Here is a 72,089-nt window from a genome sequence, read left to right as displayed (position 1 = left end):
CCCAGAAGCACATCCCACTCATTGTGGCGTGTGTGCACATATCCATGAGCATGTTGCTCACAGTGGCCTCTGCTTACGTTGCATATGAGGATTATATCCATCAATAATGTTGTGGACATGGGCCCTGTCTGATCAGCAGAGGTCACCCCTGAGTATGTAGTATGCAAATGTGTACAGATGTGGTGTCCGTAGTGCAGCCGCATATTTAAACTGTCGGAGCTCAGTAAACGTCATGGCGTGTTAATGTTGTGGCATGTAAAGCTGTAGCTGTTGTGTAAGTTACACCCTAAATAGGGTGGTGTACCCTTGAATGTGTGTAGATGTCTTGAGTGCAGAGGTACAATGGGTGCCTATGTACCAGTTACACACCCAGTACAGATAGGTGTGGCCACATAGGAAGATATCCATGCCACAGTGGCAATACGGTAACCACAGGAGTGGGTGCGACATATGTGTGTCCTGCAAACATGTACAATGTGATATGTATGTAGGGGACTTCCATCCATGTGATAGTCAGTGGGTGAATGGTGTAATGCAAAGGTGATGTGCATGCACCTTGTGTCATGCAGCTTGATGCCATGATAGTCATATTATGTATCTGTCACAGCGACACCCGTATGGTCGGAGTCAGTATCAGCTGGTGGAGCAATCATGGTACTTGGTATGTAGGGGTTCGAAAGCTAGGCAGGGAAAGTCCCCTGTGCCAGCCTGTTCCACAGAGGAAGCATATACTGAATATGAGGGGCCCTATGACTGAGGACCGTGGTATGCCAAATGTACCTGACATGAAGTAGGTACTATGGTATGCTGGCCTCACTGTATGTCCTGCCCATGAGCCACATAGCATAACATCCTGAGACATAGGGTACGATGTGCAGGTGGATGTGTATGTTGTCTATACCAGAATGGGGAATGGTGCTGAAAGGCAATGAGAGGACAATGTAGGATGTGTGGACTCCCGTACCATCAGCAACTGCCCTGGTAACTGTATGAAAGGAGTCCACCATGTGTAGGGGCCATGCTCTGGACTTAACAAGCCCAACCCGGGCAGCAGAGGACGGGAGCCCAACAATGTCTCTGAGAATGACGTCCTTGATGATGTGCCCCATAGCCATGCAGAATAGTCCAGTCAGGTGTGTAGGACTATAGTCCCACTCGTGCAATAAGGTGCCACCTGTGTGTAGTGTGATAAATGCTGCTGTGTGCCATTCAGGGGCTACAATGTCTGAAACAAGGCTATTACTGAATATGGTGGCCTAGTGGGGAGACATGTAATTCAGAGGTTGGTGGACATCACAGCCTGGGACATTGGAAGGTGACATGGGGCCAGTGTCCCAGGAAATATAGAGTGTAGGTCAGTACTGTGTAGGTGTGCCCACAGGGACACCACAATGTTCATGTATGGATTGCGGCCCTGTAGTGAGTGAGAGGGTGCACTGTCAGCATTGAATCCATCCTCCAGCATGTTGCCAACAATACCTGGGTCTGCAATGTTCCTGAGTGACTGTTGTATGTGACAGCAGATGTGGGTGTTGCCATTGAATACTGACATACCACCATAATGCCTGTTGGTACACCCCGGAATGTGTGGCAGTCATGTTTACATAGCTAGTCTTGGAGTATGTGATGAGGGACCCTGTGGCCCCACCACAGCTGACCAGTGAGCCACACCACACATGGGAATGTACACCAGCCTACACCTGTTGTTGTACATCATATGTCCGTGGAACATGACAAACAGAGTGGCGTCTGTTATCTGGTGTGTACCATCATGGCTCTGTGTAGAATAGCATGATTCATGCAGTTGTGTACATGCTAATTAAGTGCACTGGGGTATGTGTCAGCATTTGTATGTGCATTGTCCATCTGCACGGGTGTCATGATGTTAACAACCGCTGTCAGCAGACATGTGTAGTAGGTGTTGTAGTACACATGTACTGTGTATGCTGTGATGGATGTGTTGCCAGGATGTGGCTAACGAGGTAGATTAGCATATGTTCAGAATCCACCAATGAGGGGATAACCACAGGTGTGTAACACCAGTCACATGGTGGTAGTGTTCATGCCAAGGGTAATGTAGGTCTTGGAGGTGGTGTGTATGGGTTGATCCAGAAGAGCGGAGGGTATGACTCATGGATGTTTCGGTACATGAGTGGCTATCCCAGTGAAGTGTGGGGTAGTGTCAGTCACACATCAGTAGTAGCTGAGGCCCACTGTCCACTATACCACCATAGAAGGTATGTTACCCGTGGGGTATGATGTTGACTCTGGCGCTTGTTACAATGTGTATAGCGGTCCCAGACACAGTTAGTTGCACGTGGAGCACCTCTGATGCATTGTGCTAAGCAACATGCCATGATGCATGCAAAACATAGTGGGATATGGGAACCCCTCAGCTGTGGGTGTGCCGGTCCAGGTATGTGCCTGAAAGGTATGGTCTGTCTATAACCTGTCATTGCAGGTGTGCTCTAAAGAGCCTAGAGGCAGGTCCCAGTCACTGCAGAGATGTTTGAGTGGTGCATTATAAGGTGTGCCTTGCCTGCGTGCGTCACAGAGGAAGATGCTAGCAATGTGTCACATGACCCCATGTCGCGCATGCCAGTTACCGCCCTGCCGGTGACAGTTATTGGAAACTGTGCAAGACAGGCAGTATAGAAGCAGCAAGAGCCTTACATGTGAGCTGTACTCCCAGGGCCGACAGATGCAAGTCATCTGTGCCACAGCATTGTGTTTGACCAGGACAGTCATAGCGGACAGATACCACATGCCTGTGGAATGACAATAGGAGCATAGTCAACTGTTGAAGTGACACAGTCGGTCATTGTACAGTGGTATCGTGTCCAGACGAATGCAAAATGCTCCCCAGGGCTATGCCCACACCCTCAGGGCTATAAGACTGGTGAGCTATTGCATGTCCCTGCACACGTAGTCTGTGAAGTGGCATCACAGGGCAGTGACACTAACATGGCAAATGACTGACATATCGTACCTGGTGAGGTGTGGCATGGGTGCATAGGTTATGCTGCAGAAGCAGTTACCCGACAGCAAGATGTAAGCGACTAACGCCTTGTGTAGCCTGCTGTGTGGAACTGCAGTGTGACACCCTATAGAATCAGCTATGACTGGTGTGTTGTGAACGTTATAACTCACTATTGGCTGTATGTGGTGGGCACACATGAGTCTGTGGGCTATAAGCTGGTGATGTTGTCTTCCATGATGGGGGCTACCTCTGGTGCCTACAGTGAGTATGGAGACGTACTGCACAGGTTGTTCTCGTAGGTGTGGCCAGTGGTGTAGATCATGTGAGACTATGTGATGGGTGGGGTGTGTTGCGAATGTTACACATCCCCAAATGACTGTCAGGTGCAGTCAGGGTTGGCGACAGCATTACTCCCAGCCATAGCTGTCAGCCTCCTGTCCCCAAAATGAGGAACATTAGCCCTCATACCGTGTGACAAATGGGCGAAACATGGAACACTTACAACTGGCTTACTAACAGCGTCAACTAGGAAGGGCATATGATGGCTAAAATAGGCTGGTCTTACGTATAAAACAGATATTCCAATGAATTAATATGATTCTCATCTATTTAGCCATGGCTAGCAGGTAAACTATGTACAACAATGAATGTGTGACAGACCCTTCCAATGTGGAACCTTGAGGAACATGCACCTTTTAGAACCCCAAATGAGGTACGTTCCCCGTAATGAGGTACACCTGAGAGCTATGGGCCCAGCACAGCTGCAGACGTGCATCCCCCACAGGCTGTAGTGCCGTATGTTGGTAGGTGAGCATTGAATGTGTACATGAGACAATTGCTCTATTACCACATGTACGACAGATCCCTCATATAGACAGGCAGTAGCACTGGTACGTGACAGTTGGACATGCCTGTATATACAACCATGTCCCACATGATATGTGCGTTACGTGTGTACAACAGCTGTCGTACCTTAAGCAAGCTGGGAAGTGTAGGACAGCCAGTGTACCTGTGGGAAATGGTGTGGAATGGGCACTATAGTAATCAGTAGCTCATGACATGCTCACATGTTCTGAACAAGTGCCTAGCATGACCATACAATACAGATAGAGTGTTGGATAATATCAACCCACAAGTGGTGATGACAGTCATTTAGGGTGGTACCGCACTATAACCCTACTGAGTATGGTGTGCATGCCCATGAACCATTAGCACTGTAGATGTTAGCAGTACAGATGTACAAGATAGCACGGATATTTGATTACAAATACCTTTGCATGTCACAGGAGTGTTCCACCAGTGGCCTGTTGACAGACTCACAACTACAAAAGGTGCAAGAGTGACATGTGCACAGCACATCAGTGCCAGATACAGTAGAACAGGGTTAATGTGTTGTACCCCACCCTCATTGTAGCCCATACCACACAGACAAATGTTAGGCATCTGTGTATGTAAGGCTCTGAATGGCTGTGAATGGCCATGACCTATCAGTTTAGCTGTGTCAGTGTTGTGAACAACATACAGAATGGGCTGTGTGGGTGAGGTGTGTGACATATGTGCACAGTCTGATGGATGGTACCAGCAGTATCACCGCTAGGTGAACATCCCTGTACCCATAAACTACTACCTAGGCTGTGGTCAACATTATGGACACTGTGTAAGGGATGGTGCTGTGCAGTGCACCCCCGACATGGTGATGTCTCCAGGCCCCTTAGGTAGTCATATGAGGTACCCATGTCATGTCAGGGTGCCATCCATGAGCACGGAGATCACTGGCCAGGCATATACAGCACTGTGGTGACCAATATTGGATCACATACCACCTGTAAGGGGTAATGGCTATGCATGGATGTGCAATACCAGCCTTCACAATCCACACCTCCACTATGCAGCATGCTGTCTACCTTGCAGAAGGACATTTGCTACACCATGATGATGGACATGCTACACGTCCATATCCTGATCTATATGACATATGTCATGAACAGCCACTGTCCTAATACTAGGATCGCCACAGGCTGGACAGATCCCTGTGCCATATATGTGACATACTCCCACCATACCATGCAACCCTGTCCATCAAAGCTGCAGATGTCATCCCAGTCATACATGGTGTGATAGCCGCATGGTAGATGTAATATCAACTGACTGGATCAGTAATGTGGCACTGATGCAGCTTGCGGTGGCACAATGGCCATCTGTAACAGTGTGGAAACCATGCCCGCACATGCTATGGTTGATGACTATCCCTACGAATGTCGTCTGACTATCCATTGTCCCATGTCTATCACATGTGTAATACAGGCGATCTGTGTCAGGATGTTGAACAGTTGTACAGTGCTGTGTAGATGTATATGGCAAAACACATGCATGTACAGGTGTCCATGCGTATGTGTGCATTGTCACTGCTCAAGTCCATTACGGCTGTGTCTGTGTTGATATGTGACATATACACAGCATCCAGGTCAACAGTAGTACCGTGGACACATCGAGGCATGTGCAGATAGGTAAGAACACAAGTGCAGGCAAATAGACATGCCCACAGCAAGACAGCATTTACATGGAGTATGAAGACTGTAATGAGGTGACACACATATATGGTGATGATATCCAATGCATAATGGGTGTGACATGTGACAAACACATCAGTCGTATCTGTGTCATGATGCTTTGCAAAGATAACTGTGCAGATGCAGTAGATGTCATAGAAATGTATGTGCAGCAGTATCTCTGTACATCTCTGAAACTGTGACCTGTCACCATCATTATGTTTTACAGATAATGCCCCGTACACGCCTCACAGCATGCACCCGCCAGGAGGGTGATGTCCTCATCCCACAGCTCCATGACAACTATGACTTGTTGTTCAGCCATGAGCCACAGCATGCCCAGCAGCGGGATGACCTGTGGCAGGATCTACGCAGGAGGGTGAACAATGTGGGTAGCCATAACTGCACCTACCAGCAGGTGCGCAGACACTGCACGGACCTGATACAACATGCAAAACAGCGTGCCACTGCAATCGCCAGGAAACAAGGTGGAACAGGTGGTGGGCCACCAACCCAGCCCCCACTCACACACACCAAGGAGCTACTGGCCAGTCTGGGGACACCCAGGGAACAGCATCCAGAAACACTAGCTGCCATCGTGGAGGTGGGTGTCTCCCAACCAATGAGCCTGGAGTTGCCTGGTAAGTCAGTAATGCACATATGGCTATTATTTCCCATGTAGTTGCATGTGTCACTGTACATTATGTAAAGTAACAACATATGCCAGGCATGTGGACACACATGCTGCATACTACAGTATGCTATGTTGTGTATGCACACATGTGCATACTATATGCTATTACACAGATGAATGTGTTCACATGCACAGTGCAACCTGTGGCTGTCATACAGTCATGGATAATGTTCATAATGGTGTGTCACCCCTATACAGGTACCTCTGGCGTGCTGCACAAACATGGGTCCATTGCAGGTGAGACTGTCATCAGTATCAGGCATGTTACAGTGTAGATCTATTTGCCATGTGGCCAGTTAACACTTGCACACCTGATGTTTGTTCCAGTCACAATATGCAGGTCGAACCACCCTGCATTCACACACGCCACCCATGTGCAATATATACAAACGTAATGATACACAGACTTGAAACCACAGTACTTGTCAGTGCAACATGTGTGGTCAGCTGTGCATACAACGGTGGAAGTGTTCTACAATGGAGGCATATATAGTATGCATTGGAACAACATGTGTGGTACGCACACAGTACCACACAGTGAGCTGTGATATGGGCAGCCCACAAGTGTCACCATTGTGTCATATGCCCCTGCATTGGGTGCACACATTGTGATGTGCCACCTGACATGTCCTAGACATGTAGTGTTCTGTCTACAATATTGTCACACTATCGCATGACCTATACCCCACATACCAAACATACAACCCGTTGTCTGCATAGCCCCGTGGATTGTGACATATCTGACATGTATGGGTGTATATCATATGGGACCACGCAGACATGTGGAGAAGATGCCCATCACACACAATTGGCCAACACATGTGCACACATGGCCATGGGGGATGGCCAGAGACATGTAGCCACACAGTACTTGGGATGTGTATACACCCTGTTGCACATTGTCCACACACGGTCCAATTATAGTCTTAGTTGACCAATTATACAGTTGATGTCGTACACTGGACAACCCAAAAGCCTGTGCACAGCTACTGGAGGTGTCACTGAAGTCTACCATGTACGATCTGTCGAACATCATGACTGTGTTGCAGTTATGGCTATGCAATGTGCACATATTATGTATTCTACAGCAACATACATGCCTCATGTTGCCATGCAATGGCACAGTGTCTGTACTTCACACTGTATAGCAATGTAGATGGCTCACACTACCCTCCCATGCTCATGCACATTTGCTAAACATGCAGTCTATCTGTAGGGCATACACACAACACTGCAATGTGAAGCCCATTATGATGCTGTACATGTGTCAGGACACCATTGTGTCATACATGTATGCATGTTAATGCACATGTCAGCAGATTACATGTCAAGGTCACGTCAGCCATGTGTACTGTTATCCTGTTCTGGGCCACATGGTGTATCATGGGGATGCATGCATACTACCATGAATGTGTGAAATGCATGGCTACTGATATGACACCTGCTTGCTGTAGTGTTCACCCCAGGGAGGTATGCTTACTAACACTATTAATGTCTGAGCTGCATGCCCTCTGCTGTATCACAGGCATGCTGCATGCCATCTGACAAATCACATGCATGGTGTGTCTGTGTGTGTCTGTGTGTGTCTGTGTGTGTGTGTCTGTGTGTGTGTGTGTGTGTGTGTGTGTGTGTGTGTGTGTGTGTGTGTGTATGTGTGTCTGTGTCTGTGTGTGTGTGTGTGTGTCTGTGTCTGTGTCTATTGTACTTTACAGTATTTCTTTGCATTCACAGGTGATGTAGGTGCGTTACCCTCCTGCGGTCCATCTGATGTTAGTGTCCCCACAGATACTAGCGGTGATGAACATATGCATGAGGTACAGTCAGGGTTGTCAGGGGCTGAATCTGTGCCAATGGTTACCATCCCAGCTATGTCCCCCTCTTCCCTGCACACAGTTTTGCTGCCAACACATACCACATCACCGGTGGCCATAGAGGAAGGACAGTCAGCGTCTGTTGGCATGGAACAGGAATGTGTGGTGGCTACAGAAGGTGTGTTTACACACTATGGTGTCAGTGTAATGACTGCAGATGCGCCACACAGGCATGTGGCCGGTGCTGCTCGTAGGAAGACCTCTGGCAGACATGCACCTGCAGGACAGAGTGCAGCAGCTGGTATCACCAGACGCATGTTCCAGACTGTAATGGCGACACAGGTACATGCTGAACGGCAGAACAGATAAGGGCAGAGGCTGCAGAGGGCTGCAATCCGTACCCTAAATGACAACATCCAGGCATTGGCAAATGCTCAACAGCAGATTGCTAATGTTCTGGATAGGCGACTAGGTGAAATGGTTGGAATCCTTGACCGAGGCATAGCAATCCGAAAGCAGGAGCTGTCTGTGCTGGAACACCTGGTAGGAGCGAGGTGTAGGCCACGTGGACGTAGGCCAGCAACACCACCTAGTGTAGCTCGATGTGAGCGTGCCACCTCACATGCCCGCTCCCATAGTGCCGGTAGCAGTAGCAGTGCAGCTGGTGCTGCACTGTCAACACCAGGACACAGCAGGCCACATGGACATGGCCCTGGATGGTCTCAGCAGGGGCACGGTTCCAGCGGACATGTGTCGTCGGACAGTAGCCACTCTGCACCTCCACCTGGTAGTGCCCGTGCAACCCCAGGCAGGCACAGGTTACGTGGGCGTGGAAGGACACAGTGAGCTGTACAACCTGCACTGTACAATCTGGGGCTGTCAATTATACCCTGTGTAAGCATCACAAATGGCAGAACTGTGTACACACATACACGCACACAGCAAACACAACTGTAGGGCTCCACAACATCCACATGCATTCTGCACAGACATGTCCAGTCAACTCACCGGCCCTTACACACACACATGATGTTATCCATTGGTGCAGCCTATGCCCCTGGCAAACATGTCACCCTGTGCATATGATGAAGCCTGTGCTGCATCCCTGTCATCCACACCATCGGTGCAGGGTTATGCACAAATATTCTGATGCACAGGGTGAACAGCATAGTGAGAGGTGTATGTAATACCTGTGTATGCATAGTGAGAGATGTGTATGTTGCAGTGGTTGTGTGTGAATACTGAGTTGTGTATGTGACATAGGTTGTGTACTGTCGACATGCACCAGTCATACCATGTAGTGCAGGTGCAGCACCATTGTGATGTGTTCACGGTATGTGTCTCGGTTACATCTGTAGCACCATGTTGGTTGTGGTACCCTGGTTCCCTCCTATGGTGTACTTGCATGTGCCTACAGGTAGCAGTGTTTGCAGTCCCCCACGTGTAACTGTGGATTACACACAGGCACGTCTGGCAATATCAGCATGCTACATGTACCCTCAACCTGACTGTTGGACACACCAACATGACACAGATGTCTGCACATATACTGCACCTGATGCATGTGGTTGGTGCCACAGGTTACACTGGACAGAGACGTGACATACATAGCAGGACACATTACAGGTATGGTGACATGGTGCAGGGGTTGTACACAGCGGCCTGGCCAATGATAATGTGAGGTGTCACTTGGTAGCTGGAGGCCACACTGTGCAGCAGTAGAACCCTGTACCAGTACGGGAACATGGCCGCATTCACAGGGCGTACACCACTATAACTCACACCCCATAGTGCACAGCTGGGAACACTTGCCTGTGTGGTCATCAGCCTCACAGTACTATGCACCCACACGATGTGTCACAGAGAAGGGACATGCACAGGTAGCCAGTATGGCTGGGACCTATGGCATCAACAGGGTTGTGCAATGCATCACCATTACGGGTTAGTCACCACATGGGGCTAGTGATCATTTCCCACCGTATATTAGCATACACACTCACACCAAGCACCAGACATACATACAGACACACACACACTGTGGTGACCACACATGTGTATACAGACAGCCGACATGTGTGATGCACCTCACCGGCGAATGTCATGCTTCCCACACTGACATATGCACAGATCTCTACAATGGTGTACAGGGATGTGTAGCAACTGGGACATATTCCCCACGATATGTGGCATCCCTGGTCACACATTCGGGCACACATGGCAGTGCTGGGAATGATACACCTGCCATATGATGACACGTTTGATGGACATGCAGTGGTATTGATTGTATTATGCGTACCAACGCTATATCTGGTGAATGTGCTGCTATATGCACACGGGAGGATGTAGGTGTTACAGGTGCCATGTGACATACAGTTGTTGACACCTGACCGCTGTGTATGCATTATGTCATCACCATCACGTAACAGCGACATAGCGCACTGTTTGCAAATGGCATGATAGGATGGTGTGAGACACAACTGTGAGCCACCCCCTGCACACATACATCTAGACAGGTGGTTCACCATGTTATGTACACACATCCCTCCATACGTGCTGTTTGTATGTCACCGTATACAGATGTCAATGATGGGTCTGCATTGCATTTGCATGTCATAGGTAGGTGCAACTATGTTACGAACATCGGCCACTGCACATGCATGCTTGCTGCATGCACAGTACAGATGTCACATGTGTCTCCTGTTGCCATGTTTGTATGCATTGCTATTGTTGGACATGTGTGTTGACATACATAACACATGGACTGCGGTATGATATCACGGGTGTCACAGGCGACCAGTACAAGGGTATGTGTCCCGGTCAACACTGCTACCCCCTGTAGTGTGAGCATTCAACAGACATGGGCCCACCTTCAATCCGTGTGTGTAGCATTGATTAGGCCAGTGCTATGCATGAGGTACATCAAAGGCTATGTATGTATGTGTTGTGTGTGCAGTCCATGCATACATCCACACAATCACATGTATGACATACCCAGATGTGTGTTCATTGGTGTACAGCAACAGTCAGGTGTCACAGCTGTGTAACGGCCATGGTATGTCTTGAGCCGACCTGTTCATGTATACTGGTGTCATTTCAATGCATAACACCTGTTGGATCCCTGTTGGTACGTGTGTACTCTGCACAGCTGGTGTACACTGCTGTACAGCCCAGTGGTCATGTGTCACATAGTGTTGTGGGACCGTAAGGCTGTGTAGTGCTGCACCAATGACATGGTGCTGACTTGACAGCTACAGTGTACACTGCAGTGTGTACATGTGTGACCTGCTCCTGTGACAGCTGTGATGGCAACTGTGTGTGTACAGGTCACTGCATGTGTGACCGCCCTGTGCGTGAGGGAAGTTATACCTTACTGTGCCCTTCTGTGTGTACACTCCATCTGCATGCAAGATGGCCCTTTGCAACTGCTAAGTGTGTGAGCATGATCAGTACACACAGTACATTCCACACTGTGCCATTCCGTGAGTAGAGTCTGTGTGCATGCAAGATGGCCCTTTGCAAATGCTAAGTGTGTGAGCATGCCCAGTATGCCATTGTGTAGATGGACACACAGTACATTCCACACTACGCCCTTCCGTGATTAGACTCCGTGTGCATGCAAGATGGCCTTTTGCAACTGCTAAGTGTGTGAGCATGCCCAGTATGCCATTGTGTGGATGGACACACAGTACATTCCAAACAGACGTGTGATACTAAGCGTGTGGGCATGGCCATTGACATCCTGTATAGCCATGGTGGTCATCCAGGCACCAGATGTCCAATTTCAATGTCACGATGGATGCCTGCATTGAACACACTGGATGCTCTCCCGAAGGGTGTACTGTCTGTGGCACATCTCGTATCTATTTAGTGTTGTTGTGCTCCATAGATATTTAGTTGGCCCGATGACAGCACTGCTGTGTTTGTGTACGTCTACCTTGGGATGGTAATATGCTTTCAGACCGCTCACTCTCTAAACATTCCCTATCGGCATCTTTGCCTTTGCGGATGATGTCACCCACCTAGAAGTATGCCTCTGGGAGTGCTGTGTTCAGTAATCTCGGTAGTGCATTCTGTAAATGCGTAATGCTGTAGTGTGTTAGAGTAGGTAGGTGTATGTTCAACTCCCGGCCCTTCCAAGTGTGTGTGTGTGTGTGTGTGTGTGTGTGTGTGTGTGTGTGTGTGTGTTTCCAACTGCCTGGGGACACAGTAATGCTTTTAGATGCCTCAAAATACATACATTCCCTATCGGCGTCTTTGCCTTTGCGGATGATGTCACCCATCTAGAAGTATGCCTCTGGGAGTGCTGTGTTCAGTAATCTCGGTAGCGCGTTCTGTAAATGCGTAATGCTGTAGTGTGTTAGAGTAGCTAGGTGTATGTTCAACTCCCGGCCCTTCCAAGTGTGTGTGTGTGTGTGTGTGTGTGTGTGTGTGTGTGTTTCCAGCTGCCTGGCCTCACAGTATTGCTTTTAGATGCCTCAAAACACATACATTCCCTATCAGCATCTTTGCCTTTGCGGATGATGTCACCCACCCAGAAGTATGTTTCTGGGAGTGCTGTGTTCAGTAATCTCGGTAGCGCGTTCTGTAAATGTGTAATGCTGTAGTGTGTTAGAGTAGGTAGGTGTATGTTCAACTCCCGGCCCTTCCAATTGTGTGTGTGTGTGTGTTTCCAGCTGCCTGGGGACATAGTAATGCTTTTAGATGCCTCAAAACACATACATTCCCTATCGGCGTCTTTGCCTTTGCGGATGATGTCACCCACCTAGAAGTATGCCTCTGGGAGTGCTGTGTTCAGTTATCTCAGTAGCGCGTTCTGCAAATGCGTAATGCTGTAGTGTGTTAGAGTAGGTAGGTGTATGTTCAACTCCTGGCCCTTCCAAGTGTGTGTGTGTGTGTGTGTGTGTGTGTGTGTGTGTGTTTCCAGCTGCCTGGGGACACAGTAATGATTTTAGATGCCTCAAAACACATACATTCCCTATTGGCGTCTTTGCCTTTGCGGATGATGTCACCCACCTAGAGGTATGCCTCTGGGAGTGCTGTGTTCAGTAATCTCGGTAGCGGGTTCTGTAAATGCGTAATGCTGTAGTGTGTTAGAGTAGGTAGGTGTATGTTCAACTCCCGGCCCTTCCAAGTGTGTGTGTGTGTGTGTGTGTGTGTGTGTGTGTGTGTGTGTGTGTGTGTTTCCAGCTGCCTGGGGACACAGTATTGCTTTTAGATGCCTCAAAACACATACATTCCCTATCGGCGTCTTTGCCTTTGCGGATGATGTCACCCACCTAGAAGTATGCCTCTGGGAGTGCTGTGTTCAGTAATCTCGGTAGCGCATTCTGTAAATGCATAATGCTGTAGTGTGTTAGAGTAGGTAGGTGTATGTTCAACTCCCGGACCTTCCAAGTGTGTGTGTGTGTGTGTGTGTGTGTGTGTTTCCAGCTGCCTGGGGACACAGTAATGCTTTTAGATGCCTCAAAACACATACATTCCCTATCAGTGTCTTTGCCTTTGCGCATGATGTCACCCACCTAGAAGTATGCCTCTGGGAGTGCTGTGTTCAGTAATCTCGGTAGCGCGTTCTGTAAATGTGTAAAGCTGTAGTGTGTTAGAGTAAGTAGGTGTATGTTCAACTCCCAGCCCTTCCAAGTGTGTGTGTGTGTGTGTGTGTGTATATACATATATATATATATATATATATATATATATATATATATATATATATATATATATCTTTGTAATATGTATGTGGATATTAGCACTATTGAATGTGCTGCATTGTCTGTACATGTTCACCTTGGATGCATCTGACTGTGCTATGGCTCTGTGATAGTGCACATACTGTGTGCTGTAGTTATCCTGGGTTATAGTTGTGTAGTGACCAGTTATTTTGTTGCTGGGTATTACCAGGGACATTGAAAACAATGATAGTACAGCACCTTTAAACGGTTATGTGCACATCTCAGCAGCAGTCAGCAGTGGTTATTACGTTGGAGGATGACTATGGCTCATATACCTATGTATTACATGGCAATACTATGCAAATCAGGTTAACATTACTGACACCCATTTATCCACAGGTTGTGATACAGATCCCATGTATGTATGTGTATACATTACCAGGTGCAGGACTGGACTATGGTTGAATGCATGGAGGGGTGTCCATGGCCAGGAATGGTGACCTGTACAGCCTGGCAGGTACAGTCTGTGACTGTCCCACAACCTCCAGTATATGGCTGACACATGCTGAAACAGTGTACATGCAGAGACACTCATAAGACAAACAGCTAGGGATAACACATAGCATACACACACATTGCATCAACATTGGGCCATGCAAATCCTGTTGTCCCTCACACACACACAAATGCATACATGTTGATTGGCTGGTTCACTGACAGGCTCTGAAAAAGAAACTACATACCCTGTGCATATGATGACACCTGTGCCACCTCTTGTAATGTGTAATATTGATGCAGGTACGGCCTAACATGGTGCTGATGCACAGGGTGGCTTCATAGCACTGTAATAATGTTACAATGTTGTTAACACAAAGTGTGATTTCCTTCTAGGTGTATGTAAGCAGGCATGATACATTCCAGCTATGATCATCAATGTGGTATAGTGTACAGTACTGTTAATTCTGAATATGTATTATCCATCCATGTGCCATTTGACTGAAGTGTGTAGTATTGGCAGCATGTGTTACAGAGTGTGCAGTACGTGTGAGATGTGTGTAGTACAGATTCACATGTATCTATATGTGAACATGGTGAGGGTGCACTGTCTGCATCTACATGTATAGTGGACACATTGGAATGGTGACATGCCCTGTATTTCACACTGTTAACACGTCATAGTTTCCATTGGTGGCCAGTACGCATCATACTACACATATTGTTGTACATGTCTACACATGTGTGATTGCTATGGTGTTACACGGTGCTGTGGGCGATACTGTTACTATCTGTCATAGTTTTGCATTATGGTAGTAGACACGACCTCAACAGTCTGAATTACCAATTGTTATATGATATCTTCACAACTGTCCCACACATGTAGGACACACAGTAGCATATGGATCCTACATGTACTATACTATACCAGTTCGCACTGGTATTGACCGCCACACATTGCTGTGACCATTACTGTTTGACATGTAGCCATGTTAGTTACAAGCAAAGACAATAGGGATATTCATGTCCACATCTGGGAATTCATACTGTGGCCTAGAATGCATTCAGCACATGACACAGTTAGTCTACACAAAGGTATCATACAGACAGATATGTGTTATCCAACCCATGCTGTACACATATAAGGCTAAACAGAGTCAGTTAGACACATTTACTACACATACTTTATCAGCAGTAACACATAGGTATTACATCCCAATATGTATAATGGGTAACAATGTGTACATATAGATATGTGCTATGTAATTTGTCATTTGATATTTGCATTTACAATGGTATTGTGCAGTACATCACTGTATCACATATGCAATGAGAGTTCTGCATGCATATCCTCCAAGGTGGTTGTACAACTACGATGTATGTCCATTATTGACATACTTTGCTGTGTTTGAACTGTTCTGCAGTATTACACATACATGAACAGTCACTCACACTATGTATATAAACTGTCATGTGTGTGTGCGTGTGCGTGTGACACAGATGACCTAGGCCACAGACAGTTCTGATACATGTAGTTGACAAGTGCGGTAATGCCCCACTAGATGTGTCCAGGCACCAGAACTGTGTCTTGGCGACACATACACATGCTAGACTAAGGTTTCTGTATGTGCGTGTGCCTCATTATGGCATTCCTGTTCATGTGTGTGTGCATTTCTGATGTGTGTCATCAGCCACAGTTGGACTGCACATCCGGCATCCCCCACTAGGTGACCATGAGGGTTGTCCCTATTGCCAAATGTTTTGTACAGCTGCGTCAGATGCCACATATCGGAAGCATTGTGGCTTCCAGGGCATCCAGCACACACATTCATTATTACAGGCTGGCCATCACACACAAACCACCACTTCATGGAGGGGAAGCCCTTGTGGATGATGTAGGCCCTGCCACACTCACTGGCTGGTGCTTTGATGCATATGTGTGTGCAGTGTATTGCACACAGTACTTAGGGTATTCCACTATTGTGTGGAAATGACACATATTGCTGTCCAATACCTTACGGGAATTGGGGATATATACATCATCGCTGACATGTGCTGACATGGCATTCATGACCTGGTGCAGTACCCTGGATGCTGATGTTTGTAAAATCCACATCATATCACCAGTTGATCTCTGGAAGGTACCTGTTGCTGGTATCCTTAGGGCAACACATACCTTGGTTTCCACTGGGATAGGTTTCCCTCTGTTGGGTCTGTGTGTGAGACATGGCCTGCACAGATCCATAATCTTCTGTAGGTGGTCTCTGTCCACTCTATAGAGCTCTACTATCTCCAGCTCAGGTAGCCCCTGGTAGTTTACCCTGTGCCTGCACACTCCTCTGCGTCTACTCCCTGTGTGATGCTGAGCGGCATTCACATTGGCACAACCCTCCACATGTTGCATATGTTGACGTATAATAGCAATAGCAGCCCCTAACATTATCTTGTCTGAGTTAGTCTTTTACAGTTTGCACTTCTCTTACTATACTACAGTGTTGCAGTGTGTCTGAGAATAACATGGTGGACTACTGTTTGTAGAGTTGTACGTGCTGTGCTGTGCTGGGCTACTGTACTGGCTGTGTAATATACTCAGTCTGATTGTTTCCACCTGCTAGCTGTGGTACTTCTCCTTGGTTAACTTACTGCAATTTGTTTACCTTCCTTTTCACTGTTTGTGTCCACAGTGAGTGGCGCCGCGCATAGGAGAACAGTGAAGTGCATATCCGCTTCCACGTGCGCACAGGCTTATACATGCATAAACACTTACACTGGCTTACACAACATTACACGGGCTTCAACAATCTTACAGTAGCTTACTCGTTCTTCAAGTCGCGCACACAGGCTAACACACATGCACACATGCTTACTCGGGCTTACAGGCTTGCACGAGCGCAAACACACTTCACCAGGTTTGCAAGGAACTTCAGTGATATCCATGGCGTACACCGTCAGTTTACTGACTTTACCTAGGATAAATCATAACACGCCTCTTCCACTGATGACTCACTGACAGCAGACATGTGACACACTGCTCCAATAAGATTACAGTGTTTTATACATACACACTCATGATGTCACCTATCTTCTACGCTGATAGTCCCCTTCACCTACTCTTACACTGTAGGGGCTTGGCCCATATGGCATGACAACTTGTGCTTCACTATCCTCAGCCTCAATTGCATAGGATTGCCTACTAATGTTTGGTTACATCTTTGAGTGTGCGCTTCCACACATAGCAATCACTACTCAGTAGCCATGTTGTCTTCAGCTTACCATTCCCCTGCATGATGCAATAACTTTTAACTGACATTACAATTTGTATGTATAGTTTACATATTTGTCTTGTTTTGTATGCACAGCGCGTACTCGGAGATCGGGGGAGGACAACTAGAGTTTTATTAATTTCCAATGGGAATACATGCCACTCACATTATATTTGGCCATTGGCATGCTTCTTCAACTAAGCCATCCTTTATTTGCAGATGACATTGCTCCGTTTAGCTACTTGCTGAACGTTACTCGGTTAACATCCATGTACATTTCTGCACATACCTCTACTCTTGCACGGACAGTTTACTGTTTCATGTATCGCATATTTTACATCATTTGCATAGCTTTCACCTACAAATGGGGTAATTTGCATATAGTAACATTGTCCGTGCAACGTTCGTTTGAGGGGCTGTGTTACACGCCCCTACAGGATATTGCTGAATAGCTCGGTGGACATCTTGCCTTGCTCTACTCTTACTCTACTCGTACGCCGACCAAAGCTTCCTGAATCCTGGCCTAAGCTTTGATGTGTGCTAATATGTCTATTTGTGAAGTAGGCATGGCTGTAGGTATGTTTTGACCTGCTACGTCTGTCATTTATACAGAACACCTCCCACTTTCATCATTTGTAGAGGTGACAGCCCTATCGGGACTATATGTACAGCTTTGACATTTGACAAGTCCACACATACCTGCGGTCAATACAAAACTGACTACTTCAGCACTTTTCATACCTTCAGATTTGTCTTGTAGTGGTATAGTCGATGATACTGTTTCCTATAACATGTATCTGTTTCTGATACAAGATATGTCATTTTATTACACCACTACACACAATATATGGAGAAATCACAGGCCAGATGCCATTACATTCCTTTTGTAGGACACACCCACCCAGAGTGTTGTGTTCCTCACAAAAGCCAACAGCTGCTGATCAAAACATATTCTGCTATCATCTACCTTATGTGTTCGCTGGTATTTGCGCTTTCCGTCAGTGGCAGAACTCACATGCGTGTGTAGGAGACTGAACACTGTCTCGGGGACACTGCATAGCACCCTGAGGGACACATTTATGTTGTTTCTATTAACCTTCCACATTGACTATCACAGGGCATTAGTATTCATCCAGATTTGTCGAGGTACATGCTTTTGACTTATACATGTTTTGTCATTTGTCATCACGTCTTTCTTCACACCTGTCCACCTAATCGCACTAGCTCTGTACATTTATTTAGGTCAGGGTTACCTTCATACCTCTCAGCTGTACACATTCTGGGTAAATGTCCCTAACTTAGATGTTTGATTTTGTTTCTTTTTTAATAATATTGTGCAATGCCTTTCTAGTAATTTAGTGGGAAGTCATTTGGGACTGTGGGGTTAGACAATAATGACAGACATTTGTTATTTACAATTAATAACCCTCAAAACATTCATATATTGACTGATCCATTATTCTATCCACGTTCTGACTTTGTAAGAGGAATATTTGAGATATTCCCAATTTGTACTTATTTTACAATGCATTTGTCCAGATGTCTTATTCTGATTGAGAGGTATGGTTACCATCTTATTCGTACGCATGTACGTCCATGATAATCGCTTACACAACACTGATATAACTCCCTACATCTTCCCCCAATAGTTTACATGATATCTGGTAGATGGGTTCTTCATTTTAGGAAGTTAGAGGCATCTGCTATACCAACATAGGTATATTAATCACTCCCATGGGGCGGACCTCATAAATCTGTGCCAACCAACACCTAGGCACCTAGGCCCATTATTGCATACCCATGATTCCCAGACATGACACCCCTCCACAGTAGTCATAACACATATTTAATGTGAGCGATAATAAATTATGACGACACTTCTAAGCACTATCCACTATCCGCATGTCGGTACATATGTCTTGCATTCTGTCAACCCATGTGTTATTACATTTGCACAAGCTACTGTTGCATGTACAGCTATACTGTAGTTGCGGATGACACTTCTTTGCAGCAATCATTACAGGGCTGTGCATTTATAGATTCACTATTTTTGGAGTCCTGCAAAGGACACCTATATCCATGTTTAAAGAGTAGAACTTACAGATCTGGCACACTGATACTTTCCGGGCAGTAGTTTTGGGAGCAGCAGTGTATTTACCTTAATTGCATGTCTGTTATGTGTATCCATACTAGCTATGGTGTAACCTATTTATGTACATGTGTTATATCTATGAGGACATTTGTTTATATGTTTGTTAGGTATATATCAATTGATGTTGTATGTGTTTGAGTGTATGTATATATATATATATATATATATATATATATATATATATGAATGTATGTATATATATATTTATATATATATATATATATATATATATATATATATATATATATATATATATATCTGTACATTCTTTTATATATATATATATATATATATATATATATATATATATATATATATATATACATATATATATATATATATCTGTACATTCTTTATTTCATATATTTATTTAGTTTAAGTCTGCGGATATATATATCTATACACAAATGTATATATCCATATATAGACATTACGTGTAGAAACTAGCATTCATTTGCTATGCTGTGAGCGGATTACACATGCACAGGCGCACTTGCATTTCCTTATTGTGGGTTACACGCAGGCGCACATGCATATCCTTATTGTGGGTTACATATGTTTACTAAGTCTTTGTGCTTATGTGGGCTTTATTACTTGTGACAGTACCAGTAAAATATCTCTAATCCGGTTAATGGACATATGCGAAACACACGTTCACCTTTACATATTTAAATGTCTGTACAGCATAGACGCATTCATTACACTTTAACATTATATGTGCTGTAGTCGTAGTTGAACCGGGACTGCATTCACGTTGGCCGGATGCTGTAACCACTATACGTTTGGTGTTCTGACTCATTTATATGCATACCCATAGTACATAGCTACATTAACATATGCCTCACCGCTTCACTTACGACACAGGCATCCATTCTCCTGCTGGGAAAAATGCGGTACTACATGTTACACATTCCCTATTCCTTACTGCTCTGGACCCAGACTGCATATTTCATCACTGTAGGGATATTCAGAACCCCAAGGCTTATAGTCCTGACACATACAAGTCTTTAATTGTCAGGGTGTTCATGTGGTGATCTGGGTTTAGGCTTGTCTGCCTGGTGAATGGAACCACCCTGACGATGTTCAAATGTCAGACAAAGCACATGGACAGGGTTTGTACATTTTAAACATTTTATCTGTGTTTACAGACACAGGTGTTTGGGCACCTGTCAGCAGCTAATGATGTTTGCAATAATAATATGGGTGGGGGTGGTTACAATACATAATCCACGGTGAGTAGTGTTCCCATTCACATTTGACTATTTCCTGTATTCATTCTTACGAGGGTTATTATTTTGCACATGACTTAACTATGAATTAACTACAGGTATGCAGTAGTACAGTCAACATATGTGACGGTTTGTTACAGTATAAATGTATGGACCTCTGTAATACTGAGGACTACCCCCACATCCTTCAAAACATTTCATGCTTATGTACATACTATTATTCAGTGAACTTTCGAAGTTTGTGAGAGCAGTAATTACATCTGTCCCTATTTGTCCACCCATCCTTTTAGGCTTTGTCCAGGTTTTATTGCTGTAATAGGTTTAGAGGTGGTGTCGGTATGTGATTGAGTTGAATATATACTGTCGATAATTCAGTGGGGTGTAGGGTTACCACTTGTTCCTCTTTGCGAGGGGAGGTCCCACTTTGGACAGTTGTGTCCTGCGATGACACCTAAGATATGGCAAATGTCCTGTGATTTTAAGACAATAATATATTTCTTATTTTCTTTACTAGTTGCATGATACAGGTATTTTGTATCTGGTACACATAACTATTATTTAGGATAGCATAAGCTATTCAAATGCTATGGAATAAGCTTTTATCTTGGCATACACATGTAATTCTGTCCTTTGCACTGGCCGGGGGTATATTTTATCCTGCAAATTCTCACATTTCTACAAGGGATGTCCCACCTTGGCCATCTGAACAGGTGGCAACCCTAGTGGGGTGACCTACATGGTGGACAGCTGTTCCATCCTGCGTAGTATGTTTTGCATGTCTGTGTAGAAACTGAACAGTACCGTGACTACACATACATGTTTTGTCCAGATGTGTACAGTAATGGACACCGTGGCGTGTAAACAACTCTGAGGTTTCAACAGGTTACTTATCCCACGCGGGATGTACACACATTTTGCTAGAACATTAACGCGCGGGCATTTGGATTTACGTACCTGTGATGGGATGTTTACAGACATGGTATACATATTTGCAATCCTGACACTGCCTAGGACGATACTTCCTACTACATATGGGGAATACTCGCTATGTGTAGGTGTATGGATGCGCAAGGCTGGTAGCTGGATTTGGTGGATATTCGGACATGGGTGCAGGTTATGTGCTATACAGGGGTTGTTGTGTATTGCATTTGCATGCATGGGTTCTGCTTTTGGATATCCCGGTTCCGCATATGGCATCCTATGTGTATGTGATGGTTACGTTCCTGTTCATGTGTATAGCACATTTTAATATACATATGTTTGTGTGTGGTTGGTATACAGTTTGGACTGTCAGGTTTCTTTACGGTTGTTATATAGCCACAACTGCCCAGCTGTGTACTATCACTACCACTGTGGGACTGCTGGTGACCATGCCCATGGGGCTGGACGTGTGTATTGGCGGCGCGCTGACATGATGCGCTTCACTTCCACTGGGTATAACTGCTGACAGTGCAGTACATTACAGACACACGATTTTAAATATCATTTGTTCCATGGACGGGAACTCATATTGTGTTGCATGTATTTCTGTTTGATTCTCCATTTTGTGTGGCCGGGAAATGTCTTGCATGCTTTGCATACGTTTCATTATCCACAGACACTGATAGGTGCGATTACTATTGCAGGCAGGCTATAATATTCAGCAGTTTAGGCTGCTCATCGCCAGCCGACATTGACACGCCTCCGGGCGCAGCTTAGTAATGCCCCATGCACTTGCACACGTGTCCTATGCACGTGGATGTGGTAGCGGCGCACCTTCATTGATATGCATATGGCGCTACTACACCATTTATATGCCGCACGGCCGGCGCAGGCCTTACACCGGCCTTGCACCGAGCTTCATGAATCCAGGGGACTATCTTTGACATTCTGTACATATGAATTTCTCTTTAATGACTCCATGAAACTTATAACTAATAATGTGATAGCTGTTACTGTAAGTCTTACTACAAGTCATGTATAAAATGCCACTAGTGACCTGTTGTTCTTATAACATTAGAGTGATATTATTATATACTCTATGAGTATCTAGCTTTGTGATTTGTACAAAATATAACTATGCAATAGTTTAGATGATTCCCACTTAATGTTTCTTGACCTGTATTAGACATTTCTGTGCCACGTGTACACAATTGTGCTTCTTATTCTGTATTATAATGTTATAAGTGGGAGCTTTTCTCCCCGGGTCTCCACTGAAAAAGGAGATGTGTCCTGCTGGACTTCCCCAGTTAACAAATGTAAAATAAATAATAAAATAAATAAAATAATCTGCAGCAAAAAGCAACAGTTCCGTATTTTCACATAACAGTCAGCATGCATCTGTTAACTGTAAAAGGAAAGTATGCATGCAGTAGTCTGTATGACAAAAATAACAGTACAGTATTAGAGAGTAGTCAGTGGTTTTGGTTTCGAAAACAACACTTCCCAAATATCCAGTACTGCTAAATTTTCATTGTTATTGCATTGTAATTTCAGACCTCTATAGCAATGGCACAAATGGCCTTCCATAAACTGTAATCCGTAAAACTGGAACATGCATATGTGCAATATATGCACACATGAAGGACTGGTGGGCTGAAATCTGTGCTATAGTGTGCCTCTGTTATGAACTGGGTAGTCTTATAAGTGATAAAGAAATCTTTAGTATTAAAACTAAAGGTAACAGAACAGATTGAAATAATTGCATAAATGCTTTGTATGTCACATATTAAGTTACTAATGTTCTCGCTTTTTTCACCCCGATCCTTATCTTCTCTCTTTTTTTTTTATTTTTTTATTTATTTATTTATTTTTTTGTGTTTTGCCAAGGGACAGAAGGGTAGGCCTATCTAGTGATAAAGCCGCCACCTCTGCCACTGCTTCCGGATGGAACCACTGGCCTATTCTGTGGGGCAGAACTATCTGATGGGCCAGGTAGTGCAGCAGCACCAGAGAGGGTGCTACCTGATTGCATCACAGATGTGCTGGGCCTTGGAGCAGGTGGAATGGGGGCAGGTAGATCCTGTGGGGCAGGCCTACCTCACTGTTTTGTGGGGAGTAAAAAAATAAAAAAATAAAATAAATAAATAAATAAATAAATAAAGAAGAGAAGATAAGGTTTGGGGTGAGACAAAAACAAGGAAGAACATTACCAACTTCTTATGTGACATACAATGCATTGATACAATTATTTGACTGTACTCTATTACCTTTGCTTTTAAGACTATCATCTTCTAACAAATACCTTTTTTGCTGTTAAGACCATCCATTTCCTAACAGATGCACACTATACTACAGATTACAGCAAGCAATAATTGATGTGTTCATATATTGCACATATGTGTGTTACAATTAGACTGATTACAGTTTACAGCAGGCCATTGGTGCCACTGCTTTAAACCTCTGACATTACATTGCAATACTGATGAAAACTTAACAGTATTGTATATTTGAGAAGTGTGGTTTTTGAACCCGCAACCTCTGACTACTCTCTAATAGTGAACTGCTGTTTTGGCCTCCAGACTAATGCATGCATACTTTCCTGTTACAGTTGAAAGATGAATGCTCAGTTTCATGCAACTGCATAATAAACCAGTAAGGGTATCTTTACTTTTAATGCTAAAATAAAGTACTGTTTGGATACATATATACCACAAGCTTGTCACATTCATGCCAATCTAGCAGCACGGGTTCACGCATTCAGTTCTCAGTCTGCGATGGCTTCAGAAAAAACAGAACCGAACAGAATACCATTATGAATACCAATCCTGATTATATCCAGCTTTTAACTCTTACAAGTAGTCTTTGTAAGTAATACTTATACTTCTGTGGGGTGCCCTCAGTCCTACATTCCTTGATCCAAAAGTTGAGGGTATCCATCTTTCTCATCTGGAAGTCTCTGTAGTGATTCCTACATTGTTCATCAGTGGGTGGGATATGGGTAGCACTGGTCAAAGCTCAGGCAAGACTATTCCATGTCTCTGACTTGTAATCTGAGCCACAATTTTCCTCTGCTAAATCAAAGGCCCATGTTCATTCACTAGGAGTCCAACAAACAATTTGGAGTCCTGGACACCCCATCTTTGAGCATGGAATCTCAAAACCTCACCACAAACACCTACCATGCCTAGCACAAATCAAGACCAGTGCAGGATGATGTTTTCCCACCAACTGGAAATATTGTGCTTACTGAGAGTGCACACTTTTTGGTTTTGCAATATTTGAAAGTGTTGCGTATCCCTTACCATTTTGCAAACACAGTAGGTGAGGGTGCACACTGCCAGGCAATGTGTTTTCACAATGGCCAACAGTCTTAATTGAATGCATCTGGTTTATGTTTCCAGCTGGCTGTCTGGCTCCTGTCTGCTGCCGGTTTTTGCACTGCCACTCTGTTCACAAATCAGATGAGAATAGCCAAACACATTTGTGCTAAGCAGTGCATTGAGCAAAGAGTGACCCCAAATAAATATATATATATATATATATATATATATATATATATATATATATATATATATATACATACATACATATATATATATATATATATATATATATATATATATATATATATATATATATATATATATATATATATAATTTAAAAAATGAAAAAGAGTTGATATGAGGAAACTCAATCTATGACATAGATAGTAGAAAATATTAGTACACATGAAATATGTCTACATAGGTCTGGATCCCAACTCTCACTCCAATGCACCATCAGAAAATAGGATGGGTGCCTTATCCATCTTTGTTAGAAAAACAGCTTTGCAGCAAATAAATGAAGTAATTCCTCACACAACCAAGTGCCACTGAATGTGCACTGATATCAAGGCATAACCTGTTATTTGCAAATGTATTATATTTAATATTTTGGATGTAATGCACTTAGTTATCACACAACCTGTTACAATAATTTCTTGCAAATATACAGCTTTGCCTTACCTTTCTGTGTTTCTTGGTCATTCATTAGTTGTCTAACCAGTACTCAGAGACATGCAGTGTGTAAGCCAGTCTATATAATTTACCCTAAATGTGTGAGGATGTTAACTGGGAATACTGATATGCAGTTGCCATTGATGAAGGGCAGGATGGCACAAAAAAGCATAGCCTGCTCTTTTTGGGGGGTTCCTGTTATGGCACATGCAACAGTACACTGTTCTTTTCAGGGGGTGGACCCAGGCTGAGCTACTGTTATGGCACAAACAAGGATATGTTTCTCATGTTACTCTCATTGTTTTGCATCCTGCCTGTTTGATCTTGTAAGGGTTGTAAAGTCAGAAAACTGCAATGTGTTTCATTACTTTCTAGCATCTGTCTGTTATGATATCCCATTACAAACGTATGGTGTTAAACTGAGGGCATGGAGTGATTATCAGTACACTGGAGAGGTATCAATGTCTGAATCTTTGATGCCTGAGGCCTACTATTTGCTAATGGCACTTACATATCAAATGCCTCTCTGCTGTCACATGTTACATTCATTTGTGTACAAATCTCCCACCTTTTACTTGCATACTGTAGCAAGTGATGAAATACCAGGATATGTAATAATATTATTATACAATACAGTACATGCTTAGGATTTGTTAATGCAACATTTGCCACAGTGTTAGTTCAGGGCTGACTGTGATGCAAACAGTACACAGCCAATACAGTGAGGTAAAGGGTCTGGGTCTGAGATGAGGCTGTCAGAGGTTGCAGAGTTCCTGTATTGTGTCCCTGTCCACCCTATAGCACTCCACAATGTCCATGTCATGTATGTCGTGATAAGTTCAATATTGCCTGAAAACTCTTCTCTGTCTCAATCTAGGCCTATTGGGAGCAGCAACATTGTCTGCAGCCTTCAGCACATACAAATGGAGTTAAGCAGCAGCAGGTCCTAACATTCTGTCTGTATAGACTTTCTGTGTCTTTATTCCACTATTTTTGAAATCCACTGGAAAAACAAGCATGGAGTCTACATGGTTGCTTTATAACTTGTTAAATAGTTCCACCATATTGGTTGATTAGCATGGGATTCAGATGCTTATGCTATAATTAGCATCTCTGAAACACAGGCTAAGACAGATGCAATTCATTAATAATCTACTGTATTATAAAAAGGCAAATGTGTAACTAGCCAAACTGATGTTGAGGACACTGGCTACATGTTTGCAGGATTTCACAAAAAAATAATTTATTCCAAAGATATCTTTACAGAGGCGTATTGAACTGCAGGAAGTATGCTCCCATTTTGTTACCTACATACTGCATATGCTGGTATATATTAATGAATAATGTGACACAAAGGCTTTTATACTTGTATCTGTATGCATTAGTTAGAAGTGTACTGATGGCATGGTCATGTGTGTCAAGCCATTTCAGAGGTGACTGACAATACATGAAAATAGAAAGCCGTGTGATACATATGTACAAATATTTCAGGGACAGATCCTTTGAAAACATATCTAGCATTTCAAAGATGTTTTATTAGCAAAATGAGTCATGTGGCTGTTCTTTTGTGGGTGGGGGAGTAAAGAAAAGTTAATATTATGGCACAAACTAGAATGTACTGTTCTTTTGGGGGGGGGGGGTCACAGTTATAATCCATTAATAATCTACTCCATAATCTACTCCATTTTAAAAAGACAAATGTTGCTCTTTCTACTCTCCTTGTTTTGCATCCTGCCTGTTGCTAGTATTTCACATCTGTAGACTGTTTTATGTTTTTCCAGTGGGTACTACTGGCTGCCTAACTTTACTGTTTTATCTGGAAACAAGTTACTTGTATTTATGTGATACTTATGTGTATTATCATTTTGTTGTCTTTTAAGACACAAAATGTCAATGAGGCAGAGACACCCCTTCAGTGAAGCAGAGAATAATATCATCATAAATGCTCTTTGTCAGCATGGGATATTTCTGCTGTGAAGGGGTTGGTCCAATATGCATGAAATACTATGAGTATGGCATCAGATGGTTGCCAATATCAATTATGTGGGTGGCCACAGCTGGACCTTTAAATAGGTGCACCACAGGGACACTGACATGATTACCTCTGCATGGAGGCAAGCAGCTGCTGTTGCCTGGGACCAAAAGGTAACCAGGGGAGGGCCTGCTACAGTCTCACTCCCAATGAGAAATTCTTGGTGAATATCCTCCAACATGAAAGCTCACCGCAGCATGGACCACAGCATGTAATTGACGTGGGCGGTGCTCCTTCTGCATCCCAGGAGGAGCTTCCAGGTAGGCTTTGTTATATGACCTGCTGAATATTGTTGTATAGTAAAGCCATTGAAATAAAATTTACTTCTGTGTCACATGTTTTTTTTCGGGGTAGGGGATTGAAGATTGCTACAGTGATAAGCTCAGTTTGGAGTTGTCAGCCACATTCCTGTTGAACGTACAGCTAATGCAGCTATAGAGGAGTACATGTAGTTTTCACTGTCTTACTATTAAATGTGATGATGTTGCACTTAACTCTTGCCAAACATCATCAGGAATCCAGTGACATATGCCTCCTGGATATGGTAAGCATAATAAGTATATGTCAGTACTGCAGATCAGTTTAAAGAAATATCATAATGTGTCATTTTAGGCCTGTTGTTTGTATTGCTGTACTGTCTGTAATAGTGGCAGCACTTGTAGTTGTTTAGCATATAATGCACCATAGTAGTGTAGGTATTAATACATGCTTGTGTTTCTTCCTTTATGTCACAGGTGATCAAGACAGTGGGAGTGTGGGCCCTGTGCCACCTAATTTCAGTGTCTCTTCAGACACTGATGATTATGGTGGTGAAACTGAGGCACATTTGGGGGGTGCAGAGGTTAAATCTGACATAGAGGTTGACATCCAGTCACCCCCTTCATTTTCCCCAGACACAGCTAGTAGGCCTATGCATAACCAGTCCACTGAGCCCACAGATATTGGACAGGTGGAGGGCGAGGATGTTGATCAAGGAAGTTTGGCTACTACAGTTTCAGTGCCTGTTGAGTCTGGCCATAGCCCATGTGTGGGCAAGGTGCCACAAAGGAGGGTTGATAGGGGTGCTCAGAAGGAGCCTGCTGTTCCTCCTCCACCTGATATAGGTGCCTCTTCCCATGTCACTCAATGTATGTTTAGGGCTGTCATGGAGGCACATTCAGAAAGGCACTCCAGACAAATGCACAGGGTTGTAGATGTTACACAGGTTGACATGCATGACTGCTACACTGTGTTGCCGATTTACTGGATCGGATGAATGACACGTTAAAATTCCAGGTGTCTATGATGGACTGAGGGGTATCTGTCAAGGAATGAGCAGTATCTGTAAAGGAAAATCTGCTGGGAGGGGAACATCATCAATGTGGCTGTAGCCGATCATGCTCCCATAGTGGCAGTACTTCCACTGGTCCATCGGTTAGTGTGCTGTCCACACCCAGACATGGCAGGCTATGGGGTTGTGATACTGGTCACTTCCATGAATATTGCACATCCAGCAGACATTAGTCATGCTCATGTAGAAGCACTGCATCTGACCTTGTGCATGCAGTTGCCAGTGCAACTCCTGGCAGAGCAAGTTCTTGTGGTCGGGGGTGACAGCTATGAACTGCCAACTCTACCATGCATGTCTCACACTTGTCCAACATAGAAAGATATAGAGCTAGCACTGAGCTTGGTTGTGTTCATGCAGACTCTTACACACCACTGTCACATGGAGGACCCTTACAGACACACACACACACACACACACACACACACACACACACACACACACACACACACACACACACACACACACACACAAAACAGTTACATGGTTCAGCCTGCTTGCTTCCCTTCCTCACTCACTCACACTCACTGAACTTTTGTGTCAGCCTAGGCATCCTGCCCCCGTGCAAGTGATGCTAAATGTGGCATATCCCTGGTTTCTCTCTTCTGAATTTAGGGATACAACAGCTTTGTGTCTGATGCACAGAGTGCATAGCTACATTAGAGCCTAGTATATCTGCATTTGTGTTGTTGAACTGACAATTGTAACTGTCACTTATATTTGCCTTACAAAGTTATACAGTGGATAGCATCATCATGTCAATACTTTCTAGTGTATTCTTTTGTAAGGGTTGTGAATTCAGGAACTGCAATGTGTCTCATTACTTTTGAACTTTTCTCTTTAATAATTTTCCAGTACATACATATGGTGCACATCATAAGACATACCATCACATTCAGATCTCAGGATTGTATGACATCACTGTAGTCAAACTCATCAGAACAGATACAGTATAATGCTCTCATTTGCATGAACCTCACCAGACAAATGCAGCAGATGGACAGAACACAGGGCTTTCTCATCAAGATAACATAGGGCCTACTAACCATGCCATGATGTATGTGGCTAGATTAGAAGACATGTCACTGTAATCTGTTTGTTATCTGACTACATTGTAACTGTTATTTTATGCCTCTTAGTTTTGGTTTAGGCACTTGAGCTGAGGCCCTTTGTTTTACATTAAGAAGATTTGTAGTCTACACTCTTGTGGGAGAAGAGGGTAGCCTCTGCCCTTCTGAGTTGGGAATTGGTTGAAGGCTTATTGTGGCTGTTGTTCTAAGTGCCTTTTTTCTGGTTTAAGCACTTGGGTTCCAAACCAGTTATTTTACACTAGGAAGGTTTGTGGCTTACACTTTTGTGGGACTATTCTACTGAATTGTTGCTTTATTTAAACTTTTTTTTTTTTTTTGCTGTTGTGACTGCGATTTTCTGCATTTTGAATTTCTAGCACTTCTATATTTTATAGTATGGGCTAGATTCAGGCTTGCTGAATCTAGACTGTTTGGTATCATTTGAGCACTAAAACCAGTCATCTTACATTAAGAAGGCTCCCCTGCACCCTTGTGGTAGAAGTGTATAGCAAAGGACCTATCTGAGTTGGGTATTATTGGAATAAGGCTCAGTCTTGGGCTTTCCCTTTGTTTACTTTTATTTTAATCATTTAACTTTGCTTGTATTTCAGTGTCATAACTGGCTGAGATTGCACTCAGTTTGCCAGAGCTGCTCAGAGATTGCACTGCTGCTCTACAAGCAACTCAGTTGTGCATTATGAAGCATTGATGCAGTTTTCTTCCCCTACCCCTCTGCTTTTTGTTAGTCTTACAGCAAAACCTGGTCCATGTAGCCCACTCCTCACTAGTTGTTGCAGTATATACCTGCCATAATGGACGGACAGTTTTCCACCATTTCTCCATCCAGCCTGATTGACATGGGTATCCTGAGGCAATGTAGCAATTGCCTCATGTATACTGATTGCCAGTTACTTCTAAAACAAACAAATACAGCATGTGAGAGCTGTATCTATACTATGAGTTTGGAATCAATTGTCTTACATAACAAAAAAAAACAGATATTCAACAGGTTGCCAGCACATACACTTCACCTCTTCCACATAACAAGCTCACAACACATAAATCCACATATGCGGATGTGCTCGCTAGAATCCTACCTAAAGATCAGAAACCTCCCAAGTGCAAATCTACTACACACACTGCAGACCCAACAGAATCCACTTTGCATAATAATGCACACAACAGTGTCTCAGCCAATAAGCCCCTAAGGCAAAACACCTCAAAACCAAATGACTTGGTTATAAGTGACTCCATAGTGAGACACACTGGTGCCACCCTCACCAGGCTAGACAAGGAGAAGGTCATGGGCAGCAGCCTGTGAGGTGTCAGGATCCATCAGATTATGCACACACTCAAGTTTTTCAACAACAAGTACCATTATGACTTTGTCATAGTCCATGCTGGAGTGAATGACTTGAGATTTATACACTATATGAAGAGAGACATGATTAAGCTCTCAGATTATGTGTCCCAGGCAAATATGTCCCTAGCCCTAAGCAGCATTCTATTTTCACCCAGGATGATGCCTCAATATAAACAAAAACATGATTGACTTCAACAATTGGCTTAGCTTCTTTTGTCAAACCAGGGTGATCCAGTATCTGTCAGCTTGGGAAGATATTTATTTATTTTATTTAACATTTATTTACTGGGAAAGTCTGACTTGGAACTAAGCCAATTTTTTCAGCAGAAGCCTAGGGAGAAACACTCCAGATGCATGTCTTTGTAACACCCCAGCTGAGAATCAAACCGGAGAACCTCTTGCTGTGAGGTGACAATGCAACTGCTGCACCACTGCACCATCCATGGTTAACAGACCACTCTGCTTTGCCAGAAATGGTCTTCACCTGATGCCGATTGGCTTTTGGTTACTGGCAAAGGTACTTGCCTCCCCCATAGTGCATTTTTTAGGCAATGTCATAACAACTAAATTCCCGATGTAAAAAAAAAATCCACTAGAGACAAACTCAAGGTATTGCTGCTTAATGCAAGTAGTCTAAATCAGAAACTGCACTCACTGGAAGCACTTCCTACTCTGGAAGATGCTTAAGTATGTGCAGTCAAAGAGACATGGTTCAAGGCCACAGACAGCCCCTTGGTCATGCAAGGCTACAATACCTTCCACACGTTCAGACCTCAAAACGAATGTGAAAGAACTAAAGGTGGAGGTGTATGCATCTTCATTAATGCAAATGCACTTTAAGACTGATCAAACAGTACAACTCTCTAGAGCTACTCCAAGTCCAACAAACTGTAGGTAAAACCCCCTTCCATATCATTGTTAACTATATGTCCCCCACCATGAGCCATGAAAACCACTCTGCCTACTTGGACCTACTTGAGTCACTCACTATACAACCAAATGCTTTGGTCATGTGGGATTTCAACTATCGATCTATCGATTGGGAGTCATATATGAGCAGAAACACACTCGCCTTAATGTTCCTGGGCTTTGTTACTACAAATGCTCTAAAACACATAGTCTGCACACCCACAAGGGGCTCGAATGTCCTAGACTTAGTACTCACCAACATAGGGGGTCTCTGCACTATGCCCTGTGTGTTGCCATCCCTGGTAAGGTCTGATCATAATTCAGTCTCGTTTGAATGAATGATCATACCTGACCCCCAAGAGCAAAAAGTATGAAATAGTTCTCCAACGCAAACTATAGCCTCCTAAGTGATGCCATAAATAGTTGCAACCCCCTGCTACCACTGTCAGCAATGACTGCCATACAGAAGTGTGCACAAATGCCCTATATAAACACCTATGCAGATGTATAGACTCAGCTGTACCTGATAAAAACAAGGTCCTCACAAAATAACAAGCTACTCTGGTGGGTATCAAGCATAAATAGTTTATACAACAAATGGAAGAAACTAATGTCTAAGAACTAGAGGGAATTGACTCAGCAGAGGAATGACACCCTCCACAGCTTGAACAAGCAAATTAGATATCTTGTAATGTCATCTAAAGGCAATAATAAAGCTAATCTAGCATTCCTAGCTAAATGTAATCACAAGGCATTCTTTAGCTACACCATAAATCTAAAGGAAAGGCCCAGCCTTGTCCTAAACTAGTAGTTGACAGTGTGATGACCCCATTTATACCTGGGCCAGTAACTAAAGAGCCTCAATCCTTACCACTGTCTCCATTAAGACAGCATCACTGAAAGGAGGGATAGAACACACAATTTCCCCTAAGGGTACACTGGGAACAAGCTCCAAACCTGGGATGGAACTATTTCCTTTAGTCCAGATCCCCAAATAAGTCTTCACACTACCCATTGCAGACCACTGTGTCCAAGTTCTGGGTATCTGACAAACTCACTCTTAAATACTTGATAGTCGCACATACAAACACTGTTGGGAAAGACTGGCACAGATTTACCTGCTATGTCCTCTTTCCCAAACTACATGGTAACTCTGCCACCAGCAAAATACCAGGATACCCTTCAAAAGGGGTGTTCAATTATATAGAGTAAAATAAATATTGATATAAAAGGTAGCATGCAATCCAAGCAGTAAGGCTTTTTGGGGTGGCCCTGGTGTTATCATAATAAGCATAAACACTCTCAGGTTACTAAAAGTATTTTCTAATTAATCAGCCACAATAGAAGGTAGCAAAATATTTTATAAATAAAAATGATTTAAAACATACATACACTGAATAACTGATTTCAATAAACCCCACATTTTCACACAAGAATTACAAAAATAACACTGTAGGATAGGTTTCACACTGACTGAAGAATAATTATCTAACTTTAGATCCCTAACTGTGTAAAGGTTAACTGTCCCTGTCTAATCTAATTAACTCAGCAAGGCAAGATGTACTCTTTCTTCTGCAAGCAAAACAAGAATATATGTCTTCTCTTCAGGCTGTTGTCCGGTCCTCAGCGACTGGAAGAGCAAATCCTATTATTTCTGCTGAACAGCTCTGAAAAACTCTGAGTGATAAATACTGGCCTGGGAAACAATCTTTGACTATTAAACAACTGATGCAACTGAATTACACTGAACTCAACTGACTCAGCATCCGCTTTTTTATAGCAGAATCTTTTTAAAAGTTACAGAAAGCTATTATGAGAATTCTACTCTCTCATTTCAGACTTTTTGAAAAGTAAACAAAAACAGCTGCTGTGGAGATTCCATTCCTTTCATCTTTGGCACATGATGTCATCACTCTAAGTCAGCTGACAGGCATAACCTCGATTCAGAATTCTTTAAAAAAATTACATTTGGTCAGCCAGAAAACACTGTTTGATTCTAAAATTTTACATAAACCAAAGTAATAATCAAAAAACATAAAATTATTTACAAAATTATAGTTAGTCATGCAGGTATATATAACACAGGGTAATTTACAATTATTTACAAAACTACAGCCAGACATGCTAGCACAGATAAAAATATCTGATATCCTCACAAATGGTGTCACTCATACTGACCTTGAGGGCATAACCAACCTGCTAGTAGACAGATTTGGTGCAAACTTCAACCCCCTGTCCCCATCAGACATACCCCAAAGCATACTTGTCTCCAGTCATCTACCTAGTATCTCCAAAGCAAATCACCGGTTCATTTCTTGGCTGGGGGTGACTTCTGTGTGGAGTCTGCATGTCCTCCCTGCATTCTTGTGGATTTCCTCCGGCTGCTCCAGTTTCCTCCCATGTTACAAAGACATGCGTCTGGAGCATTTCTCCCCAGGCCTCTGCTGAAAATTGGCTTCATTCCAATTTGGACTTTCCCGGTAAACGAATGTTAAATAAATAAGTAAATCAACCTTAACTTCACTCACTATGTATCCACAGTGGTAAGGAAGGCCTTCTAGGTTACACATCTCATAAGTAAAGGCATCACATCCAGAGCTAAGGATGTTATAACTCCTCTGTACTTATCCCTCATCAGACCACTAATAGAGTACTGTATATACCTCACCAGACACCTGCAGCAGCTGGAGAGACCTCACAGGTTTCTCACCAAGAAAACTGAGCACTTTCAAACATGCCCTCCATGGACAGACTGAAGGCTCTGTCACTGTACTCTGTATCTTATAGGCTGCTGAGAGGCAACTTGTGTCTTGCCTACAGAGCAGTCTAGGACCCTGCCCTAATGGAAATGGTTTAGATCCACAAGTCACTTGGGACAAGATTCACTCACTCTTGGGACCTTAACCTAGCCTGTGACAGTAACAGGACATGCTGGAGAGACAGATATGCCTCCCATTGATTGCCACTCCTCTGAGAAAAACTCCCAATTCACATCAAACAGATCTTGCCAATGACTCTATTTAAGCATAAATTAGACAGCTGTATGGGAGACAATAAATTTACCCCAGGGGTGCCACCTAATTCTCTGTTGGATAATGGTAGTTGTGGCTGATCATAGATTTGTACTGCAAATATAGACCATACAACTTGGTCAATAAGAGAACAAGGGTATAACATGGTTAGGCGTATAAAGGCCCTAGGGCCAATAGCCTAATATGAACCTAAGGTGACATCTGCCTGGGCTCCAGGCCAGTGTCTGATCATGCCCTGGTGGGATGACTGCATATGCAATAATCTGATATAGCCAATTATATCAGCATTGGCTATTGAGCATATGATAACAGTGTCCTCCATGCTGGTGTAAAATGCTCTATGTAATGTCAAGTAACGGATCTCACACACACAATTTCTAAATGTGTACTGAAAGTGATTCACTTCTTTTGTGAGACTTTTCCTTCTTCGACTCACTGTGACCATGGAGTTGGTGTAATAAATTTAGATGGTATGGGGGTGGCTTGCCCCAATATTGGCGAGTGCAGGGGGACATGCCCATTGCATAAAATATTTATTTAATTTTTTTCACCAATCCTGATTTTGAGCATTATTTTTTGGGCATTTTAGATTGTTGGCTTTTAGGGTTGCCACCTTTTCAAATGCCCGAAGTGGGACATTTTTGGTACAAACATTAGAAGATTTTGCAGACCAAAACATACCCACGGCCAGTACAAAGTACAGAACTTCACTTTTTTGCCTAACTAAAGCTTATTCTTGTAGTATTTTAGTTGCTTATTCTGTTTCTTATAATAGTTAGGTGTTTCAGATACAGAATAACTGTTTTATGCAACTATTACATAAAATATAGGAAATGATTTTGTCCTAAAATCTCAGGACATTTGCCATTTTTAAAATTTTTTGCAGGACACAACTGCCGAAAGAGGGACTGTCCCTTTCAAAGTGGGACAGATGGTAACCCTATTGGCTTGGTGTAAGTCAATGATTCATAATAGAACTAGCATCTTCTGATGAAGAACATGTGAGTAGAGCAGTCAAACAATATATTGTCAACTGTGTGATCAAGTGTGGTGGCTTGATGTAAAGCTTGTACAGACATTGACAGTATGAGTGTATGTATAGGTGATATGTCACAGGGACACTTATGGACTGGCAGTGGTGACTTTCGGTGTGTGTGTGTGTGTGTGTGTGTGTGTGTGTGTGTGTGTGTGTGTGTGTGTGTGTGTGTGTGTGTGTGTGTGCGCGTGCACATGTGCGTATGAACATGCACAAGTGTTTGTGTGTGTTCAGTAAATATCAACAGAGTGAAGGCAAAAGAAATGGAAAATATACTGCTAATTGCAACAAATAAAATCAACCATGGAGTTTGGTAGACTAAAATATATTATTTTGTTTCAGTACTTTTAATATTGGGTCATGTTAAAGGTAGATTAAACAAAAAGTGTTTTTGCTTCAAGGTGAGGTATTTGGAAGCTCTCTGAAACAGCAAAAGAGAAACAAATTCCGAGAACATCACTGCCATAGCTGGTAGTAGAAAACGGGAAGTAAGAATTTTATTTTAATTTTTCAAATTTTAAAAATCAACATTTTATGTAGTGATGACTGTGCTTTAAAATGAGGTCAAGCCTTACTCACTATGCAAATCACACAAATTAATGGTTTAATTACTGCGGTAATTTTAAATGTGAACTTAAACTTTCAATAGAATATTAACAAAACAGTAAAAGCTATTTTAAGGATTGCATATAAATATAAAAGACATGAGAGAGGTCTTGAAATCCTTAAATGTGTCATTAAAGTCATGAGTTTAATGCAAGAAGCAATATGAAAAGATGACCCAGTTTATTAAATGACCTCAGCTCTGCACTGTTAAGATAAATGAAACCATGAAGTGGATTTTTTTGAGCAACTAATTCATTCATCTGTGTGCTGTCTTATGTTCATTTGCTTTTGTAAAAGTCCCTTATAGCCTAACATGATCAATATAGTTGAAAATATAACCAATTACTTATCAACTGAAGAAATTTAAAATGTAGTTAATTTCTACTCTCAACAGTTTTACAATAAGAGATAAGCAAAACCTTTTATAAAATAATTCAATATTATATTTCTCCTAACAAGCCTGAACCTGTCAAATTTAAAGCTTTATCTTAGCTAAGTAAGTATTTTACAAAGCTGCTACTACAGTATACTTGTATTTGGCCTACTCAGCTTACACTGTAAAACTTTTTAAGGCACGTGTCAAAAAAAAAAAAGAGAGAAATTCAGCTGCTTGTCTTCTTCTTCTTCTTTCGGCTGCTCCCATTAGGGGTCGCCACAGCAGATCAGCTGTTTCCATTTCTTCCTGTCCTCTGCATCTTGCTCTGTCACACCATCCACCTACATGTCCTCTCTCACCATATCCATAAACCTTATCTTAGACCTTCCTCTCTTCCTGTTACCTGGCAGCTTCATCCTTAGCATCTTTTTCCCAATATAATCTGCATCCCTCCTCAGCACATGTCCAAACCAACATAATCTTGCCTCTCTGGCTTTGTCTCCAAACCTTCCAACCTGGGCTGACCCTCTAATATACTTATTCCTAATCCTGTCCATCCTCTTCACACCCAGTGCAAATCTTAACATCTTCAACTCTGCCACGTCAAGCTCTGACTTCTGCCTTTTTGTCAATGCTACTGTCTTCAACCCATATAACATAGCTGGTCTCACTACTCTCTTGTAGACCTTTCCTTTCACTCTTACTGGTACTCGTCTATCTCAAATCACTCCTGACACACTTCTCCACTCACTCCATCCTGCCTGTACTCTCTTCTTCACCTCTCTTCCACATTCACCATTACTCTGAACTGTTGATCCCAAGTACTTAAACTCATCCACCTTCACCACCTCTACTCCCTGCATCCTCACCATTCCTCTATCCTCCCTCTCATTCACACACATATATTCTGTCTTAGTCCTGCTGACCTTCATTCCTCTTCTCTCTAGAGCATATCTCCACCTCTCCAGGGTCTCATCCACCTGTTCCCTACTCTCACCACAGATCACAATGTCATCTGCAAACATCATAGTCCTCGGGGACTCCTGTCTGATCTCATCTGTCAACCTGTCCATCACCATTGCAAATAAGAAAAGGATCAGAGCTGATCCTTGATGTAATCCCACTTCCACCTTAAACACATCCGTCACTCCCACTGCAGACCTCACCGCTGTCACACTACCCTCGCACATATCCTGTACTACTTGTACATACTTCTCTGACATTCCCGACTTCCTCATACAATACCACAACTCCTCTCTAGACACCCTGTCATATGCTTTCTCTAAATTCACAAAGACACAATGCAACTCCTTCTGACCTTCTCTGTACTTCTCCATCGACACTCTCATAGCAAACATTGCATCTGTAGTGCTTTTACCTGGCATGAAACCACACTGATCACTAATCATCACCTCCCTTCTTAACCTAGCTTCCACTACTCTTTCCCATAACTTTATGCTGTGACTGATCAATTTAATCCCTCTGTAGTTACTACAGCTCTGCACATCACCCTTATTCTTAAAAATCGGTACCAAAACACTTTTTTCTCCATTCCTCAGGCATCCTCTCACTTTCCAAGATTTCCTTAAACAATCTAGTTAAAAACTCCACTTCCACTACCATTTCACCTAAACACCTCCATGCTTCCACGGGTATGTCATCTGGAACAACAGCCTTTCCATTCTTCATTCTCTTCATAGCTATCCTTACTTCCTCCCTGCTAATCCACGCAACTTCATGATTCACTATCCGCACATCATCCAACCTTCTCTCCCTCTTATTCTCTTCATTCATCAGCCCCTCAAAGTACTCTTTCCATCTGCTCAACGCACTCTCCTTGCTTGTAAGTACATTTCCCTTATTATCCTTTATCACCTTTACTTGCTGCAAATCTTTCCTAGCTCAGTCCCTCTGTCTAGCCAATCGGTACAGGTCCTTTTCTCCGTCATTAGTGTCCACCTTTCATACAACTCTTCATACGCCTTATCCTTAGCCTTTGCCACATCTCTTTTTGCCATGCACCTCATCTCCTTATACTCTTGTCTACTTTCTTCATCTCTTTGACAATCCCACTTCTTCTTCGACAACCTCTTTCTCTGTATACTCTCCTGTACTTCTTCATTCCACCACCAGGTCTCCTTGTCCTCCTTCCTCTTTCCAGATGTCACACCAAGCACCTTTCTAGCCATCTCTCTTAGTAGCTCTGCTGTAGTTACCTAGCTATTCAGTAACTCTTCACTGCCACCCAGTGCCTGTCTTAACTCTTCCCTGAACATCAACTCACAATTACCCTTTTTCAATTTCCACCATTTGATCCCTGGTGCTGCCCTCACACTTATCCTCCTCTTCTTGATCACCGGTGTCATCCTACAAACCACCATTCTATGCTGCCTAACTACACTTTTCACTGCCACCACTTTACAGTCTCCAATCTCCTTCAGACTGGCCCTTCTACATAAGATAAAATCCACTTGTATGCATCTTCCTCCACTCTTGTATGTCACCCTATGCTCCTCCATCTTGTTAAAATGTGTATTCATCACAGCCATGTCCATCCTTTTTGCAAAATCCACTACCATCTGACCTTCTGCATTCCTTTGTTTAACGCCATACCTACCCATCACTTCCTCATCCCCTTTGTTCCCTTCACCAACATGCCCACTGAAATCTGCTCCAATCACCAGTCTCTCACCCTTGGGTACAGTCATCAGCACTTTATCCAACTCACTCCAAAATTTTTCTTTCTCATCCATCGCACACCCAACTTGTGGAGCATATGCACTAACAACATTCATCATTACACCATCAATTTCCAGCTTCATAAACATCCCTCTATCCGACACTCTTTTCACCTGCTTGTCATATTTATATACTCTAGCAGTATAAGCTACTGAATGCCATGCTGCTTACACTACACAGCACCCAACACTGTATGTTCTACTTATTTAAAAGACTACTGTGCTTTATGGCTTTTTTCTGAGATACTAAATATGAAATTAGTAGAAGTCCTCACTGCTGTCTCTTTCAGTAATATTTTTGCTGTTTTAAACAAAAAAATCAAGGTTGTAATGTATCTTTTACTTTAAGGAATTGCTCCATTTGACCTTAAAAAAATAAGCCTCTTCATTGTTGTCTCACCATTGGCTATTGAAGCCTATTTCTTAAAGTTTAGCTCCTTTTTATCATACATTTCCAATATATAATTTCTAAACTAAAGGCCTTTTTCTTATTTGTCTACTTTTTGTTGTAGGCAAAAAGCTACCCCTTTCAAATGAATGTGCTATCATGATACATACAAGCACAACCCAAAAAAAAAAAAGTATTAGTATTTATTTATTTATTTATTTATTTATTTTATTTTACATTTGTTGACCGGGCTAGTCCAGCTGGAGGTATGTCCATTTTCAGTGGAGGCCTGGGGAGAAAAGCTCCAATGGTTATTACAAGTTTAAACAAAAACATAAAAGGATAAAAAGATAAAAGGATGAATACAAAGATGAAAAGATTGTATACAAAAATTGAGTTAGTAGATTATATTCAAAATTGAGTTAGTACGTGTAATACACATGTAAGAGGAAACAGCAATTACAAGATAAGATTAATAATCAAATAAGTAAATACTTGCAATACACAAATATGATAAAACAAGGCATGAATAATAAATTGTCAAACAAATGTGACAGAATTAATCCTTTTTTTTTTGCTGTAAAGTATATATGAGATTACATATATATACAAAAGGGGGGAACAATCAGGATACAGGAAAAAGAGAAGGAAGAAGTTATGGTAGTGGAAAGGAAGAAGGAAAGGTCAATCAGGGTTGGTACAAGAACAAAGCCAGTATTTATTAAGATGCATTTCCAGTTGTTTTTTAAATAGTGGAAGAGTGGACAAGGATGAGATATTGGATGGAAGTTTGTTCCACATTTTTCCAATTGAGTTGGAAAAAAGGCAGTCTCCTGCAGAGTTATTGGGTTTGGTAATATTAACCAGTAGTTTGTTTGAAGAACGTAGGTGTTTCAGGTTATTGTAAGGAGTAAAGAGGTTAGAGAGTACTGGTGTTTTAGATGGTTGATATATAATTTTGTGAGCTGTTGATAAATAAGCTTGTTAGGAAGTTCAAGCCAACCTAGTTGTTTTAGGTCCAGACAGTGGTGAGTTCTAAATGGGGATCCTGTAGCAAATCAAGCAATATTATGGTAAGATGTAGCAAGTTTGTCAAGGTTATTTTTAGAAAGATTAGTGTAAATAGGGGAAGCATATAGAAGGGTAGAGATAAGGTGAGATCTGGTCTGTAAACACTAAATAATACACATCTGCTGATGGTTCTTTGCAGCTGTAAATGAAGTACTCTCAACCTTGTTACATTTTGTGGCATAAGGCAGCATGGGGAGAGTTACTAACAGTAAAATGTTGGCTGCTCATTTGACTGTATTTATAGGTGAAGAAAGGTTTGTGTGTGTGTGTGTGTGTGTGTGTGTGTGTGTGTGTGTGTGTGTGTGTGTGTGTGTGTGTGTGTGTGTGTGTGTGTGTGTGTGGTATCTGCCTCAGAGGTCATAGTTGGGGGTTAGATAGGGGGTAGGTATGTGTGCATTTTGGGATGAGTGAGATTAGTGGGGATTGCTCAGTGTATGGTGAGTGTATGTATGAATGTTTGTGCATGCAGGGATGTGTGTGGATTACACACCTAAATTCCTCTTGACTAATGATATGTCTCATTTGAGAACAATTATACACTGTGGATAATAAAATCAGCTGAGACCACCAGTCTTATGAAAAACTACATGCAAATAAAAAGAAATGCAGGTTGTTCCAAGCAAAATAAACTTTTTTGTGGTTTAATCGGTCATGCTATCTGTCTGTTAATAAAGGCCAGCTTGAGTGATACACCATTTTATTGTAGTTTTCTTGTTTCTATTGAGTCTTTGTGACCTCAGGTATTGCTATTGTGGCAAAACTTGCATGTATGGGTGGTGTGGGTATATGTATTATTTAGAGACAGGATTAAATGAAATTGTCCATTACTTGAGATGGACTTGTTTAAACAAACATAATCTTTTAATTATTTGTTTATTTATTTAGCCATTGTTGACCAGGTTAGTCCCACTAGGTTAGTAGGCTCTTTTCAGGGCAGAACATAGATGGTATTAGGGCACTAGTAGGGACAATTTGGCCAGGATGTGAGGGAACTTTCCCTACTATTTTCAATAGGTACCATAGGATCTTTTACACCCACTTGAGCTACTATCCAACTCAATCAGATGAGGCCTCAATTTAACACCTCATCCAAAGGATGTATCACTCAGGAGTGTAGCAACTATATGAATAGTAAAGCTGATTTGAAAGCAAATGTCATGCTTGCGTGGAAACTTCCCTTTCTCCAAGAAACAGCAACTCTTAATCAGGTCCACTGAGAAGATAGGTGTAAGGCCACAACTTCATGTCATGGTGACATGAGTGTCATCCACATCAGAAAGACATTTTGACAGATTATTTTCATTCAAAATAATAAAATAAAACAAGCAGAAGACTGTAGAACAAAAACTTGAAGTGAATAAATGGTCCAGGCAGCAGAAGGAAATGGCTGAATAAAATAATTTAATTTAAAAATAAACACACAAGCGCTTTCACCTTGACACAATGCAGGGCTTTTTTCAAGTGAAATTCTTTCTTCACAGCTGTGTGACAGTAGACCTAATAGATATAACTTAGGGCTTGGTGGTCTCTCTTCCCACATGGGAGGTCACAAGGGTTTGTACATCTCCCAGAAAAAAAATATCCTCTGGATTCTATGAATTGTGACATTCAGTGACATTCAGGGAAACCATTTTGGAGGTTTGATACTGATTAAAACTAACTTCAGTGAGTCCACATGAATCATCTCTCTGGCTTTTAAATCTCTCAGTGACTGCTCTGCTAACCTCTTTGTTATCTCAGGGGTGCATCCATATGGTCTATTTATTCTTCTTGCAGCAGCAGCTTAGTAAAGTGGAGGCAGTGCTTTCGTCAGGAAAGAATATTGGAGATTTTGTATTATGTCCTAGCTTTACCCCTATACATGCCAATGGTATGTTGAACATGGGACATACAATGGGCATTATATGAGTGCCACTCATATTCTTGAGATATGTAAGCCCACAGAGGGTTTACTTTCTTGAGGGAAATGATTGCACTGGCTGTCTCATCTTCACTGAGGAACACAAATGAAGCATATGTTCGTGGGCATGTTCCCATCTTCTCCTACACAGAAATAAGTGAGTGATCTCAGTCTCAGTTTCCTAATACCCCCTAGATGTTCTTTGTGTTTCACTGTTGCAGTCATCACACTTGAGTTATCTGCCTGCAGGTAGCCCTCAGTCGGTCCGAATACCAGTCTTGGGATTTCTGTGTCAGATGCTGTCGCCTCTTCCATGACGTCATGTCGTCAGGAGTATAAAACATGCAGCCGATGATATTACATCAGCTTTTCTTGCCACGTGGGATCCCAAAGCCAAAGCAGTTCACAACTGCTGATCAGCTGCAACCTGAAATTTTCATTTTTCGAGTTTCAAACCTGAAGTCTTCTAAAGCTAAGTACCTCATTGGGGATCCATTTTTCTTGCTCTAACCGATGTCAGAAAAAGTTAACAATTGTTTTGCCTGTGGAAAGCAAATACCTCACAAAGATTTTCATTCTTACTGAGTCACCTGTTTAGGCCCAGACCACGATGTCCCTCACTGCTGGTTCTGTGCCTTATTCAATGCCCAAACTATTCATCGTCGGGCTATTTGTCTCTAAATTCTTTCGCTCTCATTCTCCGTATTCCAAAATGATTTTGATAAGCCATCCAACTACTGATCTTCTGAAAAATGCAAAGATAAAGACAGAGACAGACCGCATAGGTCCAAAACTGCCGATGAAGCTTCTGTTAAGCTAGTTGCTAGTCCGCTGGTACTCGGTGAGGCACTTTTGCAGCCCCTGTTACCCACTTCTACAGATTTAAAGGTCTCTACTTAGACCCATTTGGAGTCAAGTATGCCGCGATATGCTTCTTCAACTATGGAACCTGCAGATATCTCTTCCTTGGATGGGTCCGGAGCCACTGTGCAGGCACCGGCTTCGGAGGGTGCATTCAGACCTTCCAATGTTCATATTAAACTGACTACTTCATCAATGACTAAAACTACTGAATTTCTCAGGCTCAGAGTTCGCACTACCCCTAGGAAACTGATGACCAAAGCACATTCTCAAGCTCCCATGCCACAGAAACAAATGCTTAGAATGGCTAACGACCTTATTATTTTAATTAGGGGAAGCCAGCCTTCCCCTCTAAAAGACAAAGAATTGATTTTCCTTCTGATTCTACAGACCATGAGTCTGATGACTCTGACCCCTGTGATTACCAGGACATACCCTTAGCTACCTATGAGGATTCAGATGCAGAGGATTCCATTCTTCTGCCTACCCCCTAGAGGACTTTTCTTTCAGTGAAACCTTGCATACCCTAAGAGAGCATTTCTGCTGGGAATGCCAGGACTACCCACAATCCAAAAAGAGACTGAGGGAATTTTTAGACTTGCCTCAGCATAGGCCTCTAGCTATACCCTTTGTCCTGGATATTGTAGATGATGTCTTCATGGAATCCAGTCTTACCCCTGATGCTTTACCACCAGCTCCTAGAAAGTCTGACAGGTACTACAGAGTACCTGACTCTCACAAATTTCTCTTTAAAAATCCCACTGCGGATCCAGAGACCATTTCCCAGGGACCTAAAGGTATTAAGGCTACTACAGCCAAAAACCCTACTCCTTCGGACAGGGATTCTAGGGCTCTAGACAGATGGGGTAAGAAGGTATATACCTCTGCAACTCTTGCCATTAGGGCTTTAAATTGCCAGTTTCACATGTTGAAGTACCAGCAGCATATTATGGAACTAATTAAACAAAAAATACTGTTGATTCCTGATTGTGCAGAAAATAAAGACTTACAAGAGTTAATGCATTCTGCAAACCAAGTTGGTAAACATACTTTGCAGTGTGGTTTTGATGTCTTAGAAGCACCTTGCAGGGCTGCTGTCACTAGAACTGTTCTTAGAAGGCATGCTTGGCTGAAGGAACAAATCTTGCCAGACCATGTCAAAGCAAAATTACTAGATGTTCCATTAAACCAAGAATGTTTGTTTAGCTCAAAAGCAGAAGAAGCTCTTAAAAAGATGGAGAAAAAAAGCTAAATCTATGCAAACTGTTAAGGATTTCTTACAGGTACAGCCACCTAGATTCAGCAGGCATTGGCCTTCAAAAAACTGGTTCTTTCCAGTCCCTCCCAGACCTTCTCAGTCCAATCCGAGGGGCAACAGACCACAAAGACTACAGTCTCAGGGTATGCACAGATCTAAACAATGAGTGCTCCCTCCTCAAAAACAGGGAGTGGTAAGTCACCCCCTTATGTAAAAAGTTCACAATGACTTGCCCTTCATCCTTCCCAGCCATGCCCAAGTACTTGCACCCCTAGGAGGAAAACTCGCCCCACATGCAAAAAACTGGGAATATATTACCCATGATCGATGGGTCTTAAACATTGTATCCCAGGGATACAGATTCTACTTCCACTCACTGCCAACCCCAAGTGGATTGCCAGACCTTCCTCCAAACCAGTGGGCAGAGGCTCAAAAGCAAGTACTTTCTCTTCCCAGTATCAGGGCTAGTCAACCTGTTCCAACAGAGCAAAGGGGACAGGGTTTCTACTCCAGACTGTTCCTGGTGCTCAGAAATGAGAACTCTTGGTGCCCTATTCTGGATCTGTCAACTCTCTGCACCTTCCTGGTGGTACCAAAATTTAAAATACTTACTCTCCATCAGCTGCTTCCTATGCTAGCCAAGGACTCCTGGCTAGTCACCCTAGACTTAAAAGAAGTTTATCTGCACATCCCCATAAGGGAATCTTGCAGGAAATATCTATGTTTCAGGGCAGGCTCTATGCACTATCAGTTCTCTGCAGTTCCCTTTGGTTTATCTACTGCACTCAGGGTATTCACAAAGTGCCTGGCTCCAGCCAACCCAGCTAAAAGATTGTATTCCTGGGAGAAAGCTTGAACACAACTTCCCAGAGGTCATTCCTCACTCCAGAAAAGCAGGTTTATTTGACAAATTACTTCAAACTACTGGCCACCCATACCCAGCTATCTACAAGATAAATACTGCAAGCCCTAGGGTTCATGGCCTCATGCATTCTACGAATTCCATATGCAAGACTGCGTATGTGGAAACTTCAATGGTACTTAAAAAGTCTCTGGTGTCAACATTCTCAGGACCTGGAAACAGTGATTCGTATCATTCCTTGCCTAAGGACAGAGTTCCTTTGGTGGGCAAAGGCTTGTAACCACAGCAAGGGACTCCCTTTCACTCAACCCCCACACTGCCCAAACCCTGACAACAAAGGCATCAGACTATACATGGGGGGCTCACATGGCAGGCAAATACATTCAAGACAAATGGAGCCCAGGACAAATTCATCTGCATATCAATCAAAAAGAAATGTTAGCTGTACATAATGCACTGACAGCCTTCAAATACCTTATCCTGCCAGGAAAACTCTTGATAAAGACAGGCAACACCACAATTATGTGGTACATAAATAAGCAGGGGGTAACTCATTCTACCCACTCTGCAGGTTAGCCATGGCTCTGTGGGACACAGATTTGAGCAATCAAGTGCACCTGCAAGCTTAATTCCTGCCAGGCAAACAAAATTCACTGGCAGAAGACTTCAGCAGAAATCTAATGGACCCACACGAGTGGAAACTGGAGCCCAACTCATTCAAACTTCTAATACACAGGTGGGGGACATCAGAGGTGGACCTCTTTGCTTCCCCACAAAACCTTCAACTGAGCAAATTTTGCACCAGAAATCCCCACAGCCAAGCATGGAAAGTGGATGCCCTATCCTTTACATGGGAAAACCTCTCAATCTATGCCTTTCCCCCTCTACCCCTCCTTTCAAAAGTACTACTCAAGATCAAACAGGACAGGCCAAGAACAATCCTTATTGCACCAGACTGGCCATACCAGCACTGGTACCCACACCTACACAGTCTGATAGCAGTGCCACCCTGGCACCTTCATCAGACCCCCCTCTCTGCTGCCCCAGCAGGAGGGATGGATTTTTGCGTCCTCAGCTGCAAACCCTGAACCTGGCAACCTGGCTTATTCCCTGAATACATCAAAAGCAACTCTCAGCAAACAAGTGCTGGATGTTATCCTTGAGTCCAGGGGGGCTAGTACTAGTAAATCCTATTCAGAAAAGTGGAAAAATACTGTTCTTGGAGCCAGTCTCAAGGAAAGGACACAGCCATGCCCACCTTACCTCAAATCCTAGATTATCTAGCAGAGCTACTCCACAAAGGCCTATTCTTCTCATCAATTAAAATCCATGCCTCTGCCATTTCAGCTCATTACAATACTGAGCCACCCCTGTTCTCTCATCCTCTGATCAAACAGTTCCTGAGAGGAGCAAACAATTTAAGTCCCCCAAGGAGAGCTCCCACTCCTGCCTGGGACCTTAACTTTGTACTAGAGAAGCTCACGCCCCACCCCCCCCTTTTTGAGAATGCTGCTACAGCAGAGTTAAAATTCCTCTCTTGGAAAACAGCCTTACTTCTAGCCATCACTTCAGCAAGAAGAGTGTCTGAGTTACAGTCCCTTATGGCTGTGGAACCCTTCATTATCTTCCATGCGGACAGGGTTTCCCTCAGGACTAACCTATCATTTATGCCCAAGGTGGTATCCAGTGTGGCTTTAAATCAATCCATCCATTTACCAACCTTTTTTCCTAATCCTCAGAATAAAGGGGAAAGGATCCTGCACTCCTTGGACGTGCACAGACAGCTCAGGTTCTACCTTGACAGGACTAAACCTTTCAGAAAATCTGACCAGCTGCTAGTCAGCTTTGCTACATGGGCAGAGGGCAAGGACATTTCAAAGCAAACCATTCCTAAATGGATAGCACACTGCATTAATTTCTGCTACAAACACCATGGAAAACCTACCCCACAGGAGATCAGACCTTATTCCACTAGGGCTACCTCAACCTCTACAGTATTTCTCAGGGGAGTCCCTACCAGGGACATCCTGGAAGCTGCAACCTGGAGTCCTGTACACACCTCCACCAAGCATTACCACTTACCTATCTTTTCTAAATCCAGAGCTGGATTTGCCACAGCAGTCTAACAAGGCCTGCTAGCCAGCCCTAATACTTCTTGACTGCCACCACTCTTCCTCAGCTTTGGAAATCAACCCAAGTGTGATGACTGCAACAGTGAAACATGAAGAACATAGTACAGTTGTGTACACTTACCATAAATGTAGATGTCCGAGTGTATTCAATGTTGCAGTCCTGGTTACCTTCCCTCCAGCCCCCTGTCTTTTCTATACCTTCTACCTATCCTCTTTTTTGGCCATATCTTATGGAAATGGTATTTACTTTTTACTGGAGGTGTTCCACACCATGTGATTGCTTCCTATTTTGGGGGCTCCTGATATCTGGGGCAAGAAAAACTGATGTAATGGCATTGGCTGTATGTTTTATACCCCAGATGACCTGACATCATGGAAGAGGTGACAGCATCTGATGCAGAAATCCCAAGACTCTGGTATTCGGGCCGACTGAGGGCTACCTGCAGGCAGCTAACCCAAATGTGATGACTGCAACAGTGAATACACTCAAACATCTACATTTATGGTAAGTCTACACAACTGTACTTTGTCTCTGTGATGAAAGAAAATAGTGCCAGCACAACTATCTGGAATTTTGTAAATAATTATATGTCATTTGTGAATACCAACATGATTTATATAGAAGTGTGACAAAGGGAGATACTGCCAGCCCAGCTATCTTGCAAATAATTATATGTCATTTGTGAATATCAACATGATTTATATCAACATGACTTATATAAGATGCTTGTGTTACAACTGTATTAGGGCTGTATGTAATATAAGATGGTTTGTACAGACGTGTGCTAAAGAGGCATTTTACAAAGTGCTGTTTGAAATGTATCCACAGTGTACCCTACTGGAATATAAAAGAAATGCACATACACAATTGTAACTGTTTAAATGTACATATTTTATCAGGGGAAACTGGAAGACAGGAGGTTAACTTGCAAAACTTCAGAAAAATAGCTGAAATTAAATTACCTTATGGCTAGGCCATAAAAAATGTTATGTTTCAGTTTCAGTGCAGCAACGAACACAATGTTTGTGCTGAGACGTTTTCTGTATTGTATTGGAAGTGTTTTATTGTTATATGACTTGGAGGATCTGCAAAGATCTGAGGAAAAGCCCTTGTCTATGTATTTTCACAGGTGGATGCTAAGTACTGCTAGCTTTCAGCAGTGGGGCATTTACATGGGATAGAGTCAGATGACAAGAAATTATGTCATGTCATTCTGCAAGCTATCCCAGCAGTAATATTTGAGATATAATTTAAGAACTCTCTGAGAGAGAGAGAGAGAGAGAGAGAGAGAGAGAGAGACGGAGAGAGAGAGAGAGAACATTCTGTCTTGAATCTGACAAGACCCATCCACTACACATCTGCCTTGCTGCTCTAATTAAGTAAGTTATTAGGGTATAGTAATTCTCTTAGATAGAGTTAGGAATATAGAAAGCTTAATTAAGATTTTGTATTTATTTATTTCAGACTCTCCTGCAATGTTGTTTTAAATATTTCCTGTGATTTTAAACTCTGCTCTCATTGTAAATATATACTGAGCATTTTCTTGTTCTTTTATTATTTATTTTTAAATATATTTAAACATTTCATTGTGGCTGATCTGTATAGAGATATTTAAGTTCTGAGAGTAATTGCATATTTATTTGGTGACACTGTATAGCCACTCCTAATAGCCTTGCTCTTGATCAAACTACCATTTGCATTGATAGTGGCATTACACAGTAAGAGTGGAAGCCCTTTGGTAAGGGCCTTAGAGTAGCTGATAAGGAGCTGGTTGATGGCTGTGATAACTACCTTATAGTTTGGGCAAAAAGGGGTCATAGCTACTAAACCTGTGCCAGCCTTTTCCAGATGTGTGTGTGTGTGTGTGTGTGTGTGTGTGTGTGTGTGTGTGTGTGTGTGTGTGTGTGTGTGTGTGTATAAATCAAACCTCAAAGAGTGTGTGTCGGTTACTTGGGCAGAGACATGAAGCTCTGGTTGGACAGAGAGGGTGCTGGAGGACTTGGCTTGGCCACTCAGCTGAGATCTCGACCCTATAGCTGTGCCAGTGGGGAATCTTATTGGGGATCTGGAGAAAGAGGGAAAAAACAGCCCCAGGCTGACTGTGGCCTCTGTGTGCTCTTAAGGGAAATTGCACTTGATGCAGAGAGCTGCATCTGGAAATACTGTCTGTGTACTTATCCTCCCAATGTACATACCTCACTGGTACTAGTGGTGAGGATTGAGGCTTCTTGATTACTGTTGCCAGTGGTGTGGTGTCACAGTCTCCCCTATTGGTGAGACCACTGATTAATCCTGTACCATCTGTAGTGTAGTCATGTCTCTACCACACTTCATAATGGGTACAAGTTTATGTATTGTTTTCTAATATCATTATCAGCATCTGTCTCACCTTATTTTTCTCAGGCACTGACTTTTAAAAGCAACAATAAATGCAATTCTTTTTCTGTCAGTGGGTTTTCTCATTGTGATTTTAAGAAGTGATTGCAAAATCTGTATAAAACAGATTTATCTTTGTTTTGTTTTGTTGAATTCATTACTTAATTGTCTGTAACCAGGTAGAAAATGTAAAAAAAATAAAGTGATAAATAAGTCAATGGAAGTTATTCATAAAAATAGCAGTAACTTAAAATGTTTGTTTGGAAGAAATAAGAAAAATTTAAATCATGAACTCTGTTTCAAGGTAAACGTATTGTCATATAAAGATAGCATTTAAGGAACTCTAAAATGAGACCTCCAATATCATAGGCCCATATTAAGAAAGGTAGCTGCTTCCACAAAGGCTGGATTATAGCATAATGGGGATCTTAAGTGGGTTCTAGGAACCTGGAATTGTATAGGGCTCAAAAAGTCAGAACTAAGATGTTAAGTACTGGGTCTAGCAGAGACCAACAACTCCCAAATATCCTGAATACAGAGATTATGTGACTGGATTCAGATGCACTATCCAAATGCCTGATTGTAAAGTGTCAGCAACATCAAGACACCATCTGCAAGCCTGAGGTAGAAGGCCTTACAGTAGTTCAGAGGAGAAGACACCAGAGTGTGAACTCCATCACAAGATCCATTGAGGAAACATTCTGCTTGATCCACACATCCACACTATGCTAAACAGTTAGAAATTATACGCCTTAAATATGGTCCTTGATTGTCAGCCTTTGATTAAGAGTCACATCCAGATTGTACAGAGAAGATCAAAAATCCAAATAATTTTCTCCATAAAAAAGTAAGGAAGGAATGGAACTGATGAAGGGTGGACAGTGACATGTAGAGGTATTTATTTATTTAGTTATTTATTTGACATTTGTTGACTAGGAATGTCCGACTGGGACAAAGCCCTTTTTCAGCAGAGGTCCGGGGGAGAAAAGCTCCACAATACAAATCTAAAAATACATGTTACAATACAAGTATAATACAAAAGATTAGCAATATATATCATGGTGATAAAAAAGGAGAATAGAGACTAAAGGAGATTATATAGCAAAAGTATGAAGGTCAAATTTTAGTTGGTCATCTATGATAGCTCCAAGGAGCTTAGTCTGGCTAATAAGGGTGATGTTAGTATTATTCGGTGAAAAGATGATAAAAGAGGATTTGACGTGGAATTGGGATTTGGGGAGGGAAAAGTAAGAGTTTTGTCTTTTTGGGATTAAGTATTAGATGGTTATTAGCAAGCCATGTTTCAGTCTGTTTGAAATAATTTTGTGTGAGGGTAGGTAGTTCAGTAGGATTGTCAGCTATAGATATAATAGCAGAGTCATCAGCATAATGTAATAGGGAAGACAGAGGACAGGATTTGTGTATTTCATTAGTAAAGATATTAAAACGAATGGGTCCAAGAACAGAACCTTGTGCGACACCAGTTTTGATAAGGAGAAAAGGAGAAACAGCAGAGAGCCATTTGATGGATTGCTGCCATTCAGAAAGGTAGCTCTTAAACCAGGAGATTGCTGTTGAGGTGAGATTAAGTTGGGACAGGTTTTAGAGAAGTAAATGGTGGGAGATGGTATCAAAAACTTTTGACAAATCTAAGAAGAGGCAAGAGACAAGTTTATTATTATCTCTAGCTAGGGAAATGGTACTGGTAAAGGAAATAAGAGCAGTAGAGGTACTATGGTCTGGACGGAAGCTGTGCTGTATAGGGGTGATCAGGTTCCTATGAATGAGGTAGGCCATGAGTTGTTTGTAAATGCAATGTTAGGCATTTTTGAGAGGGAAGAAAGTATGGCAATAGGTCAAAAGTTAGAAAGTGCTGTAGAATTCCCACCTTTGTGAATAGGTATAGTAAAGAACTTTTTCCAAAGAGTAGGAACAGTAGATTCAGTAATAGAGTGGTTTATGAGGATAGAGACAGGATGTGCTATAGATGTAGCATCAATTTTTAGGAAGATAGATGGAAGATTGTCATCTGATGGGGAGCAGGTTTTGAGTTTGAGAAGAGTTTTTTTTTATGTAATGTATGGGAACTGGCAGCTTTCTTGGGACTTTGTCATACGCTTTCTCTGAGTCTAGGAATGCCCAGTTGGACTCTCTCCTCATCTCTAGCTTCTTCTCAAGTATCTGTCTCAATGCAAGCATTGGGTCAGTTGTGCTGCATCCTGATCTGAATCCAAACTGCACATCTCCCATCTTACATTCTACTACTCTGTGTATTTGTTTGTTCAATCACCTTCTCCAGAACATTCATGCAATGTGATAGGAGTTTGATGCCTCTGTACTGCCCACAGTTGTGGATGTCCCCTTTATTCTTGTACACTGGCATGGGTATGCTTATTCTCCAGTCATCTGGGATACGAATTCTCTCCACACTGCTAATAGTACCCTTAGGAGCCATTTCTCCCCTATCTCACCCAGCATCTTTATCATATCTGCTGTGATCTCATCTGAGCTTGCTGCTTTCCCTGACTTCATCTTAGTGCTGTTCTTACTTCTTCTTGGGTGGGCTTCTCTTCTTCTCTCATTGTAGGCTGTTTCTGTGGCAGTACAGCTTCTGTGGGCTATTCTTCATTCAGAAGCTGCTAGAAATACTCTTTCCATCTGCCTTTGTTGTCCTCTGGGTGCTGAGCAGGTTGTTGCTGGCATTCCTTATGAAGAGTGTCTCACTATCGTCTTTATTTTTCTGTCTTTGCCTTGCAACCTGATATCGTTTCTTTGTGCACCTTACTGTGTCACTTTCCAGAAGTTGGTACAGTGCCTCCGATGCCCTATTCTTTGCTATTGCAACTTCTTTCTTAGCTTCTTTGTTAGCCAACCAGTAGTCCTTCCTACCCCGGTCAGTCTTTTCTGTCTCCCACTTCTTCCTGCACTCCTTCTTTCTTTTGATGACTTTCTGGACTTCTGCATTCCACCACCAGCTTTCCTTATGTACCTTATTTCCATACCTGGCTTGGCCACATATCTTTTCTGTACTCCTAATACATGCTGTATTTAGGCACTGCCATTCTTCAACTCCACCTATTTCCTCCTCTTCTTGGGGTGCTAGAGCCCTGAGTAATTCCTTGAACTGTTGTACTTTTTCTCCAGTCAACTACCAGGTCTTCAGCCTGGTTTCTGTTGACCTTAGAGCCTTCTCTGATTACTCTGATTGGGGCAACTAGTGGTTTATGCTGTGGGATAACTGTTTCACTGGGGATGACTTTGCAGTCATGGATTCTGCCCCAGTGCCTTTTCCTTACTAGGAGGGAGTCTACCTGAGTTGCATGTTAACTACTTGTATGTGATCTGTGACTGTCTCTCTTTCTGAACCATGTTTTGGCTACTATTAAGCCATTTGCCAGACAGAAGTCTAGAATGGCCTCTCCTTCTTTATTCCCCTTGCCCACCCATGTGGACCTAGGCAGTCCTCATATCCTGTTCTGTCTGCCCTTATATGTGCATTCAAGTCACCCATTATCAACACCAATTCATTTTGTACTGCTTTATCTAGTAGGTCCGGCAACTGCTGCCTGAATGCACACTTTTCCTCAGTGTAACAACTCTGCTGTGGGGCATAGGCTGAGATTATGAATACTGCCTTATCATTACATTGGAGTTTGACTGCCATAAGTCTGTCATTAATTCTGATGATATCCTTTACTGTCTTCTGAAGCCTCTCTCTCACCACAATTCCTACACCATTTCTAGCCTGCCCTCCACCTAAGTAGTGGACTCTGGATCCCAAGCCAAGTGGCTTTGCTGCACTGCCCTTCCATCTCATCTGCTGGATACATAGGATGTCCAGCCTCCTCCATATCATCATGTCATCCACTTCCAAGCTGCATCCTGTCATTGAACCTACATTAAGTGTAGCAATTATCAGTTCATGTTTGGCAGGTTGGTTGGTTTTATGTCCAGCTTTCGCTCAACAAAGCTATCCCAGGTAACCAAGGCTGGGCAACTAGACACCAGCCAGCAAGTAGTTTATTGACCCAGGGCTGCTGGGCTTTATGGCAGGCACACACTGGCCAATAGGGGCCCCTCCCACTGTTAGCACGTGTCCCTGGCATGGGTCAGAGTAGGCCAGGTCCTCAACCCAGTAACTACCCATGCCCATTTTTGGCAATATTAGTCAACATGACTGAATCACCTAGAGCCATATTTTACACCATTGAATGGCTAGCCCTGCCACTGCATGCAGTCTGTGCTCCATGTTCTCCTATCTTGAGGATACTGCGCACCACAGCAGATGCCCAAAGCGGTTGGTCTGTACAACTCTTCCCCCTATAGGGCACTATGTAGAGTCTGTGCTGCTGCCCACAGCTCCATTCATTGGTGAGTTTGAGATGGAAACAGCATGTTTTCATACATGGGAGAAGCCCTATGGAGATGCAGGGAGAACATGCAAACTCCAAACAGGAATTGGTCGGAGGTCAGGACTGAACCTTGTACCTTGTGCATGGGAGGCAAAGACCTTAACCACTAAGCCATCTGGTGATGCCACATCATTGGAACCATTATATATCACATTCATGCTTTATTACAGTAACACACTATGTATATATGCATAGAGAAAACTACCCATTGAAAACTTGATTTTCTCCAAGACGGGTAAAGCTAGGAGGCTGAAACTATTTAGGTAAACAGGGTCCTCTGGATGCTAGAAAAGGACACTGCAGTACTGTTCGGAAATCAGACAGCAATGACTCATCACCAAGCCTGTTTGCATGAAGGAAGGAGAACCAAAGTAAATATTTCACTTTTTCCGTTAAGTAGTGGACCCTCTTTGCATACAGGTAAACAATGCACAAATGTAAAAGGCAAAAGCGAACATGTATTATTTCTGTAAATAATCATTAATCATTATGACCCTTCCTCAGTAAAAATAGCTATTGTGGGTCTCCAAACCCACTTTACCTATGTACTCTCTTTCTAAGCTCAACATATTTACAGCTTCTGCCACAGACAAATTCGGGTAACAGGTATAATTTCTGCAGTCATTGCCATTCATTCTACTGACTGCCACACAATACCACTATGCATGATTGCACTTCATAGGGCAACTGACATAAATTTTTTAATTTTTTGCCAGTTAACCATGCCCTTAGCCACACAGAGTGCAAAAGGGGTTGGGAGAGTGGCCTAATCATTAAGGTGTTTGCTTTACAAACACAAGGTGCAGGGTTTGTGTCTCACAAGGGATAATTGGCTAGGCTTAAAATGGCTCGCAACGGCAGTTAGCTTATTACTAACCTATGAACCTATAATAAAGCCAAAAAAAATCCACAAAAGAAAAAAAAAATTAAACAAACTCCCAGATTCAATAAACTCCATATAGGTTCTGTACAGAGCCTACATGGAGTTTATTGGAGTATGCAGTACTGCTTATTGCATGGCATTCCGCAGCCTTCACCATGAATATTAATGATGTGCAGCACATGTAAGCAAAGTTTCTCAGCTCACCCCAGTGTTGCTGGTCCCAAAACCTATATACTGACTGTGGATCATTCCACATAACCTTTTAGTGCTAGTAATGTAAAAGGCAAGCATGCCTTTCCTGAAAGATATTGTAGTACGGAACAGAAAGGGTATTTCATTATATATTGACTGCAATCTTCAGTGATTTCACAATAAACTACAGATTTTACAAGGAAAAAAAAAATATGATACAAATATCTGGACATTCTGCAAAACTGTGGACAGTCTCCCTTTTGTGTTTTAATTTGTTTTTTTTTTTTTGTTTTTTGTTTTGTTTTTTTTGCCAGTGTTTGCACTATATGCTGGTTGGCATAAATATGTTTAGCTGTGTCACCTGGTTTCCATGAAGTGCAGCAGCACACAAACTGGAAGAATGGATCACCCAGGTTGTAGACAGGACCCAGACAGCCACACATATGAACGATATTTACTGTTCCAAATGGACTCCCAAAAACACCAGCACTCGAAAATAAAAAGAACTTTAATAACCAAACTTAAAAATATCCAGTTAAGCGCTTTCATCAATAGACTTCATCAGAACTAACTCATAATCAAACAGTTCTCCATTTAAACAAAATTCTTACATCACATGACATTCATTCATACATTCTTAAAGTGCTAGTGTCCATTCTAATTGCTCCTTTTCATAAACAATGGATGACAACCATATAGTACTTTGACATACATACTTATATCATTTGCATACCTATTATATCACAAGTAAATACATTTGTACAATAACTGAAAAGAATTAGATTAGCTTTGATAGTTAATAATTTAAAATCCGTTAAAAAACATTTAAAAAAAAAGATTTAAAAAAAGATTGTTTCATTTGCTAGTTGATTATGCACTTACCTACCTACTAAAATGGGCTTAATTAATATCTGCTCATTTAGTCCAGGGTATGCAGAAGCATTCAATTTAATTTGCCACCTGACCTCCTTCTCACATATTTTGTTTTTGATGTCACCTCCCCTTAAATTCTTTTTAATAACTTCCAATATTCCAAATCTAAACTCTGTACATATAGTATTGTCTTTTAAATGTTTCCATAATGCGTTGTTATAGTCTTCATTTCTAATACTATATGTATGATCGTATATCCTGTTCCTTAGACACAGGGTGGTCATTCCCACGTAGAAACATGGGCAGCTGTTACAGGTGGCCAAATAAACTAAATTGGTTGTCCTACAATTCCCCTTCTGATATTTAATTCTAGTTTTATTATAATTGGAAAGCACTACTTCATCCTTTTCAACAATATACTTGCATTGTTTGCACGTACCACACTTTGTGGTACCACATCTCCCTACTGTGTCCAATTCCTTATCAATTTTCCTTTCCAACAGTGCTTTAATGTTATTACCCTTTCTTGTGACAAAATGTGGCTCTTCCCCCACAATTCTAAACATCCTGTCGTCCACCTTTAAGGTGTTCCAATTATTCTGAATGATTTTCTTAACATCCCTACTAAAATTGCTGTATTGCAATACACATGCCATACCATATTTGTTGGCTGTTCCTTCTTGGTCATTACAGCCTCTATCCACCTCTGATGGTTTTTCCAGGCCCACTCCTAATAAGGGTTTATATATTTTACCCCATTGATTACGAACATATCCTGTAACATCGTTTATCAGATCAATCGGGTATCCCCTTTCCTTAAAAAATCTACCTATTTTCTCTATTTCAGTGTCCACATCTTCCCTTTCAGAAGTCATCCTGGCCGCCCGTATGCACTGACCCTTAATAATACTCTTTTTTTGGGCCCAAGGATGATTACTTGAATAATGGAGATAGGAATTACTGAATGTGTTCTTCCTAAAAATGTTGGATTTGAATTTTCCGTCCCTTAATGTAATTTGTACATCCAAATATGGTATAGTTTCATGATGTTTATTCATTGTAAATTTAAAGTGTTCACTACAAGAATTCAAATATACTGCAAAACAGTTTGAAAGAAAGTGTAAGAAGTTAAACAGAGATTTAGAACAGTACAACAAAGGAGAGGCATACCGATGGGTTAAGGATACTAATAGGAAGGGGTATCAACCAATTAATGTTTTTAAAAATAGACAACAGGAAAGGACAAAAGGTAGGGTGGATTATACGTATAATACCACGCATGTAAAAGATGGATATAAAAGAGGTGGGGGTAGGTACTACAATCGAACACCCAAGAATTATTATAACAACAACCATGATCAAAGTGTGGTACGTGCAAACAATGCAAGTATATTGTTGAAAAGGATGAAGTAGTGCTTTCCAATTATAATAAAACTAGAATTAAATATCAGAAGAGGAATTGTAGGACAACCAATTTAGTTTATTTGGCCACTTGTAACAGCTGCCCATGTTTCTACGTGGGAATGACCACCCGGTGTCTAAGGAACAGGATTTACGATCATACATATAGTATTAGAAATGAAGATTACAACAACGCATTATGGAAACATTTAAAAGACAATACTATATGTACAGAGTTTAGATTTGGAATATTGGAAGTTATCAAAAAGAATTTAAGGGGAGGTGACATCAAAAACAAAATATGTGAGAAGGAGGTCAGGTGGCAAATTAAATTGAATGCTTCTACATACCCTGGACTAAATGAGCAGATATCAATAAAGCCCATTTTAGTAGGTAGTTAAGTGTAGAATCAATTTGTAAATGAAATAATTTTTTTAAAATGTTTTTTAACGGATTTTAAATTATTAACTATCAAAGCTAATCTAATTCTTTTCAGTTATTGTACAAATGTATTTACTTGTGATATAATAGGTATGCAAATGATATAAGTATGTATGTCAAAGTACTATATGGTTATCATCCATTGTTTATGAAAAGGAGCAATTTGAATGGACACTAGCACTTTAAGAATGTATGAATGAATGTCATGTGATGTAAGAATTTTATTTAAATGGAGAACTGTTTGATTATGAGTCAGTTCTGATGAAGTCTATTGATGAAAGCGCTTAACTGGATATTTTTAAGTTTAGTAATTAAAGTTCTTTTTATTCGATTCTCGAGTGCTGGTGTTTTTGGGAGGCCATTTGGAACAGCATATATCGTTCAGTGTTGGTTATTAGTTGTTCGCTGTTCCAGATATCTGTTTTTCTTAGCCACACATATGAACCAGATACATTCAATTAATGATATTGTGCATTGTGCAAACACAGTAAGCAGTGTTGCACTACAATTAACAATGAGAACCTTACAATAACTGCTAAGATAGGATATATCATCTTACTAATCCTGTGGCAGCAGGTGTTAAGTATAGGTCTGGAGTGCAGATGGTCCAGAGCTCTAGTACAAAATGTGCAAATTTTGTTTTATTCTTGTGAGATTGCAGATTATAGCAATTAAGTGCAACAAGCACAACTGTTTTCTCAACCTTCTTGCTGTAATAGCTGTAAGTGTAGGAAAACCGTATATATATATATATATATATATATATATATATATATATATAGAGAGAGAGAGAGAGTACATTTGACTAGGCCATTTACACAAGTGTCTGTATAACTAATAAACTAGAAATTGCATTGTTCACCACTGTTGTGCATCACTTACTATTGCACAAACACAGTGCCTGCTAGTGCACACCCTGGACTACTGTGTTTTTGCAATGGTAAGTGATGCATGTTTTCAAATGTTGCAAAACTAAAATGCATTCACTCTCAGTAAGTGTGAGATGTGGAATGGGTAGGAAACAGCAGCATATAAAATACAATTGGTGGGAAATTCTCAGACATTGAGCTTGAATTATGGCAGGCATGTCTGGAGTTGCAGGGGAGGATGTGTGCTTTCAGGTGCAGTGTTGGGGTGTCACTGATTACTAGATTTTTGGTAAGCGATGTCCAACACATTCAAATGATACAAATCCAGAAAGTGCCCACTCCTTGTGAGATTCCATGCTCAAAGATGGGGTGTCCAAAGTGTTTGTTGGACTCCTAGTTTAGGAGCATTGGCCCAGGTTGTTGCAGTGGGACTATTCAGGCTCAGAATATAAATCTGAAGTCTGAAATAGTGCTGCCAGTGCCTTAACCAGTGCAACAGGTATTCCCCGCACAGATGAGCAATGCAGACATCATTTTTATGACCTCCAGAGGAGTAAGTGGGATAGCCTAGGCCTTTGGATCGATCAGGGAATGTCAGGCAGGGAACACCCTACAGTTGTGTAAGTATCAATTTCAGTGATTAATTGTAAGAGTTAAAAGCTGAATATAGTCAATAATGGTATTTATAATGGTGCTCTGTTCTGTTTTTTCCATGGCTGCTGAGGAGCTAGACTCGAATGTTCAGTCCCATGCCCTGCGTCTAGTAAGGATGTGAACACCCTTTGGTATGTATAAATCAGAACAGTACTGTCTAAATAGCATTTTAATAATAATGATTTAAAAAGTAATTTTGTCACATTAAAAGTTGGTATTTAATAGAGGTGAATCAAATTGAGCATGCATATCCCAAATGCAAAAGAAACTATGCATGCTTTAGTCTCTAACACAAAGCAATGGTTCCATATTCTCAAATAACAGTGACCATGCATCTCTAAACTGTAAAAGAGAAGTATGCATGCAGTTGTCTGTAGGACAAAAGAACAGTACAGTATTTTAGCATAGTCATTGGTTGTGGGTTCAAAAACCACATTTCCCAAACAAGAAATTCTGTTAGGTTTTCATCATTATTGGAATGTAACTACATACCTCTATACCAGTGGCACAAATTAAATTCTGCAAACTGTAATCAGTATAATTGAAACAAGCATATGTGAAATGTATGGTGGCTACAATCTGTACATTAATGTGCTTCTGTTACAAACTGGGTAGTCTTAATAGTAAGGAAAAAATATTTATAGTGTTAAAAGTAAAGGTAACAGACTAGAGTCAAATAATTGAATCAATGCTTTGTATTTCATGTGAAGTTACTAATGTTCTTTCTTTTTTCTCTCATCCCAACCATTTTCTCTTTTTTTTTGTTTATTTTTTTTCCAACAGCACAGTGGGGAAGGACTGTCCAATGGGATCCACCTGCCCCCACTCCACTGGCTACAGCAACGCTGCCCAGCACATCTAGTCTAACACCTGGTAGCACCCTCTCTGCCCCCTTGTACTACCAGGCCTCTCAAGTAGTTCTGCCTCAGAAGATAGGCCTGTGGCCTCCCTCCAGGAGAAGTGGCAGAGAGGGTGAATTTATCACCTATGATGAAATGTCAGGGATGTTGCATAAGATTCTGTGCTGCACTGTTAGCGCACACCAATGCTGGATGTAACACCTGCTCTCTGTTCTCATGCAGAGCACCCATAGGAGGTGCAGACAGCAGACACTGCAGCCAGTGGTGCAGTGAGGTGACAGTGATGATAGTCCACTGGGTGACAACTAGATTCTCACTTTCAAACACCTTGATGTGCATGAGTCGGAGATTTCCCACCATTTCCCCATCCATGGTGTACACCCACCTCATGTGTCATTCAGTGTCCCTGTCTCTTGTCTTATTTCTCTTGTCTGTCTGCAATTGCTTCCTCACCTTCCCAACTGACCTCACCCAGGCATACCTACAGCCCTTCCCCAACAGTCCTCTCTCAAGAAAACAAAAAGTGCACCAGTCTCACAAAAAAAATGTCCTTCACATAGCTCTCCATTTTGTACATGTGTCTTCATGACACACATGATTCTTTCCAATTCTCTATACAACAGATTATGTTGTGGTCAAACCTCTCTCTGGAGGTGACAGTGAAAATTCAGCAAAATTTGTTGATATATGCTCATGTTTTATTCTGGAAGAAATGGATAGCTATGGTTCTTTCCTACATCCTTCTTGCACATTTCTGCCTTGCTTTTAATTTGTTCATCCTCCTGCTTGATCCCCATTTGACCACTTTCCTGTATTTCCAATTTCTTTTCTTTAAAGAATTACTGTGTGATTGTGTGCATTGTGCACTAACATGCAGCTACAGCAAAACCAGTTCTGAGTACTATACTGTTGGATTGGAAACCAGTATCATCTAGACATTTTTTGACACCCCATACCAACTAACACACTTCAGAATTTGGATATAAATGTAAAATTATTTGAAAGTGTTAGATACACCTGAATTCAAACCAAGTACCATTTGAACAAAAAAAAGTACATGCATTACTGCATTAACAGGTGGTGTTACAGACTCAGTTGATTAGCAGGTATATTTTTGAGACTGTATAGCAAATGGCAGACTTACCTGATGTTGTATACACCTGCTAGTTAACTGAATCTCTGGCTGCAGGAATTAATGCACTTAATCCAGGGATAAGTTCCTTTTTGGGGTAAATGGTTGGGTAATACATTAAAGTATTCTGATAGTAGCATTGCTCATCGATGCTGGATGATGTGCAGCATCACACAACATTGCGCACTACTGCTGTACAAAACTAAATGAGTATCACACAATAATGCTTCATAAACCATGACAGGGGATTGTGCAATGCTGCTTCATACAAATTTAATGAAGAAGATACAAAATTAGTGATATAGGGATCAAGCATGGGGGAAGTATGAAAGAAAATATTTCCCCAACTGTGTTAATTACTAGTGAATGGATTAAATACATGTGCTAACTAACTGACTCTGTGGCAGCAAGTGTTAATGCATTGTTGTTGGAGGTAGATTGTACTGGGTTCAAATATGGATTGAAGTAATACTTTTACACACGTGTATGATACTTTAAATACATCTACTTATACCATCACACAATAATTCTTTAATGAAAAGAAATGGGGATGGGAAAGTGAAGGACACATGAGGTGGATGAACACCATAGTTGGGGTCTGGGTGGGGACACTGATACCCCATGGACATTGAGTTGGGTGACAGTGCGAATTGAGTCCCTACCCAGTGGACTGTCATTGCTGTCATCTCACTGCACCGCTGGCTGCAGTGTCTGACATCTACATCTCCTTGTGTTATTTAATACAATGATGGAGAGCACTTTCTCCATCTGGCATAGGCATGCACCAACAGTGCAGCTCATGATCCTATGCACCATCCCTGGCAGGTCATCAAAGATGATAAACTCACCCATTCTTCCACTGCTGCTAGAGGGAGCCACAGGCCTATCCTCCAGGCAGGACTACTTGAGGGGCCAGGTATTGCAGGGGCAGTGGGGGGGGGGTGCTACCAGGTTCTGCATCATAAGTGCTGGGAAGCAGTGCTGTAGCCAGTGGGGTGGGGGGGCAGGTGTTTCCTGGGGACAGTCTTACCCCACTGTGCTGTAGGAAAATGAAAAATAATAAAATAAACAAAAAAGCATAAAAAATTAAAAAAGAGAGAAAATGGTTTTGGTGAGAGGAAAAAAGGGGGAACATTAGTAACTTCATATGGGATCTACAAAATATTAATACAAGTATTTAATTCTATTCTATTACCTTTGCTTTTAACAGTATCAACTCCTAACAAGTACCTTTGTTTACTGTTAAGACTACCCAGCTCCTAACAGATGCACAATATACTCCAGATTGCAGTAAGCAATCCTTGATGTGTGCATACATTGCACATATGTGTGGTCTAAATATACTGATTAGAGTTTAAGCAAGCCAGTGGTGACACTGATTTACATCTCTGATGTTACATTGCAATATCAAGGAAACCTTAACAGTATTGTATATTTGGGAAGTGTGGCTTTTGAAGACACAATAAGTTGACTACTTTGTAATAAAGAACTGTTTTTTTACCCTCCAGAGTAAAACATGCATATATCCCTATTACAGTTAAGAACTGAATGCTCAATTTGATACAACTGTATAATTAACCATTAAATGTGTCATAACTTTTAATGCTAAAATAACCCCACTGTTACAATGTATTCATATCACATGCATCTCACATCCATGCCAATCTAGTGGCATGGGTTCACACATTCAGTTCCTGGTCTGTTATGGCTGTGAAAAAAACAGAATACCATCAAGCATACCAATCCTGACTATATCCAGCTTTTAACTCTGACAATTAGTCTCTGTGAGTGATACTTACACATCAGGGGGGTGCCCCCAGTCCTACATTCCTCGATCCAATGTTCAAGGGTATCCCTCTTCCTCATCCTGAGGTCTCTGTAGTGCTTCCTACATTGTTCACTAATGTGGGGCATACCGGTAACACTGGTCAGAACTAAGGCCAGAATATACTATGCCTCTGTCTTGTAATATGAGCCATGATAGTCCCTCTGCAACAGCATGGGCCCATGTTCCTTCACTAGGAGTCCAACAAACACTTTGGACTCCTAAACACCCCTTCCACATCTTTGGGCACGGAATATTAAAAATTCTCTAGGAATGCAAGCCTTGCCTATCACAGATCAAGATCATTGTAGAATGATATTTTCTCACCAATTGCAGGTATCTCGTTTACTAGGAGTGGGAACTTTCTAGATTTGCAACATTTGAAAGTGTTGCACATTGCTTACCATAATGCAAACATGTTGCACGAGAATGAGCACTGCTGGGCAATGTGTTTGCATGATGGCTTATAGTATTAATTTAATATATCTGCTGTATGTTTCCAGCTGTCTGAGTCCAGTTTGCTACCTGGAAGGCCCATTCATCTGGTTTGTGCGCTGATGCTCTATATGCAAATGAAATGTGCATAGCCAAAGCCATCTGTGCTAAGTGGCACATCACCCCCAAAGCAAAAACAAAAAAAGGATAAAACATGGAAAATTAGTTGAAATGTGGAAAATCAATCTATGACATACCCAGGAGAAATTGTTAGTACATGAGATATGACTACATAGGTCTGGATACCAACTCTCACCTTGCAAATATACATCTGTTGTTCTACCTTACTATGTTTCTTGGTCATTCATCAGTTATCTGATCAGTACTCAGAGGCATGCAGTATGTAAGCCAGTCTATATCATTTACCTTAAAATGTGTGAGGATATTCACTTGGAACAATATGATATGAAGTTGACATCAAATTAATGGAAGGTTGGAAGCCTCAAACAAGCATAAATTGCTGTTTTGGGGTGGGGAACAAAGTTGGGTTCCTGTCATGGAACATGGAAGGGTATAATGAACTTTCAAGAGGGCTAGACCCAGGCTGAGCTACTGTTATGGCACAAACAAGGCTATGTTGCTCTTGTTACTCTCCTTGTTTTGCATCTTGCTTATAAGGGTGGTGAAGCTGGAAACTGCTATATGTCTCATTATTTTTGAACTTTCTCTGTTATGATTTCCCATTTTAAACATATGGTGCTAAACTGCAGGCATGCAGTGATCATCATTACTTTGGGGAGGTATCAATGTATGAATATTTAAGGCCTGAGATCTACTATTTGCTAATGGACACATACAAGACAAATAAGTCTGTGCTGTCACATGTAACATCAATTTCTATACAAATCTCCCACCTTGTACTTGCTTACTGTATCAAGTGATAAAACACAAGGAGATGTCATAATATTAGCATACAATACAGTACATGTCAGGACTAACCTTGTAAATGCAGCAGTTGACACAGTGTTAGTTCAGGGCTGACTGTGATTCCATCAGTATACACCCAATATGTGGGGGGTAAAGGCTGTGACTGAGTTGAGGCCAACAGAGGTTACAGGGTTCCTGTATTGTATCCCTATACACCCTGTAGCTCTCTGCAATGTCCTTGTCATATGTGTTGTGATAAGTTAAATGTAGTCTGAAGCTCTTCTCTGTCTCAGCCTTGACCTATTGGCAGCAGCAGCTGCATTGCCTACAGCCTGTAGTACATGCAAATATATTTAAGCAGCACCAGCTCCTAACATTCTGTATGTGTAGACTTTTTGTGTCTATACTACACTACTTTTGAAATCCACAGGAAAAAAAACAGCATGGAGTATAAATGCTTGCTTTTTAACTTCTTGAATAGCTCAACCAGATTGGATGATTAGTATGCAATTTAGCTGCGTATGCTGTAATTAGCATCTCTGAAACACAGCCAAGACAGATGCAGTCCATTAATAATCTACTCCATTATAAAAAGGCAAATGTGTAGCTAGCCAAACTGATGATGACAACATTTTTAGCAAAGCAAAATATTTCCCAAGATATCTTTACAGAGAAGTATTGAACCCCAGCAGGTATGCTGTCATTTTTTTACCTTACAAAATACATATGCTAGAATATATTTATGAATAATGAGAAGCAAATCCTTTTACACTGTTATCTGTATGTCTTACTTTGAAGTGTGCAGATGACATGGCCATGTTTGTCAAGCCATTTCAAAAGTACAAATGACTAACAATACATGAAAATAATAAGCTGTGTGACACATATCTACAAATGTTTCAATGACATGTCCTTTAATTGCATGTTTAGCATTTCAATTGTGTTTTTTTAGCAAAATGGTTCATGTGCCTGCTCTTTAGTAGGTAGGGGGAGCAAAGAGAAGTTACTGTTACATCACAAACTAGAATGGACTGTTCATTTGTGGGGGCACAGTTGAGTTATTGCCAAGGCACATATAAGGATATGTTGCCCTTACTACTTACCTTGTTTTGCATGCTGCCTGTTGTTAGTATTTCACATATGTCATATGTGTTATGTTTTTCAAGTGGGTACAACTGACTGCCTACCTTAACTGTTTTATCTGGTAACATTACTTTGTAGTTATGTGATAGATATGTGTATTATTATTCTGTTGTGTTTTAGGACCGAAAATGTCATTGAAGTGCAGACCCTCATTCAGTGAGGCAGAAAACACAATCATAGTGGATGCATTCCATCAACATGGTGCTTTTCTTCTCAGAAGGGGTCATCCAAATATGCCAGAGAAATGAGAATATGGCAGAAAATCATTGCTAACATAATGCCATGGGCGGCCATGGCTGTACTTATGAGCAGGTGACCACAGGGCCACTGACATGCTCACATCTGCATGGAGGCATGCAGCTGTTGCTGCTCAAGGCCAGAGCATAACCAAGGGTGGGCCGCTGCAGAACCACCTCTCACCCCAAATGCAGTATTCCTGGTGAATCTTCTGCAACAAGAGAGCGCACAGCAGAGTGGCCCACAATATGTAAGTTATGTGGGTCCACCTCCTTCTCAGTCACAGGAAGAGCTTCCAGGTAGGCATTGTTATATGACCAGTACAGTACTGTTGTATAGTAAAACAATTGAAATAAAAGTTACTTCTGTGTCACATGTGTTTTTTTGTTGGGGGGATTGAATATTAGTACAGTGATAAGCTCAGTATAGAGTTGTCAGCTATGTTTTTTTTGAAGTAACATGTCATGCTGATTTAGAGGAGTACATATAGTAATGCCTGTCTTACTGTTAAATTTGAGGATGTTGGACTTAGCTCTTGCTTACCTTATTTCAGGACCATCAGGAATCTGGTAACATAGGCCGCCTGCAGATGTTAAGCCAAATGAAGTTTTTTTCAGTACTGTAGATCAATTTCTAGAAATGTAGTATGTCATTTTAAGCCTGTTGATTGTTTTGCTGTACTGTTTGCAATAGTGGTAACACTGTTTTTTTTCCACAACAGCACAGTGGGGTAGGCCTGGCACATGGGATGCACCTGCACAGGTGATCATGGCAGTTGGAGTGTGGGCCCTGTGCCACCAGATGTCAGTGTCTCATCAGACACTGATGATGATGGTGGCAAAACTGAGGCAAAGTCGGGGATGCAGAGGTTGTCATCAAGCCACTCCTTTCTTTTTCCCTGGACATAGCCAGTAGGCTTACACTTACCCAGTCCATGGAGCCCATAGATATAGAACAGGGGGTGGGCAATGACACTGAGCAGGGAAGTTTTAGTGCCTGTTCAATCTGGCTGTAGCCAAAGTGTTGGTGAGGGGCCATGCAGGAGGGTTGATAGGGGTGCTTGGAGGGGCCTGCTGCCTTTCCTCCACCTGCTGCAGGTGTCTCTTCCCATGTCACTCAATGTATGTTTAGGGCTATCATGAAGGCACAGGCCCATTCAGAAAAGTGCTCCAGACAAAAGGTCAGGGTTGTGGATGTGGCACAATCTGACAATTGACTGCCTCCACAGTGTCACCAATTCCCTGGACTGAATGAATGGCATGCTGGAACAAGGGATGTCTGTGATAGACTGAGGGGTGTCTGTCATAGAACAACTACTGTCTGTGAAGGAACATCTGCTGGGAGGGAATGGTGTCCTCTTGGGCATAGGTCACAGCATCTTCTGCTAGCCAATGTGGCCATTCCTGATCATGGTTCCATAGTGGCAGTACTTCTGCTGGTCCATCAGTGAGTGTGCTGTCCACACTCAGATGTGGCAGGCCATGGGGTCATGGTTATGGGCATTCCCTTGAAGGGAGCATGTCCAGCAGACATTAGTCACACTCAAGTAGCAGCACTCCATCTGACCTAGGGCATGAAGGCGCCAGTGCAACTCTTGGCAGAGCCAGTTGTCATAGCTGGGGGTGATAACAAAGAACTGCCACCTCTAAAATGCATGGCTCACACCTGTCCAACATACCAAGATGTAGAGCTAACACTGAGCTTGGCTGTGCTCATGCAGACTCTCACACATCACTTTTACACAGAGGACCCTACAGAAATGTACGCAGTCTGCCAGCTTCACTCACCCCCCCCCCCCAGCACCCAGCAAGTGATGATAACTTTGCCATATCCCTGTTTTCTCCCTTTTGGATTCAGGACTACAAAAGCTTTGTGTCAGATGCACAGGGTGCATAGCTACATTAGTGCCTAATGTATCTGAATTTGTGTTGTTGAATTGATAATTTTACCTGTCAGTTATATTTGCCTTGTCAAATGATACACTGGATAGCATCATCATGACAGTACTTTCTAGTGTATTCTGTTGTAAAGGTTGTGAAGTCAGGAACTGCAAGAGGTGTCATTACTTTATAACCTTTCTCTTTAATGTTTTCCAGTGCATATGTATGGTGCACATCATAAGACAAGTCATCATATTCAGATCTCAGGATTGTATGACAGCATTGTAGTCAAACTCATCAGAACAATAATACAGTATAATGCTCTGTTTTGCAGGAACCTCACCAGACACATGCAGCAGCTGGACAGAATACAGGGCTTTCTCATCAAGATAACACAGGGCCTACTAACCATGACATGATATATGTGGGTAGATTAAATAATATGTCACTGTCACATTTCTAGTATTGCATTACATTGTAACTGGTATTCTAAGCTACTACTTTTGGTTTAAACACTTGGGCTTTAGGCCAGTTGTCTTACATTAAGAAGGTTTGTAGTCAGCACTCTAGTGGGAGTAGAGGGTAGCCTCTGCCCAACTGACCTGTGAATTACTGGTTGAATGCTTATTGTGGCTGTTGTTCTAAGACTTTTAGTTGTGGTTTAAGCACTTGGCCTCCAAACTATTTATTTTACATTAGGAAGATGTGTGATGTAGACTTCTGGCAGGGGAGGATAGTCTAGACCCTTCTAAGCTTTGAATTCCTGGTTGAAAACTGATTGTGTCTGTTATTCTGAAAGTGTCTTAGTTCTGGTTTAAGCACTTGGGTTCCAGACCACTTATTTTACACTAGGAAGGTTTGTTCTCTACACTCTTGGAGTAGTCTACTGATTTGGTGCTTTATTTAATTTGTCCTTCAGTTGTGATTGTGATTTTCTGGTCTTTGATGTTCTAGTGCTCCTGCATTTTACAGCATAGCCTCGACTCAGGCTTGTTGAATCTAGACTGTTTGGTATTATTGCAGCACTAAAAGCATCCCTCTTACATTAAGAAGGTCTCTCTCCACCCTTGTGGCAGAACTGTGAAGCCAAGAACCTAACTGAGTTGTGGATTGCTGGAATAAGGCTCACTGTTGCCTTTCCTTTGTTTACTTGCTTAAAATAGTTTAACTTCACTTGTATTACAGCACTGTGTTTTGGGGTGTTTGCACTGAATTTGCTGCAGCTGCTCAGAGATTGCATTGCTACCCTGCATTTAACTCAGTTGTGCATTGTGAAACATTGACACATTTTTATAACCCTAGCCTGACATAAAATAGAGCCATTTCTTAGTCTTACAACAAAACCTGGTATATAAAGCCCACTCCCCACTAGTTACTACAGTACACACCTTCCATAATGGATGGACAGTTTCCTACTATTTCTCCAGGCAGCCTGGTTGATATGGGCATCATGATACAATAGAGCAAATGCCTCTTGTATACCAACAACCGTTACAGGTAAACAAATTAATACAACATGTGAGAGGTGTATCTATATCATGAATTTGGAATTAAATCTCTCACATAACAACAAACCAGATATCAAACTTGTTATCAGCACACACAATTCCCCTCTTGCACATAAGCTCACAGCACATAAACCCACATATGCAGAGGTATTCATTAGGAACCAAATTAAAGATTGGAGACCTCCCAAGTGTAAACCTACTGCACACAGTGCAGACACAACAGAATCCACTGCTCATAATAATACACACACCAGTGTCTCAGCCAATAAGCCTGTCAGCTAAAGCACCTCAAAACCAAATGTCTTGTTCATAAGTGACTCCATAGTGGGACACATAGATGTCCCCCTCACCAAGCTGGACAAGGAGAAGGTCACAGTCAGCTGCCTGTCAGATGCCAGGGTCAGTCAGATTGTGCACACATTCAAGTCTCTCAGCAACTACTTTTATGACTGTCTTAGTCCATATTGCAGTGAATGACTGGAGATGTACCTCACTGTACTATATGAAGGCATTTCCCTCCCCCATAGTGGCCTTTTAAGGCAATATCTGAACACCTAAAGCCCCAATGTATAATAATTCACTACAGACAGTACTATAAGCAAGCACCAGAGCACAAGGTATATGTCTGCAGGTCAACTTATAGTGGATAACATCAGCAGACTATGTGGGAGACAAGAGGTTGGGAGGGCTGCATGAAATGGATGTGTAGGCTTCTGCAAGTATGAAAAGACTAGCAAGCCATGCCACTGGATAGGTAACTGTAGGAAAGCACATCTACTCTTCTGAGTAGAGACACACACATATACAGTTGACTGCAGTAAGACTAGAACCCCTAACTAAGTATAGAGACTATAGAACTGACTACTTTATGCAAGCATCACAGCACAAGTCTGTGTTTTATATGACTGCAGGTGAACTTATGGTAGATGACATCAGCAGGCCTTGTAGGTGAACAACAGAATGTTAGGCCTTCATAGGTACATTTAGTCATAGATTCATATGAGGCAAATAGCCTAACTGTAGAGTGTGTCCTAGCTGTGTAGAAACCTAGCTGTGTAAAAACACAAGTACCCTTATTGAGCATAGCTGGATGCTTGAGTTTAACAGAGTAAGGTTATCAGCACCACTGACTGGCCCTGTCTATGAGGGAGCACAGAACATTATATATTACACTTTCTAGCGTAGTTGACATACCTGCGTAAAAATACTGAGCCATCAGGATTATTTTGCTTGGGGGGGGTGGACAACACAGGTATGCATTGTGAATATTTAAGGTATACTGAGAATGTGCCCTGAAAAACTGATCATATATACTGAAGA

This window comes from Protopterus annectens, chromosome 8.part0 (genome assembly GCF_019279795.1).
Source record: "Protopterus annectens isolate FY-2018-M chromosome 8.part0, PAN1.0, whole genome shotgun sequence".
Taxonomy (NCBI): domain Eukaryota; kingdom Metazoa; phylum Chordata; order Ceratodontiformes; family Protopteridae; genus Protopterus; species Protopterus annectens.
This window is presented reverse-complemented; position numbering follows the sequence as displayed.